The 72089-nt window shown below is 35.4% G+C and overlaps 1 protein-coding gene and 2 long non-coding RNA genes across 3 annotated transcripts; 1 reads left to right on the top strand and 2 right to left on the bottom strand.

Moving 5' to 3' along the window:
- Positions 1-10616: 10616 nt before the first annotated feature.
- On the bottom strand, positions 10617-19981 carry LOC128677651 (uncharacterized). The gene is made up of 4 exons (XM_064436504.1): positions 19780-19981; positions 18668-19685; positions 18189-18327; positions 10617-10761 (listed from the first exon to the last, which is right to left on the bottom strand). Exons 2-4 carry the CDS (start codon positions 19683-19685, stop codon positions 10617-10619), a joined length of 1302 nt encoding a protein of 433 aa, XP_064292574.1. The 5' UTR covers positions 19780-19981.
- Positions 19982-23094: 3113 nt separating this feature from the next.
- On the top strand, positions 23095-24016 carry LOC128677565 (uncharacterized). Its single transcript, XR_008405542.1, has 2 exons — positions 23095-23424; positions 23690-24016. It is a non-coding gene; the product is annotated as an uncharacterized LOC128677565 (long non-coding RNA).
- A 26763-nt stretch (positions 24017-50779) lies between these two features.
- On the bottom strand, positions 50780-53621 carry LOC128677527 (uncharacterized). Its single transcript, XR_008405539.1, has 2 exons — positions 53493-53621; positions 50780-51818 (listed from the first exon to the last, which is right to left on the bottom strand). It is a non-coding gene; the product is annotated as an uncharacterized LOC128677527 (long non-coding RNA).
- Positions 53622-72089: the final 18468 nt, after the last annotated feature.

Raw genomic sequence — 72089 nt, forward strand, 5'->3', positions numbered from 1 at the left:
ATAATAAATTAAACAGAACAGTTTTTTAATATCATACGGACCTAATTTTATTAACGGACGTAAGACGAGGGACCTTTGCGCATCAGTGGAAATCAACAAGGATACACTCACTTAATATGTATGTGTGTATACATATCCAGTCTATATACATAACTGTATACACTTCTAGTCTATAGACTAGAAGAAAAAAAGGCAATAAATTTATATAAACATATATCCAGTAAATATATTTGTAGTTTCAAGCGTCACGCGCGTATCTTGAAACGTGATCAAGACCCGTACTCGTATATAGTTGAAAATTGAATGCGACGATACCCTACGCTCATTCGCTCGAGTCACACTTTATTTTTGTTTGAAACGATTCACCTGAATTGTAGACAGTCAGTGAATTAAACTGTGTTTTTGACATTAAGAAAACTAGTTGTTTTTTTTTTTTTACATGAATATAATTTTTGTAGCTTTTATTGTTGTCAGAGAGATCTTATTGCATTCAATGCGCGTCAAAAATATAATGTCGGTGTAGTGATTCGTTGAGGAATTTCCCCGTCGGGAGCTGTTCCTGGATACATCATCGTAATAATGCATTGTCATTCAAACTAAACGGTTTATATTTGGCTGATTTTTGTTAATTCAGTCATGATTTTCTATCTTTTAGCAGTCCCTAGTTTTGTCCCTTTTATCTTAGTAACCTTAGTAACATTTTCGGTTGCTTTTTCAGCCTTTGACCTCTAAATTGCACCTAAAAAAAACCTCTAAATTAAATATTTCTTCCAGCGCGTAGTCTGATCGAGGTAGGGTTCCAAGAATGCTGGCAGCATTAACTCGCTGTATAGCGAGACCTGAGCAAGGAAGCTGCCATCTCTTGAAGACTTCTGTTGCCTCGATAAATGTCTTTTGCAAATTAGTTAGTTGTTGTACATTGTGGGTATATAGTACAGTAACGTGCAAAGAGTATTAGTTGTCAGGACATGCGCGTGACACGGCACGGTGTGAGTAGCGAGAGGAGCGTGATACGTCGGGGAAGACGAACAATATATATAATATAATTTCTTCATCTTCCTTGTTCTCATTTCTAGGAAACTGCCTTCCTTTAGTTCAGTTTTTCATTTTAATTCGTATCTAGTTGTAGACTTTAAAAATAATATTTAATGTCTTTGGGTTTTACATTTTAATATCCTTACACAAAGGATGCGGAATTATGTATGTCTGTCCGTGACATCGTAGCAGCCAAGCTTTTTTGTTTGAAAGATAATTTAATTGAAAGTATTCTTAGCTATGTTCTCAAAATGTGTGTTCAGCTGTAAAAGCTTATAAATTAAACTTTAATCAGAAATTAGATCTGCTCTTAAATTATAAGATCCTATAAATCTAATTTTTGAAAAACAATTTTCTTTCTTACAACCACTATTCTCCTAACAAAGCATGAAAATATGACGGGAAGATTCACAATATTTCAGATCTCAGCAACACTACGGGGAATTCCCGCGTTAACATTCCGGTCACGCTCGTGTCTGGTGAGCTGTGAGCAGCCACGTTGAGCCGTGGGGACACCGTGGTGCCTCAAATTACCGAATGAGCGACATAATAGAAAATAATATGAAGTATCTGGCAGCAAATTAAAAAAGAAAAATGCAATGTTATTCTTTTTAAAAGCAATGTCCAGCGATCGAACACCGTTTGAATAACCATTCCAACTCGACAAGAAGGTTATTGAAAGTCTTCTTTTTTCAAAAATTCGAGGTTATTTGATTCCATACAGAGATCTAGATAACAGAAATGGCGTCGAGTCTCTTTAACACCTCATGTTTGCCATGTTCCATGGAGCTGTTTGTTATGATGTTAACCAACAAAACTTAGTGATTATATCCACTTTGATGCCAAATGCCACTTTCAATCCAACATCCGAGTCCTCGACAACTTGGAGTTCAATGTGTCATATGACACAAGCTTTAAGACTTAAAGACTTGTAAAATTATAAGAACTAATTTTAGAGCAAAGTCTTGAAGTCTTTATTTATAATAGAGCGTTCAAATGACCTGAAAAAAAAAATTCTGCTATAAGGCAATACATACAGCGGCCCAAACAATCTATTGTGTGTAGGATCCTAGGACATTGTAGGGGAGCGGTAAGAATGGATTTCCTGAAATTCTCACGGGAAACGGATTTTTACTCACATCTGAACTGAACTTACACATACTTTTTTATTATTTTATATATTTCCAGGTCCGCCCTTGTTCAGGTGCTAAATCCAATTCAAAAGATGAAGAAAATAAGATTCTACAAATAATTTATTGCACGTCAATGCTCGATGCTCCTGCAAGAGGGTTATGACTTGTGTACATTTAAATGGAACATTTTCTTGAAATATGGCGCGGGGAAATGTGGTAAGAAAAATATCGTTCGGGTCAAATTGAATTATGGCACCCATAGCACATCTTACTAACACAAGTCTGTCTCTTTCTTTCAACTAAGGATAGTAAAATTCTATTTATTTATTTTTTTTACTGTAAAGCTTTGCCCAGAGTATGAGAAATATTTTTAACGCATATTTTTCATACATAATTTTTATTAATATATCAGTAAATATTTTTTATGAATGGCATTCGTCGTGACTTATAAATAATAAAAATATGTTAGCGCACCATTCCCAGACAGATAAAAATTGTCGAACCCGGATCTCTCAGGGGTGGCAGTCTGTCATGTTGGCTATTACATGACCTGGATTCATTTTAATGAATTAGTTAGCAAGAATCATGAAAATCAAATACGAAAAGTATGCGTTAAAAATTCTTCTCATGCGATTGAATATTCAGTACTCTAGCAATCTTATGTCCTCTCAAAGCTCGACAGCGTGGGCTTTGTCATAAAATTTGATAAAATTGGACTTTTAAAATGTAAGCGCTTCAAGTTTGCGGAAGGAAACTTGTTACGTGTTAAAAGTTTGAGAACGCTTGGACTTGAATATTAGCATTTTGAGATATACCGTGCAATATGCAATGTTATAAATGTTGTTATAAATCTTGAAAAAATTGATATAAATTTTTGTTGTAAATTTTGTTTGTTATAAATTTTGGTAGCGCAGCGGTATAGCGCTTGCCTCTGAAACGAGAGGTCCCGGGTTCGATCACCAGTCGGGTCATGATGAAAATGACCTTTTTCTGATTGGCCCGGGACTGTTTATCTATATATGTATTTGTTACAAAATATAGTATCGTTGAGTTAGTATCCCATAACACAAGTCTCGAATTTACTTTGGGGCTAGCTCAATCTGTGTGATTTGTCCTAATGTATAATACATTATTATTATATTATTAGGAGTACAAAATTAAAAAAAATATATAAGTACTTAGTAGTATCTAGCGCCCCGGCGTCGTTCAGGTAAAAATATTATAAATTACACACCTACACCTTCCTCAGCAATCGCTCTATCTATTGGTGAAAACCACATGAAATTTCGTGCAGTACTTTTTGAGTTTATCGCCAACTAACAGACAGACGCGGCAGAGGATCTTGCACTATAATACGTCAAGATAATAGCAAGATAATAGCAATAAACTGTTTTCTTTTTCAGTTACTGAAAAAGAAAACAGTTTATTTTTTGCCTTATAATTAACTATTTATAAAGCAAGAGAAAAACCACACTAAAAATTTAGAAAAAAAAATAAAATATATGTCACATTTAGTCTCCTAGTTTGAGTAGCCGTGTGAAATTGTGTTTTGGTAATTCACAGTAATTTTTCTGCTTCTCTGAACGTTGGCAACGGGGTCGAGGTTATAATAAAACTAACGAGTGTCGGTGAAATGTTAAATTTAATGAGTCGCTTTTGTCACGGCGACACTGCCGGGTTAGGTATAAATGGCCGTCATTCCTTCATGAGGTATATTTTGTGCATAGCTAAAAAGAGAGACACTTTACATGGTTCTTTCTTTGGATACCTAATTATATCATGGAAGGGGAACAAGGAATAAGGGATTCAAGAGTAAAAGTATTGTATGTATGGCACCTAAAATTTATAACAAAATTCCACAACAATTTAAAGATCAGAATTTAAATTTATTTAAAAAGCACCACAGATCCTGCTGATTGATAAATGTTATTATATTTTGAACGATTTTTATATAAAAAATTAGTTTAGTTACTTTTATTTGTTAGATTTTGTTTTGTAGGATGATAGCATGCTCTCCATTTAAATTTGCATACCCGTGGACGGTGAAACATGTAGGATTAAATTTTTCTTTTAACACCACATTGTAAAAAAATGTAAACTCATGTTTTTGTAAATAAATGATCTTTGTCTTTGTCTTTGTAAAAAAGAAAACTAAAATAAAGTTACGTTATGTCGTATAAAGATGTCATTTAAAGCAATTTGGTTATGATGTTTTTGAGCGTGTTTGATACACTAGCAGTCTCCATGTGACATAGGAGATTTGAGAAGTTGAAGAGTGAGTATATTAATGAAATATCAAAAGGTAACAGACGGGCATAGCTAAAGTGCTAGTTTTACACGCGCAAAACGCGTGTTTAGATGTTTTCGCGATATAAATTTCTCTCTTTCATCTGTGTGTTCAATCGCGTTTTTCTCTTTATAAGTACCTCCACTTTGTACTACACTTGTTCGGCATCCTCAGTTATCAGGTCACGCATATCCTTCACGACTTTTAGCCTGCACTTCCCGGGTTGTCTACTTTCTGCCAGTGCCAAGTGGGACCGGCAGACATTATATGTTCCCCTTCCCAATTTTAGTGACCACGAAGTATTCGGGTGAAATCACGCTGATCGTGGCGCTTGTCTATTTATAACACGTAGGTAATAAAGTTTGATAACGCATGACTTTGGTTCAAGAGTGTGGCTTCTGTTCGCAACTATATATCATATTCTATGACTAAGCGCTCCGCGGCTCTCGGAACTCTCTTTAAATAATTAAAACGCTAATTTGCAAGCAAAGTCCACTGTTGCGGAAACTGTATGATGTAAACATTTTTTTTAAATACAATGAGGTCTTTTGTACGTATAAGTTTTCAAAAAGTAATTGTAAGTAGGTACCTATTTCTTATAGCATAGTAGACCAACAGACGGCGTATTTAATCGTCTCAGAATAAGACTCCATATCCTCCCGTGGATATTGTCTGGCCAAGACAACTAAGTGACATAAGTATAGCCTAGGCAGCTGATAGGCGACTGTAACATTCTCAATAAGGGTTGACGTAGGGCGGCCAGTCGTAAAATCACAACTTAAGTCGTAAAATCACACCGGCATCATAACCCCATACGAAAGACAAACGAGCAAGCTTGATGAAAAACAAAAAAAGAAACACACAGACAATACAATTAAAGAAGTTATCATTTAAAGCTGGGTTTTATTTTATGGCAAAAGCCCAAAAACATATTGGCAGCATTGAATTATTACAACGTGTAGGCATTCAAACTGGTTTGATGTTGTTGTGTCCACAACTTTCGTTCCTCTTTAAATTATTCCGCTTGAATTCAAATTCAAATGATTCATGATGATATATATACACTTATATGATTGATTTTGGTCATGTTAACTCTTTTATTTCTACGCTCACGTAATATATAAGTATGAACTGCAATGTTCGTGTGAAGTTTGTGGCCAATTTTGATGGAAAAAGATGGTTTAAGAAGTGATTAATAAGCACGCGTGGTTATACATTATAAGCGATTATCATAAAGTTCGTTGTTTTGAAAAGTCAACTGTTTTATGATGTTTATACTTGTGTCGAGTGCGTCTTCGGATTGTATAAATATTTCACTCGCATACATGCGAGTTGCCTATTTCTGTCGCATGCAATATTCGTGATTGAGGTCGGTGGAAACAGGACATGAACAATGGTATGTTGTAATGAACGAGTATTTAGCTTTTCATACACAGTTTAATATTTTATTTAACTAACACCTTCTTCTTCGTGCCTTGTCCTACTCCACTTGGGGTAACACTGTATGGACTATAATAATAATAAATAAATAATAAATAAATAAATATATTAGGACAAATCACACAGATTGAGCCAGCCCCAAAGTAAGTTCGAGACTTGTGTTATGGGATACTAACTCAACGATACTATATATTTTATAACAAATACATATATAGATAAACATTCAAGACCCGGGCCAATCAAAAAAAGATAATTTTCCATTATGACCCGACCGGGGATCGAACCCGGGACCTCTCGGTGCAGTGGCAAGAACTTTACCACTGCGCCACCGAGGTCGTCATATTCTTTGCTATGCTTGAAATAAATCAATTTAATGTTGATTTTATTTCTTTAGATTAGAAGAAACCATAAAGAAACAAGAGGCACAAACTAATATTCTCGAGGCCAGGTTGGCATACAAATATTTCACCACCTGCGCATTATAGGGTACTCTAAAATATTGTGTACATTAAGCTAATTGACATGCCGCCTTCGGAGCTCGCCGGATTTTTCCATGAAAATTGAATTGTGTATTAGTCCGATAGGTGCTCTCAAAAAAAAAAAAAAAAACATAATACCTGCCTATCGAGAACGTTCAGTGTTTTTCATAGTTACATGTTACAATTTCATAGTCGACTGCGCCGCCCCGAGACCCGCGTGCAATCAAAACGAAGGATTCAGTGTAAACAAAGTGTAATAGCCATTTCTCTTACAAAGTTGTGTGACGATTCGCGGGGTTGAGGCAGACGATTGGGGTAAGCGGTTCCACCACGTCTTTTCATATAGAAGAACATGTAAAATGGGTAATGGTTTTTACCATTCAATCCACCAAGAGATGATGTAGATGTGGTAAAGTAAGTAAAAATATTTTATTGCATCAAAAACAATACAGAAAACACATAACAGGACCGTAATATATATTACAACTACTAGAAAAATGTACAATAGGCGGCCTTATCGATAGTGCTACTTACATAGTTATTATAGTTTGTCAAATATAACTTGAGTCATATGGCAGCAGGATGAACCGATACATTAGAAATGAGAGCGACAGAGAAAGATGTATTGTGTTTGTATTATTTGACAGCTGTCAATAAAATAAAGTATAGTGGATATTTGTCTTGAATATTGATAAATTTATCTTCCATGATGGAAAGCAACATATTTCGCTGTAAGGAAATTAATATGCAATACAAGCAAAGTGCATTCAAGTACACTGTAGAAGCTTGGTTCCAAGACACTAACAAGAAACTTAATGAGCTGAAGCACTTAGAGATTCAATAACTGAAAGTATTTGACTAATGCTCAAGGAAATTGCTTCTCTGTGTAAGCCCCTGGGGGCATAACTGGAAAATCATAGGCACTAGTGTTAAAAATATCTGGGCGCCCATTCCAAATAAGTTAAGTTTTATCATATGAAATTGTGAGTAGGAAAACATACGCTTTGGAATTATAGGATCTGGGACCTGGTTCTAATTAAGCAGTTCTTTTTTTCTTTTTAACATGTCGACATGTATATAACCTTCCTCGCGACGACATGTTGGATTCTCTTATTTGCTTAATTTTAGTCTAATTTTACAGAAAAAAAAATTAAATCTATTTATATAAAACTCTTACGTTACTGAGTGACTGACTGACTGACAGATAACGCACAGCCGAAACTACTGGGCGTAGAAAGCTGACATTTGGTGTGTAGGTTCCTAAGACAGTGTAGGGGAACGAATTTATAGTCGGGAACGAAGTTGTAGGCAAAATCTAGTTAAATATATGTTACATGGAATGAAAATACATAGCGCTTGTTTATAGTGACCGAGGACAAGCTTGTGGTCCTAACTCAACACCGTCACAGGATTCACGGCAGTACTTTTACTTCACCATTGTATGGAATTGTAACGCATATGTGCATACGCGCGTGTACACGTGCGTTAAAATACAACCGTCATTCAATTTGCTGTCTTCTTATTTGTCAACGCTTTCCAACGATATCTGCGTTAGATTCTCCCGGACAAGTGTTGTACCACGGGCTGGACACGCATTTGTTGTTGCCTTTAACCAAAATTTAACCCTCTATCAGCTACGCCCCTTTTTGCAGGAGTGCCTGAGGTTCTAATATGCAACGACTTGTACAAATGAGAGCGCGCGCGCTTCAGAAAAACAAAACGAATTGAAACATTCTTTCATACTTTTTCTTCAATCTTGAGTGAAATCATTAATTTAAAAGTGCCACCTTTTTTGTATTATTAAACCCACATTTTGTTCTTTAGGAATGGTCTTTGGGAACTGAGCGGAGATTATGGTGGTGACGATAGCATATACATTGTCTTAGTTTCCATAGTTTCCATCGAAAGTCTGAGATAATGTTAAAATTAATAACAAAATCTTAAATCTAAGTATTAATAAAGCATGGCTTAAAAATTTTAAAGAATCTAGTGACAACCTAATCTTATAATTTGTGAGCCTTTATTTTATATGCTTATTGCTGGCAATTTATTATCCTGTAACAATTGAATAAAGAATTGAATTGAATTGAACCTTAATCCTGCTATGAGAATACTATTGTTGCCTATGAGTTGCCAAGTCTAGTGTCCCTTAGTCGCCTCGTACGACACGCGGAAGGATATGAAGCGGTCTTAGTCTACGGCGGAATCACACGCCACAAATTCAATACAATTGTGGGTTTGGGATGGGATGTAAATCAAAACATATGTACCGAGTATTTTACACACTCGATTCATATATTTAATGAAAAATACATGAATATTAGAAATAAAAATCTACTAACCACATCTCGTGGAATAAAAAAACATATATACAATATTTAGTAAGAAATAAAAACAAAAAGAGTAATACTAGTAATAAATATAAATAAATATAAATATATAGGGACAAAAGACACAGATTGAGCTAGCCCCAAAGTAAGTTCGAGACTTGTGTTATGGCATACTAACTCAACGGTACTATATTCTATAACATATACATATATAGATAAACATCCAAAACCCAGGTCAATCTGATAAAGATCATTTTTCATGTTGACCTGACCGGGATTCAAACCCGGGACCTCCAGGGTAGCAGTCCGGCAAGATGACCATTAAGCCACGGAGGTCAAGAAACACATAAACAGCACATTACTTGCGTATTTCAGACAGACCATTACATGCAACCACAAATTACAGGATTTTTCTCTCTAACTATACTATTATTACAAAGAGGTAAGCGTTTGTGAGTTTGTATGTTTGAGGCAGGTAATCTCTGAAACTACTAGACCGATGTCAAAAATTCTTTCACAATTAGAAATGTACATTATTCAAGATTGCTATAGGCTAAATTTTATCTCAAAATTCCCGCGGGAGCGAAGCCTCGGGCTTCAACTAGTTGTATATAATAGGAATTATTCTGTAGCTTTTCGTTCAATATCATATTGCAATGCAATGCATTTCTATGTAAAGGTACTTTTACGATGGTCACCAGATATTCGCATACATTATATTATATACTAAATAACAGATCATACCTTTTCTATTTCCCAGACGTTATAATTTTGCAACGTGAAAGTTTAAATGTGTCTACATGAAATAAAAAAATACATCCACAACCTCACATATTATAAGACAAAGTCCCCTGCCGCGTCTGTCTGTCTGTTCGCAATAAATTCAAAAACTACTACACGGATTTCCATGCGGTTTTCGCCAATAAATAGTGTGATTCCTGAGGAAGGTTCTGGTGCATAATTTATTATGTTTCAATTCGAGTGAAGCCGGGGCGGGTCGCTAGTAAAACATAAACCCCAAACTATATTTTAAAACTTTGTAGGAGGCTTTTACCCGAAGGGGTCCGCGAAATTATAAAATATTTAGAGAGGAATATACTCGTATTATTAATATTTATTCCAATAATTTTAATAGATAGGATTAGAATCTGAGAACTTTTAGTCACTGGCTTCACTGATTTTCCAGTTTGATCTGGTTGTAACAAGACTGATTTCGATTGAACGCCATTCTCCTATTATATTATAATTATTTAAATTTAACAGTTTTCTAAAAACATTTCGTTATACCAAAAGCAAGGCTATCAAAGGCAAAGGCAAGAAAATCAAAATTTTACCAACCAAATGCCGAGAGCGAGTGGATCATTTGAAATTCGAGTAAAATCGATTCTCGCGCACAGCAGCCTTAATATTGCGGCATTATTTAAATTTCGAAGCACCATACGAGCTCTCGAATTAATTCGAAATATCAGAGTGTCGAGTAATATAATCGATTTGTCTCTCGTTCCGCCTCGCATACTAATATAATTAATTTAAGGCTTGCAAGGAATACGTTATTAAGAATGTGACGTTCGAATTTTAAGTCAATTTGCTGTTGATATTATGTAAATGGCATATATACCTATGTATTGATGAGCTGTATTTTGAATATTTTATTATGAAGATTTCTATAATTACAGTTTCAAGTTCTACTTACTAAGATATGAAGGCGTACGTGAGTCCCTTCAGGACCAGCGGTCACAACACACACTAAATCTTGGGTGCCACAGGGCACCCAAGTCTGCCTCTGTACGGACGCAAGAGGTGATAGGCAGGTGAGACCCACACATTGCACCCGATACAGAGGCAGCCACCCTTCGGCCGCAGAGGACAGGGGATCGTCGAGAAACATACCGACGCTCCCCTTCCCCTGTGTTCAGCGCCACGGCCGCGATGTGGTCGCGGAGGACAAATCCCCGCGACCCCACCTCTGCTTCTGCATCTGCATCATCGTCAGCCTACCATTATCCCACTTCATGTGGAGTCGGTACAGCATGTCAGTCTCCTTAACTTCTCCCTGTCTGATGTTAACCGATCTGTTACATCCTTTTTAGCCATATCCTGCCTGACGCACTCAATCCACCTCTTCTTCGGCCTGCCCCTACTTCTTTTCCTTTTCTTTTCTTAGTATTTAATATATATCATACACAAACACTCATACATGCGCGTCGGGTAGCGTTTCATCATTTCCCATTGGGTTATGTGCGTGAAGTTTAAAAACTATAACTTCGAAAAAGCCAAAACACATATATCATAAAAAAAGCCTTCGAAAATGTTTACTAATCGAATTATTCGAATCACTACTGATTGCTCAATAAATTAACCTGATACTAGGAATGGAGAAGGAAATCTATCTGTTAAGTAAAAAGTTCCCTAGAAGCGAATACAATAAATAACTGAATTAAGACTCTACTTAGTATGGACACCGACCGCGCTCTCCTGGGAAATAAATCATTACTTTCTAATACTTTCCGCATAGAGCATAATAATAGCAGTAACGACTAGAAGGTTCACGAACAATGTCGTACGAATTTGAATCTTATTCTCACCGAATCATATTTGTAAAGACCAATAAGACGATGATACAGCAGCTGTATCCTTATAACACATGTAACATTGACGCTCATCGTTAAATTGGAAACAGCGATGTATTTATTGAAAACACGAAGAATCAATACGATACTCTCGTTGGTGACCCTTTAACCCATGTGAAGTTTCTTCACAAAAAAAATGTACTTTCTCATTTCAATATCAATTTTTTACACTTTTTTCAGAGATTTATTATTGGACTTAGCAAGATTTTGTTCAACAAAAGTCTATTTTTATTATTTGGTGGTCAATTTAAATTCCTGCGCAGACGGAATATTAAGTTAAGTACCCCACAAGGGACTTTGTGGTAATCGTACCTAAATTCTCGTGTTAAGAGTCCTACATTCGGTTCAAAAGTTAAAGAACTTAGGTTATAGTGTAAAAGTTAAGGCAACCTTGTCCAGCTTTGTTAGTTGCGAAAACTTTAAGTGTAATATAAATTTGTTCGAGCTCACTCCGTTTGTTTTATATTGTTACGTTGTTTTATTTACGCCTCTGCCATTTAAGCAAAGGTTTATTTTATGAAGTTATATTTTATCATAATTTAAAAGCTACGAATACAAAGAATAGTTTTTTGAGTGGTAGAAAAAATATAGTCGTTGATTTTAGCTTTCTAGTGACGACGATTCTCTGATCAACGAAAACTTCGTTCGTTGGTCATCAACGTCACCTAATATTTTACTTAGATTTGGTAGTTCAATTTCGATTTCGAGTAAATTATAATAACCTGATAAGCTAACATCATTTTTGAGATAAGTGTGACATGGTAAAAATATCTCTTTGAACTCTTTAAGAGCTTTGTTTTCCTAGTAGGTACTATTTTTACACATTTTCAAATAACTTCCTGTCCGTGATAATCATTCATAAAGATATTTATATATTAAACCCTTGTAAAGTTATGTTTTCCTGAGGGCTTAGTGTGGGTTAGCATTTCACTTCTCACCATCGAATCAATTCGAAGTGAGACGCAGCGAACCATTGACATTGGCGCGTGGTTGTCGTTGCGTCACAATGGCGTAATGTGATTGGTTCGCTGTATTGGTAACCCGCACTTCACTTACTGGTAACTGTTACATAAGTTAGTCTTCTAGTTAATTAGTATATAATTAGAAAATCACTCTTGTATTATTAACATGCATAATACGAAGCTGGCTCGCAGCCATTTCATGAAAGCAAATTGCAATTTTGACGTACATTAACACTATCTTACCAAAAAATATGAGGGGAATTAAAGTGAGCTAGAAATACGAATATTTAAATTTATTCAGTGAATTCATAAATACGGAGTACGCGGGCGTAGACAAAGGAATATTTTTATATTAGGCATACCATCTGAATTTTGTTAATATTGCCAAGAGAGATCTCACAAATTATTTAACAAACGAAAATCAACCTATTTGCCAAATGGGAGATTTCAAATTAGTATGTTCAGAATGGGTTACTGCGTGTTTCCTACATTTTCTTTTATTGTGTGAAACACACGTGGATTACTTACTTGTTACAGGCGTGTGGTCCCGCCCTAGAATAGGACCATTCGAACTGCTGATAGACATTGTCGCCTATTTCTTCGTTTGGTAATCTATCGCATCTTTTGAGTAATATCAAATTTAAGTGTGTATTTTTAATCCCAATAGGTTTATTTGTTCATTCTGTTAATATGTATCAAATTCTGTATAATATAAGATTAAAGTATTACATCACAGATTACATGAAGTTTTAAATAAATCTAACTGAATTTGACAAAGTTTCACCAAATGTGCAGCTAAAGTGCATTCAAATTCTGGGATGCGGAAGTGAGTTGGGATCCGATTTAAACTGAAGTCAACGATGCGGATGCCGGATGACTCATTTAGATTTAAACAGTTTTTGAATAATTCAATGTTTTTTATTAGTTTTATGATTTTATGTTGTATTTAATTATTATGTGATAGCAATTGAGATCTTATTAAGTGTTAATACACTCACATTAATATACTGCAATAATCCTGTTAACATTACAAATGCGAAAGTTTGTAAGCATGTGTTATGTACTTATATTTGTTACTCTTTCACGCGAAATCTACTGGACCGATTGTTACAAAATTTGGTACACGGCTAGAATATAATCTGTAATAGTACATAGGGTACCCAAGGGTTTTTATCCCAAAGTTCCCACAGGAGCGAAACCCCGGGGCGCAGCTAGTGATACAATAATATTAGTTTGAAAATGTTGAGAAGCGAATACTGGGTATCGTCGCTTTATTGCATGCCTAAATCTTAAATTGGTTTTTTATTAACCCCCGACGCAAAAGAGGGGTGATACACTGCTAAGTGTGTGTCTGTGTATTATGTGGCACCGTAGCTCATCAATGGGTGAACCGATTTGGATGCGGTTTTTTATTTATTTGATAGAAAATTTTTATGCGGTGGTTCTTAGATATGTTTGATCAAAATCGATTCAGCCGTTCAAAAAAGTTGTAGCGAAATGAATATTGAAAGTCTGGGTTTTTTAATTTTTCTAACAAATAGAGAGATAAGAAAAGTTGTTTTACTCTTAATTTTATGTGCACATTAAACTATAATATATACATATAAGTAGATTATTGTAATGATAAATAAGCACTTACATAAGTCATATAAACTAAGGAAAAAGGGTAAACTTAGCAAGAACGATAAAATTATACGATCTGCGCATCGCGGCTCTGAGAAATATGCAATATGCATCAAGATTCATCAAATACAATGCACTTTCCCACACCAATAGCATTACCATATCTAGAAAGGGATTCAGCGCTAAATTGTATGCTTTTGGAAGTCGTGCATAGTAAATAAGAATTATATTAATTTAATGTTATCATTGCAGAAGTAATTATGTAATAATTCAAAACGTGAATTGTATATATAATACGTACTATGTACATAGTTTTGCATTCATTGTTAACGCACGGTGTTGACGACCTCGGTGGCGCAGTGGTAAAGTGCTTGCCTCTGAACCGAGAGGACCCGGGTTCGATCCCCGGTCGGGTCATGATGGAAAATGATCTTTTTCTGAGTGCCCCGGGTCTTGGACGTTTATCTATATATGTATTTGTTATAAAATATAGTATCGCTGAGTTAGTATCCCATAACACAAGGCTCGAATTTACTTTGGGGCTAGCTCAATCTGTGTGTGATTTGTCCTAATATATTTATTATTATTTATTTATGCGGAATTTTCTTTAAAAAAAAGCTATGGTTTTAGTTTGTGTTACTTTATTGCACGATCCTTACGATCAAAGGAAATAAGCTTTCGATCGTTGTATCTGTCCGACTTCAAAAATGGACGAGTAAAGCTTTCAACTTCCTTAATATTCGCGGTATACTTTGTCACCGAATGTATTTCCTAAAGCCACTGATCTTTGATATTTTCCGAACGAATTTTATGATGGAAATGTAAGATCGTAAAACGCAGGAGCACGTGGCGGAAAACTGGCAAGTTGTGCAACATTGTACGGGTGGAAATACATGATTTTCTAAATCAGTGTGCATTCATGCCAGTACGTGGGAGCGAAAATTCTCGAGTTTTAAAAAAGTGTTCAACATTTACGTATTTTAGATGAATTTAGAATATATAAATATAAATATAAATAAATTTACAAAAATTACATCATTTATCTACATACTCAGTCTATAACACTAAACAACTTTTCGTATGGGAGACCGCCCGAAATCAGCATTTTAATATGGGACAGTTGAATACTTTTCGCGATTTCCGGTTTGCTCCCATATAAAAAGGGTTCATTATAATAAACTGACCATGTCGTCTGAATGTTTAATACTGGCTCCACATTGCTATCGAACAGTTTGCCAAACTTTGATGGATTCAGTATACAATGCTGGTTTTTTATTGCGGTAAATAAAATCACTCATTTTAACTACACAATGTTCACGCATTCGCGTCGCCATGTGTCTCAGTTCGGCGTTCCATAAAAAGTCTCCGTAAGCCCGTTTGCCTGCTTGGTAATGACAAAAACATTTTTAATATTAATTTCTGTTTGTTATTAATAATTTTATTGTTAGACGAAAATAACCGTGGGAAGTAAGTACATAAACTAAAATTAATACAAAAAAATATACCTACATTAATATATTTTTTTTATCAAAAGGAAAAGTCTAAGCTACGCGCTGGTTGGTGCCAGGAGTTCATAACTTCTCAGCAGTGGCCTTATTTACAGATTCGAAATGTTTCGCAAGTTTTAAGTGGCGGGATTTAAAAGTTAGGCGAGGTGGCGCGGATTTTTGTCGCTCCCCGTTTCATAATTCATCCAGGATTCCGGAGATGGCTGTCGGCCTGTCTACTGTTATGCATATATATATATATATATATATATATATATATATATATATATATATATATATATATACGATAAATAATGGTGATGGTAGTGGCGATTTAAGTAAAAATTATTATTTTTTTCAAAATATTGTTGTTGACACTTTTAGCATTTGTTTTGATATTTGCACGAACACATTGTTTTGTTACGCATCGAAATGCGTAACAAAATAATGTGTTCGTACAGTCAGCCGTTGAAGAGTCCCCACGTTGGGAGCAAATCCTGGGTGCATAGTCTGGTCATGCTTATCATAATAATGCATAGTCATTATAAACTTAAGAGATATGGAAAATTTAAACTATAAATGACTAGATTTGATTACGGACAGAACGACAGACAGAACAGATGAAACCAAATTAAAGGTTGTAAAATTCTGTAAATACTCCTACTACCACTACTAAACTTAACTTATTAAAACTGTTACAAATAACGTAAAACCTAATAATAGGATTTTGGCATATAACCTAGAATTAGAACAAAATACCGTACTTTTTATCCCGATAATCCTACAAGAGCGAAGCCGCGTGCAAAAAATTGGTAATAATACAATCTACTTTTTGTAAGTCGACCAAATACGAAAGATAATTAGGTAATCACATCGCAATCCCAAAAAACGAAGTGTATCTTTTTAATCCAAGTTTGGGAAAGGCAATTAAAAATAAAGGAAAATTTGGGCGGGAAAAAAATCAGGGAAAGCGGACCATGTAATTACTTATATCTCAAGTTAGTCAAGTTTATTGCTACACGGATTTTTAGAGTGTTTTTTTTTGTACTTACTTACTTAACACTTTACAGGACAGAAAACTGATCTCAAATTACATGGGATGACACTTCGGTTTTCCATACAAAAAATCACTACGTCTATAGCAGTACTTGTTAAAATAAATACTAAAATACTAATGTACGTCAGTAGCTACGGGCATAACCGCTGTACGGATACAACCGGACTGTTATTATAAATAGCAAAGTTAAGCCGTCAAGACAGTCAGTACGGGCTTTACCGTACATCGGGCAACGCCGTACTGTCATAACGACTAATATAATTAAGTTGTTTAGGCAGTCAGTACGGGATTTACCGTACATCGGGCTACCCCGTACTGTCATGAAGAATAACAGAGTGAAACCGCCAAGATAGTCAGTGCGGCGCTCACCGTACATCGGGCAACGCCGTACTGTTATGAAGAATAGCAAACTCAAGACGTCGTGATAGTCAGTACGGGTTTTACCGTACCGTAAATATATTAAAAAAACTCCATTGAACAAAAATAAATCAATTTTATTGATAGAAAACTAATGCTTACGCACTCAAAAAATACAAATTCAAACAAAAACATCAAATATTCTAATTCAAAAACATAAAATAAGTATTATTCTTCAACATCGCGTTTCATAGCTAGGCACTTTGGTCGACAATACTATGAAAGTTTTATAATTTCTAATTCTTCTAAAACATATCTATATCCCTCTAATCAAAAAGTTTACGAAAATAATTAACTTATCAATCAGTCTTCAATTATTGTACACAACACATGAGTACTAGTCTTTATAGCATCAAAAATCAATCTAATATCACTATTCGTATGTATTGCTTTAGTATAAAAAATGTTAACCTAAATCACAGTCCGTCATTTTAACTTTAGGCTAATTCTAGTTTATAATAATTAGTTATTTCTCTTCTATCAGTCTACTAGTTGAGTATTTTTAAGATAATAACTTAAACTTAATCAGTTTTGCGCTTGTGCCATTCCTCGAAGCAGGATGGACAAAGTGGTGGTTTTTTTTCACAGCCTTTGCATCGATATCTTGTCTCTTTGCGCCTTTTGTTTTTAGTACAGTTCATGCAGTTCAGATATTTTATGCCTCGTTTTGCATTTTCGGGTACTGGAATTTCTTCTGGCCAATGTTCAAAGTTTTCTCTTTGTCTTTGTTCATTAGAATCTTCTGGTTCATTCACATTTATGACCAACGGTGCGGAGACGCGCCTGCTAGCATAAATGCTGCCTTTTCTGACCACATCCCGTCCTGTCATTTTTTTGTCAATATTACACATCTCTTTTATAAGATCATCCCGAAATGTTAAAAACTGATATCTTTGAGACCTCGGTACAACATTTTTCTTAAATAAATAGAAGGCATTCCAAATCGATACATCTAACATATGAAAAAATACTTTTTTGTACCAACGAATGGTCTTCTTGGGAGATGAATAATATGAGACCATTTGGTCTTTGCGATCAATACCGCCCATATGGTTATTGTAACTGATGACTTCTTCTGGTTTTTTCACGACTTTTCCAAATCTGTTCGTAATAAGCTTTAATCTTGGATGATTTCTTGTCGTAATCATGTTAACCTGCCGTTTATCCTTCCAAACTGAAATATAAACTTGCTTTTTACGTAGCCAGAAGAAGTCACCTTTTTTCAAATTCTTCTTCATCAACATTTTTGGATTACTCTTTCTGTTTTTACGTAAAGTCCCACTAGTGTGTGTACGAAGCTCTATTAACTTCTGGCTTAAGTCCACGTCATTGTAGAAGTTGTCCATAAAGACGTGATGGCCTTTCATGAGATATGGCTGTACCAATTCCATTACAATTTTTTCTGTCTTCTTGATTGCCGGGTCTGATTCTATTTCTTCATTTTTACCTTTGTACATTAATATATTTAAAACATATCCATCAGAAGTAGTCAATACAAAAAATTTAATTCCGTAACGAGCTTTTTTTGACTTAATATATTGTCGAAAATGTAATCGGCCACGAAACAAAATTAGCGATTCATCAATTGATAGATTCACACCGGGACTGTAGATTTGCCGAAAATTCTCACATATGGCCTTCATGAAATCAGAAACTTTCTTTTCTCCTTTAGCATTAGCTTCAGACAAACTAAGACATCGTAATATTTGTTCAAACCGACGTCCTGACATTATGTATGTAAAAAATGGGTGAAAATATAAGGGATCGGAGAATGATGAATCTCCTACTAGGTCCTTTTACTTGACCTTGCAACACACACAAAGCTAAGAACATCTCCATCTCATTTACTGTTACAACTCTAAAAGCTTGGTTTCGGCTATTTCTGGTATGGGGTTTATTAGAATTAGACAAAAAATCGCCATATGCATTTGTCCTGGCTACTAAATATTCGAGTAACTCTTGAGAAAATACCCGTCTAAATATATCTAATGGGGTAGCATTTTCATTAATATCTATTCTCAATCCTTGAGTGTTATTATCAAATCCAAACTCTGGAATTAGTTCAGTAGTACAAGTCCATTCTTCTTCGGGTGTCTCTGCTTCTACATTTTGAGATAACTGAAGATCAGGATTTCCTTCAGATTCCTGTTCTTCCAAATTTTGATCTACAGGATCTTCCGGACTTGCAAGGCCCGATATTTCGTGAAGAGGAATTACAGGGGACGCAGCTCTGGAACTTTGTGCTGAAGTTGATGGAAATGCTGATTCTAATAGGCTTAGACATCCCATAGAAAAACTATTTTCCGTTCTCACACTCATTGTATCTGACGGTTCGACGATATCTTGAGGTTTATGAAATGTAATGGGACTACCAAGAGGTATTACAGGACTTCCAGATGCACTTTCTATGGATATGTGTGTGCTCGCGGTAGGGCGTAAAGGTAGTATTGGACTGTTTTGGTCAGAAATCGAAGGAGAGGGTGGAACAAATAAGGTAGCTCTGTATCTAGAAGTAGATGGTACTGTATCTGTGCGATTATTATCACTGGCCCTTACATATCTGGGCTGAACCTTAGAATCTTTAGGATCTTTCTCTGATTTAGCCTCATCTACATCCAAGGCTTCTGAGTCATCCGAATCACTATTTGGTACATAGTCTGCATCCGTGCCATATTCCCCGTCGTTATCTTCAAAAGGGTCTGTTTCCGTTTTTTCTGATGTATCAGAAAAACTGCCATCGTCAGAACTTTCTGGAGTCGACACATCCTCCAATAACTTTTTGATGCGCTCCTCGTCTTTATTCATCTGTGGCAAAAAGTGAACGTGAGCAGAACGTTATAAAAAGTATATTTTTCTATAAAAGTAAAGACTATATTAATAACAGTAATTAATTACTTACGTTTTCTGCCACAAATTTTTGCGCGCGAACCGACGTGGACACAACCAACACCGGCGCCAGGCAGCGCGACACTGACTTGGTGTTTCTATGAATTCTCTAGGCGGACTATACGGTTATACCCGTAGTGTTACTATATCAACTACTTTTTGTGTTTCTATACGATGTAGGTAATGTATATATTATAGCTCTTAGATTTGACAGTACAAACCTATGAATATCTTGTAGATAGACAGTAAATCATGTTCGTTACAATGATAGTATAAATCCAGCACGGTGATCACCGTAGCGCTCTTTATAATAACTTTTGTAGCGACTGCGATGCCAGTACTGTCAAACTACAGAGTTTATAGACCACTGCTATAACCGTACTGTCCTGTAAAGTGTTAATGATCCATTTTCCTTTTTGTGATGAACTCTTTAGATGAACATTTAAAAAGGCCTACATAAAAAATGTAAAAACATTTTGTTTTTGATGCGTCGTGTTCTTTTATCTATGGTCGCATCATAGCGTGCCTTGTATCGCTTAACGACAATAGCTTGCCAAGTTGCTAAAGTGCCAAGTCGTAAAAGTCATGTCAGATACCTTTACGCAACTGGAATGAACTTTGACCCCGGTTTTAGCAATAATAACACACTCGAAAATCGGAAGAATTCGTTAAGTACTTGTTGGAATAACATGATGGGGCCAACAGCTGTTTTAAATTAGATTTTTTCGGCATTTCTTCTCAGCTGCAGTCGTCGTTCCGTAATACCAGTAGTTTTATGAGAAATATAGCATATTATATAATATACAATTTTCTAAATAGGTAATATTTAATCATGACTATGAAGGTCTAATTTCTGATTAAATGATTTGATTTTTGTTTTAATCTCGGCTAATTTTCTTCCTCTGTTACAACACATAGGTACACCGTTCTGTGATTTAATTTCATACGGCAGTTCTGAACCATAAAATGTCTTAACATCATTTTAATGCTTAGCTAAATATAACTTAGGCTTACATAGTAGCTTAAATTTTCTGATTTCCCTCCGGAGTTAAGCTCCATATAAAAGCTAGCGCACATTTCCTAATTGTAGCGCCATTATCAAAACCCTTAGCTTTGAGCAGCTAAGTTTATTCGCTTTAAGCTCTCTAAAAGTTCCATTAAGCGTCTTTTGTAATTAAATTGGAGGCTAATTACAAAGCTTTAAGCACTTTCTAATTGTTATGTCCAGGATAAAGCCGAAGATGACAGTAACAAAACCTTTTACCAATAATTTTTGATGCAAACCTTCAAACTATCACTGGTTGACTGAAAGAGATCCCTTCATGGGATAAGTCCGCCATTGTATATTTACCTTCTTGTTATGTATGTACATATAACGTGTGTTCTTTGTATATTAAAGATATTATAAATAAACAAACCATTTTATATAAATTTCATTAGGAAAAGGCTTTTGACAAAACCTAATCACATGCGCATACAATATCGGAGTTGAAATTGGCAAGATTTGTTAATCTTGAAGTATTCGTTAGATCACTATTCAGTTACTTATTGATAGAATAATTTACGAAACAGAAAATTGTGTAATGTATTATAAGAGTAGGTTGGATTAATGGTCAACTTTGACCTTAACTTAAACCTTCGCATCACCGTCATTTAGAATAATTTGCGTTTTTCTGCGCTATAATATTAATTATTATTATATAATTTTATACATAATTTTCTAAAACATCATATAGGTTTGATCTTTATCTTTGACTATAAATACAAAAACTGTTTGAACTACAAAATTATAGACAACTATGTAGTCGCGTCGCTTCGCGGGGCTCCGCTCCCGTGAGAATTTCAGGATAAAAAGTACCCTATGTGTTATTCCAGGTTTGATATTCTACCCGCGAAAGAGTACTTAACAAGCACACATATGTACATCCTCACAAACTTTCGCATTTATAATATTAATATATATAACACCGTCGACCTGAGTTACTGTAGATCCAAAATTCTTCCCAAAATACCAGCGTGTGGGTGGTGAAAATAAAATGAACACGCTATTTTTTGGAGAATAAAAAGTGAATTCGTTTTATTTAATGAACCCGTTTCCTAAGACAGATAAAATAGATAACTGTTTATCTAGTTGATGTTATAAATTTGTTCTTGACACCCGGCAGCTTTTTCATTTATTTGTTATGGAAAAAATAATTAAGAAATCCTGTATTACGATTGAAGATATTGGATTCTAACTCGCTGATTTTTACACTAAAACCACAAAAACACGTAACGAAATAAATTTTAAGACAATGAACTCCCCGAGTGTTAAAACTAAGTGAATTCAATTTTATTACTGTTCGCACCCGCTCCAAACTATTACCACGCGATAAATTATCGAGCAACTTTTGCGTGTCCACTCAAATGTTATAGGATAAGTACAGCAGACGGCTAAATGAAGCTATTTAGAATTCTTTATTATACTGTACAATGAAACACCTTGTTGTAAATATATTCCAAGATAGACTCGTTTAATATCGATATAATCAGGATTTTTGCTCATTGAAAATTATACTTGATTAGTCATTAGATATGCTAGGATGGTTAACGTACTAACACAAAGAGGTTTTGTAATTTAATGAGCGTGTGTATGCACCTATGCACACTACAGTGGCAATACGATGAAGAGTAAACGAAAATGTGATTTATGTCCAATTTAAACTATCTACTTCACGGGGGCTTGTTGCGTTAATTTCTAAATAAAACAATACATCGATTGTTTTGTTACATGTTTTATTTCATCATTGTACATGTTTTCATGATAATCTAACCCACTCTCTAGTCTGTGCATTTTAAGTAAGTATTACAAACAACAAGATACATTTGTTTTGGTGCAATTACACGTTATTGCACCAAAACAATTGTAATTGATGCAATGTTCAATCAATAATAAGTTCAATATTCAAATATGTTCGTTGCATCAACAACACAAGACAACTAGTAAATTGTACAATAGGCGGCCAAATCGCTAGAGCAATCTCTTCCAGGATACCTTAAGGAGATATGAATATAAATGGTGGTGCTAAGAGTAATGAGATGCTACTTCCATTTTACGGCTAAAGCATCATACCTTAGAATCTACTTTCCTATGTTTTCTGCTCCACTTCGAGATTCCTTAGTTATCAGAACATTAGCACGCATTCTTAACATTAAGCCATCACTTTCCATTGTTGCCCAATCTGCCAAGACCAAGCAACTAAGAAAGGCATTATATTAGGTGTTCTATGATTTTCATTTTCGTGAAGAAATAACTGGCGATATTTCTTCCAGGTTTGAAAGATGTCCTCAGAGGCGCTCCGTCTATTTGCGCTGTCTTCGATAAATAAAATAAAATTGAAAAGTGTACGGAACTCTTTAATCAAAGAAATCCACGAAGATAACCATTTTATGAATTTTCAGCGACTACAGAAGTAGATTGGAATCGTTTGAAGATAGAGAAATCAAAGTCCTGTTAATAATCGCGGAACTCTTTTTGGTTTTAATAAAAACATTTTTTTTGTCTGTGGTTTATGAAAAGTTCTGGCACACGTCTTTTCGCGAGTTGTCAGTGCGTATTAGCTAAGATGACGCTCAAAATTTCTGTTTCCCTAAAAAAATTGGTTCCTTTTGTTCACAAGTAAGTTCTTATTCTTCTTAGCGTGTCATGGAAATTGTAGGTTTCTTTTAAGTATTATCTTCTATAAGCCAAATAAAAACATGGAAGACGCGAGCTGCTTCACTTCCCGCGCAGATTGTAAAAGTTCTAAAAGGGAATGAGTTGTAAATTTTAGATTCTTCTCAAAGGCGGCGATGGCTTAGCAACCTCGGCTAGTGACTAGGAAAATCTTCAAAATTTCAAGGTTTGTTTTTGATCCGTGTCAACGATTTTTTTTTTATTTCAGATTAAAAAATCAACCATCCAACGATAGCTTCAAGATGCCACCAGAGACACCCATGTTCAACCAAAACACGATTAAATTGGCGACCGTTCGTATTACGCCATCTCTCCGGTTGCTTTCCTTCAGGGTCTCCAAAAACTACTTGTACTTGAGCTTTGCTAAACCTGGCACCGACTTACTAGAATATGACGAGTTATGCTCTGACAGTTGATGGTTACGGAAAAATGTGTATATCCGAAAATGTGAAAATGTTTTTTTTTTTGAAGTTGAAAAATTAAGTTTGTCGGTGATCCTGTATCAATAGTGGAAATACATATTTTAATCCTGCTATATTGACAATTTCTAAATTTATTTTATCCTTTTGTAAAGTCTAGCCGGATGAATTTTTGGCGAATGGATTTTTTTATAATGAAACAAAGATTTTCTTTTTTATGGTACTTTTATAGATTTATATTAGGTATCACTCTTGCGTTTATGTTAAAAAAAAAACAATGAAGACATGCCATAGTATTCATAATGGCTCGACGGATCTAAATGAATTTTCGTTTAAGTAAGAACTTACTTACATCCATGGCGTAGAAGTTACGTCCCTACAATATTCTATATTTACCTACAATATTGTAGGGAACAATATTCTAAATTTCCTTCAAGGCTCTGTTCGAGGGGGAAATTATGTGCTATTCCATTAAGAAGTTACTGAAGGCAATGATACAAAAACACAATGAATATAAAATAATGAATGCATGGATCTAAATGAATTTTCGTTTAAAGTGTTAAACGAAAATTAGGAAAAAGAAAAAATAGAATATTGTAGGGACGTATTTACCCACTGTTCGAAGTACAGGCAAATTTTAATTCATTCGAGGTATTAAAGCAGACCCAGGACTCCGACGCTCAACGGCTGAGGAAGGAATCTGTAAAACGTCCGGCTAAGAACGGGAGGGAGAGTAGGTACGCATTTTTCTCGTCATTGCTTGAAAAATCCGAATAAGAAACAGATTTTATCTCGATCGAAGAAAAAGTTTGTAATTCCGCTACATTGAAAACTTGCAAGTTTATCTGTTTGAGAAAGTTCATTGAATCCGAGTAAGTGAATGAATGCTCGAGAAAGTAAGATCACAACAGATTCTGGGTGATTTCAATTTATTTGTGTGTACAGTAGAATAGATTCACTCCAAATCCCCGTAGTTGTCGTATGAGGCGACTAAGGGATGTCCTTGACAGTTGATAGGCATCACCAGTGTAGTGTATGTGTCTATATTTACTTCTCTGTAGTATAAGTGTTACTACTGTAGTAGTCGTAGCGCTGCGAGCGAGCGCTCAAATGTTTATGGGACGGCGAGGCGTACGGACGTTGGAGCATCAGTAATGTGGTTGTGATGTACAGTTATGTGCGAGGATGTAACACGGAAACTCGCTAGTATAGTCTGCCACAGAGAAATCTGACCCCCTAAGAGATGGTGTTCAAATCGCGGGGGGGTCAGATTTCTCTGTGGCAGACTGTACACTACAAACAGTATTCTCGATGAGACTTGACACCGTACTGAACAGTTGCACTTTGGGTACCATAATTGAGGATTTAACCGGGAACAAGCGATTATGACTGTGTGATTTTAAATGTATATACAGATCTTGTCTAGGTATTTGGTAAGTGGTCACTATAACCTATCAATGATTGTAACACCAGGGGTGTCACACACGCGTTGCCTACTTTGTGGCCTAGGATCTTTTGCCATAGTATCCTTTACATTGCCTTTCTTACTCTTCAAACAGGAACACAACAACTCTGTTCGGCGACAGCTTGAAAAGTGCAAAAGTCTTAATTTAATCAGTGAAACAAGTTGAGAGGTCATTACACAAAGTTTAGGAGATTCGTACAACTCTGAGATCCGACGGCGATAAGCTCAGCTTTACTGAATACTGGAGGAATGTACAACGGTTGAATAACCACGTTTATGTGGTTTACCTTAACCTAGATAGTGGATTTTTTTGTATGTACGAGATTTTTTAGTACTTTAAGCGTTAAGATCGGTGCACATCTATTTCGTTAAAGTTATTTGAATGTATATACCTATGTAATATTCGCCCGCGCTGATAACGAACCTAGGACGTCCAGATATCCGACGTGCGTGATTACCACTACGCCACGGAGGTAATCAATGATATAGTTTATGTCAACAAGCCTATTAATAACTTAGCATTACATCCGACTAATATTATAAATACGAAAGTTTGTGAGGATTTATGTGTATCATGTTTGTTAATCATTCACGCAAAATCTACAGGACGGATTGTTATGAAATATGAAAATTTGGTACACCGGTTACACAATTTTTATCCCGAAATTCCCACGGAAGCGAAGCCCCAGGGTGCAGCTAGTCTTTACATATTATAAAAAGAAATCCACCTGTCGCGTCTGTCTGTATGAACACAATAAACTCTAAAACTACTGGAGGGATTATTGGATGGCTTTTTCCAATACCCAGTATAATTTCTGAGGAAAATTTATGTGTATATATATATTGGCTTTACCCGACCGAAGCCAGGACGGGCCGTTAGTATATATTAATATAACTCCAGTTACCCGTTGGCGATAGGCTGTAACAATCAATGAAATGCGGTCTAACGCTGTCTGGGATGTCGGGGTGGGACTCCGCTCCGGCGCTCCTGTCACTGAACACGACCGCAGCCCGAAGCCCGATGTCCGTCTGTATAACCGGTATATCACATTTGAATCAATAACAATCTCGTCCAATTAATTTAGAAGTGATCAGCGAAGTGTTATTAGAAAAAGTAGAGGTCGGTTGAATGAAACTGCTATAATAGTAGTATGTAGTGTGAATCTCGTGGCGCAGACTCCGGTCTAGTCTGAGTGTGCAACAGTTCAACAACTTGTTTTAAAATATAATATCATCATCATCATGAGGTGCCATCTTCGAATTAATGTTTGGAGGTCGGCATACGGGTAAAATAAAAAGCCGCGATTTTATTTTTTTTCATAATACAACAACATATTTTTTTTTCAATATGTATATATTGTATTATGTAGTTTAGATTGTGTAACTAAATTGTTGAGTTAAATAAAATAATAAAATAAATAAAAGTCGTTTATTTTTTCTCTTCACAAAATAATGTGTTCGTAACTAAGAAGTTACAATGATGTATTGTTGAAGCTAGAAGCTGTGACATTGTAAACTTTGCGAACAGACTAGTTCCTGAAATAGGTCTCAGAGACCTGTGCTACAGGTAACTAGGCCCTCGCCTTGGAGTACTAGTGGGCAATTGTAACAATGTTGGTAAAAAAAAATTTGCTAAAATAAGTTTCATCTTAAATTTAAGAGGAATATAAATTTAAATAAATAAATTTGTCATAAAACTTGTTTTCGTACCTGTTGATAAAGCATGTTGAACACTAACACCACGATTCACCCGTCGATGAGCTACGGTGCCACGTACACAGACTGACAAACACACTTACCCGTCAAACTTACAAAACCCCTCTTTTTGCATCGGGTATTAAAAAAGAACCTTGTGTCGGGATCCCGCGCAGATGGTTATGAGTCAAAAGATACTTTATACTGGAGATCCCTTTCATGTGCGATGCGATGAGCAAGCTATCTACTTCCTAAACGTTAGTTTTGGGTTTTATATATATATATATATATATATATATATATATATATATATTTATATATATATATATATATATATTTATATATATATATATATATATATATATATATATCGAGCAATAAATTATACATGTACAAAATATCACTTGAATTTCAAACATCTATTCGATACCCGAACCCTTCGATAAGGTACAAGATATTTTATGTAACACCCTTGTTTAGCATAATTTCTGGTAGCCGTGCGAATTGAACGTTTAACGGCATTTTTACAACCCTTTAGCATTTAACGGCATCTAATACGATCCCCCAATACACAAATCCTTAGGGAGATTCTGTTTGAAATTTCAAAACCGTGACAAATGACATTTTCGCATGTGTTAACAGATATCACAGGAGACCTGCTTTCATGTTTGCCAAACTATACTATGAAAACATATCAATAATTATATATTTGTTATTATAAATGCAAAAGTCTGTCTGTTCCGCTTTCAAGGCTAAACCGATTTTGATGAAATTTAGTATGCATGTAGGTCAAATCCCCGATCAAAAATCAATCCCTATATGACTATAACGGGAGGCGGATGAAAGTTTGTATGAAAATAATGTTTGTTAAATATTCACGCGGGCAAAGCTACGAGCAAAGGCTAGTTATTAATAATAATAATAAAATTAATACATTGATGGATGCTAAAATAAGCCATTTACAGAAGAAAGCAAATCTTGCAAGAATTTAACTATTGAATTTAAAAATTTGCGGTAACCTACTTACTATGCTCGAAACATTAGGTCTGCACATGCAGTTTTAGTATCTCAATGGTCCCAAAGCATTTAACAATGTGCCACGTGCGTGTCGGGCCATGCACAGTATAGGGTTCCGTGGTCTACCACAACAACTAAACATTTTAATTATAATAAGAAGTAGGTTAAAATATTTTCTATGGAGATGTTTAAAATTTATAGCAGAATACTGTTTGTCGACTGTTACTCGTGAACTTATAAAGCCAACATAGGTGTGAATTATTATTTTATCTATGGGTGTGATAGTTATCCTCATTATTTTGCTACTTATGAGTACTAATGCCATAATGTTTGAATTCCTAACAGCAACTGTTTCGTTGGACACTTGACTCTAATGGAAATTGGCACTATATAATTGGTTTAATAATTTACGAAAGGTTTACTTAATCCAAAAACGGTCTTCTCATACCTCAATAGTTTTAAAATACTCACATATACATAATACTTACATGTTTTAAACACTCCATAATATTCTCGGGCAGTGAAGTAAAGTCAACATTTTATTTGAGCACTTTGTCAGCGAAATTAATATTTTGAGCTAGACCGCGGACGGACTGACAGATGGACATGGCGCGAAACTTCGAAGGTTCCTTGTCAGTAGGACTACGGAACCCTAAAAACGGTCAATTTCGTTCGATAGCCGACATCAGGACTACGTTTTGTAACGGCAACCATAATATGTGGTTGTATATTTTTATTAGGACTATGGAATGTGTAAGGCTTAGTGCTGAAAATATTGAATGAATATTTAATATTCAGTTTCAATATCCATACGCAAAACCGACCGAGTATTTTAGTCAGTTTTGCGAGTGCTTGTTGCATTATTGAACAGATACCTACCTAGATTATTTTTTAAAATAATACCTACTTTATTCGCTACTATATTTCGCCCCATTAACAAAAAAAAAAAACTTTTCCCAATGACTATGATCGATATTGCAAAATTTCATTTTGGAAATGTTTTTAAAATAATAAGACCAAAGCTTTTGTGTACCTATATATTTAAATTCCCCATAAAGTCTTTGTATCTTTAGTGGTATAAAAACGAGCTCGTTTTGCGGCCTGGAGAGGAACATTTACGATCGCTCCTATAGTAATGGCCTTTGAAAATTGGTTTTCGTGTTCACTTGCATGATATATTATGAGATTATTTTATTTCTTACATTGGCTTGATCGTTATAGTTGATTTAGTAGATCATCACTTCAAGCGAAATAGGATGCTTTAGTTTATGGGAAAATTTATAGACTAAAATATTACTTTCTTCAAAAAATATTTCACTGTTTGTTGTATTTCATAGTCACAGTCTGATACTTACATATTTATTCTTGTTATATTTATTCCTTTAAAAAAATAAACAACGCCGCAAAGCAACATGTTATTGATGTGTATTAAAAATGTATCCATTGAGAGGGTTACTTTTTGACAGATGGTTTCCCGCGAAAATCAACAAAATTTCGAGCAAAGACAACGGGCACATATTTTTTATTTAGCGCGCTACGTGCCTGGCAAAGGAACCGACGCATTCAGCCAGGGCCGGTCTAAAATATTTATACGTTCAACCGCACTGAATCAATCTGGGACACGGAAGCCTACAGATTTCGGAACCCTGCAATATTTTTCCTAATTGGCCCCCTACAGACAGATTTCCACGCGAAATCTGACGGTTTTTGCCAGGTAAATTTTGACATTGATTTTCCGCGCGCACGAAGCGTGCAAACTCAATGGATTTTCTATATTTCTATACTTCTGGCTGATTTTGCAGAAATGGAAAACAAAAGGCGCTCTTTCTATTCTTTTGTTCCACTGTTTTGATAGACATGCAAAAATATTGTTAAAAGAGAAATCTTCCAGATTATTTTTTTTACGAAATATACAGAAATACTCAAGGGCCATTAAGTCGTAAAATTCAATGTTTTACAATACATTTACTAAAAGTTGATAAGACGAAGACAATATGTAATATTTTATACTGTGTAAAAATATACCTATATATAATTTTTTTATATAGGTAGGTATAGTAATACCTACCTATATAAAAAATTGAGAAGGGTCACACGCAACCATATGTCATAATAGTGGTAATTTTTCACCCCCAACTCTGCTTATTAACCTTCTCAAGCTGTGATGAAAAGACGCCTAACCGGGTTTCAAAAAAGCAACTCGACATTAATCGACGATGGAAGTAACTAGTAGGTTGTTACGTCATTAAAAATTAAATTATAATAGAAAATTGCATAAATCGCTAGTTTCTAGCAGCATTAAAGAATGAATGATGAAAAGATGCTTGAAAAGAACTCGGCAACTTTCTTTCAGGGAAAAACCTGGAATTTTAACCTGAAAAAAGTGGCTATGCAAAAAGCGTATTCAATTTATTTTCTCCTTACTTAGAAGAAGATATTTAACCCACAGATTTTATTCAAGTCGCCTGATGGCATCTGACACGACTTTTACTACTACTTACAGCCATCTAATGGCAGATAGTCACGTACACACTAGTGAAGTAAACAGTCCACCAGTGTGCAGGTATCGATGTTTTCCTTCGCCGGAAGCAAGTGGTGGTCTATGAAAACAATTATATATGAGTCAGATTGTTATACAAACTCATATGGCATGAGAAGGATACGAACCTGAGACCTATCGATGCACAGGCGGGCGTCTTAACCATTACACCACCACCGCTTCAAAATTGACCGCTGATGTACCAGTCCGACATGATGCGACCGACAATAAGCCACAAAAGTCACTCTGAAATTGCTTGAATCACTCATATTCGCTGGTTCTGAAGCCTTTCGCCCAGCTATTGGCCTAGATTCAGCTGGCCGATTAAATAAATTCGAAAAAGTTTGATAGGAGCCGTACCAATTTAACTTAGCTCCGCTGAAATAATGAACTTGAATCGTTTAGAAAGTGCCGGTGAAATCGGTTTATTAACGTTTGCGAGATAATTTTGAGGGTATTAGCCTTTTTGACCCCCATCGAAAGCCAAGTAAAAATATAACAAGTTAATTTGTTAGACAAATTAAAAAACCCCCGACTTTCAATATTCATTTCGATACAACTTTTAAAGGGCTGAACCGATTTTCATTAAACATGGCTAAGAACACTCGCAATAAAATTATCTATGACAGAAAAAAACCTTAACGATAATCGTTTCACCCGTTTGGGATCTACGATGCCACAGACACAAATACAAAAATACACAGACAGACACGTTAAACTTATACTCGTAACACCCCTCGGGGATTAAAAAGTAAGCCAAAATATGTAAGAAACAATAATGGTAAGCCCTTCTGACATGACAGACATCGGCATTTCTTCTCAGCAGTGGTCGTACCGAAATGCCAGTAGTTTGTACCTTGTGAGAAATCCTAACTAATATTATAAATGCGAAAGTAAGTTGTTTCTTTGTTTATTCTTCACGCTCTATTTACTCATCCAATCTTCTTGAAATTTTGCATAGATATAGTTTGAATTATGGATAAGGACATAGGGTACCTTTCATCCCCATCAAAAATAACTGCTTTCGTGGGAAATTCACGCAGGCGAAGCCGCGGGAAAAAGCTTGTTACTATATAATATAAATTTCACCGGATCGTGTTGATGACGTGAAAAACCGCCTGTGAAGGTCTAATTTCTGAATAAATGATTTGATTTGAGAACAAGCTACATACGATTTGTCCCTATATATTTATTTAGAAGTGCAACTCACCCTTGACATGTTCCTGAGATGATAACGACGGTGACTAAGCTCATTATGCCGTTTACACTCAAGCCAAACCTCGACCGCTTATATTAAAGAGATTGATTGATAGTGCTTCAGAATAGTGTAGTACTAGTACAGTCGACAGCACATCAGCCTATACATATTCATAACAAAATCACCCCTATAACCACCTATAAAGGTTTATAGAAGGTAACTTTATGTGCGGTTGACTGTACAAAGCTTTGTGGTGTAGGATACTTCATGAGGTACATACAGTTATATTTTCACTTTAAAATCTGTGAAAATATTATCAAGTGGATTATTAATCAAATGAACCAGCATTTTGCTGACGATATAAAAAAATAACGAAAATATATACTACTATACTTTGTCATATTTACTTTGTATATATTTGTTTGAAAATATCTTTTTTGACGACATCGGTGGCGCATCTTACATATTATAAAACGGAGTTCTTTGCCGCGTCTGTCTGTTCGCAATAAACACAAAAACTACTGCACGGATTTTCATGCGGTTTTCACCTATAGATAGTGTGATTCCTGAGGAAGGTTCAGGTGTATCATTTATTGTGCTTTTACCCGACCGAAGTCGTGACGGGCCACTAGTTTATGATAAAAAATGTTGTGTGGCAATTTTTAAGAAGATAGATAATATTTTGACACAGTTCGTGTAGATACGACAGCACGAAATCAAACGGAATATTTCTGCACGATTGTACATTCACCCGTGAGTGAAATATGCGGTGTAATTTATAAGCTTTTATTTAATTTGCCATGTATGTGTCTCTTTCTCTCATCGGGGTTGTGAAGCCGCGAATCCCGAAAAATAATACCTTAAAAATTTTAAGATTCCGGTGTTATTTTACAACCGGCTGTCTGCTTGACGTCTACCCCCTTTGGAGATGCTATTGTTGACTATCAGCAAGTCTGTTAGAGCAAGTGCCCCTTAGTCGCCTCGGGCGATATAGACGGGAGGATTTGGAGTGGTCCTATTTTGGAGGATGAAAGAGAGTATTAATATTATCGTGTTACAATTGATTAAGACGCCCGCCTGTTGATCCTAAGGTCTCAGGATCGTATCCTACTCGTGCCATATGAGTTTGTATTGTATATCTGACTCATATAGTAGTTTTCATAGACCACCATTTGTTTCTTGCGAAGGAAAATATCGTGAGGAAACTTGCACACTGGTGGACAGTTTAATCACTGGTGTGTATATCTGCCACTAGATGACGGTAAGTAGTCGTAAAAAGTCATGTCAGATGTCTTAAGGCGACTTGAATAAAATCTGACATCGGTGTTAGCAATAACACTCTCGATATGTTGATGATCGTGTTACTTTATCGTTTACTCCAATCGTGTATACTAGTTTAAGTCAGACTATTTCAATGAAATTCGAATATTTTCAACAATTTGAATCCATTACTTACAGTATTACCAATGAAAATCTGAAAATGCACATCGGAATCCAGAAATTTCACATTTCCAGTATTACCCCCACACTATGACCTGAATATAACGATGTTCGAACGTGGTAATCTCTAACTGAAAGTCAGAATAAGAGTTTTTTTTATATAGGTACTAATTTTTTCCCGCGGCTTCGCCCTCGTGAATTTCTCGACGACAGCGGAACAGACCTGATTTTCATACAAACTTTCATCCCCTGTTATAGTAATTTGTTGCGCGTTGATGTTTTACACGAAACCTGGGCTTCGAAAACTTACTACTTCAAATGTAATACGAGAGAAAGAGGGAGAGAGATGGGGAGAAAATTTACTTAATAAAATTCTTAGCAATCCTGATTACTCTGTGTATATTATCTTAACTCATGTTGTCTAAAATATTCACTGGGCGTATCGCGATCAATCAATATCTCAAGACCACTACAGAATTCTCAACCAATTTATTCTTCGACCAGCTTAATAGAATTTTCTTTGAATTGTACTTTTGAAAGCAGTAATATAAAGCCTTAAAATCGATAGATTTATATGTATTTAACTGAATAGAAGTAAATGAAAAACTCATAATAGTTTCATCATGTTTGTCCGTCCATCCGTCATTGGCTTAACTCAGTGACGTTTGGCTATAAAACTATACAATTTTAAACAAATAATAATATTCATACGAATTTGAAACGGCTCAAGATTAGCGTTATAGAAAAGAATAATTTACAAGAAAGTTTGTGGGAGTATCTCACAATGTACAATAGTACACCACATTCCACAACCGGAAAGACTCCATCGGAACTATTTTTCAGACGTCAAAATAAAGATAAAATTCCTTCTTTACATGGTTTAGATAGCCTTGATACGGATGTTAGAGAGCGGGACAAAATTCAAAAGGAATATGGAGATAAGAAGAGGAGAGCTACGGAATCAAATCTGAATGATGGTGACAAGGTTTATATTAAGAATATGGAAAAGACAAACAAACTCAGCTCGGATTACGACCCTACACCCTATACAGTTGAGTGCACGGAGATGTCACTGTCAGGAATGACGAGACTGGAAAGGAATTGAGAAGAAATGTGGTCCACCTTAAAAGAGTAGAAGGTAAATGGACCACAGTTCCAGACAAAAACCTTGACAGTTCAGAAAGTGATGATTTGTCCATTGATTAGATAGGTTCAGTAGGTATAATGCTCAAGAGCGATTCTGATGATAATAGTGTTAGTCATAAATTAGTACCATTTCTAGAACGAGTTCAAAAAGCAATATAAATTCTTTAAATACATCTGTAGTTTAATTAATTTAACAAGGGAGGGATGTAGTGTATGTGAACCTACATACACTGTCTCGTGTGTCTAGTAGATAATGTCACTACATCAGTGTCACGAGAGCCGTAGGCGAGTGTGGATGTAGGAGACAGTTATCACTAGGACATTGCCGAGCCAGTGACGATACAGACGTGAAATTCCCAGTAGTTACTTGCTCGATTAATCAAGCAAATATAAATGAAGAAAAAGGTCATAAAAAACAATTTTTGAGATACCTCCTTTAGACCTAGAGTGGGAATAATTTATTTTCTCCCGATTAACGCATCATCGTCTTTAAAAATATTATCTAAAGCAGTCTATAAAATAAATGCATGCCGTGTTATCCAGCGAGCTAGTATCGGCGACTCCCACCGATCTAACGGGTTTAACAAGAAGTAAACTATAGGCGCAAGGGGCAAACTCAAGTAGTGCTGGCTTGATGTCGTCAAATATTATACGCGCGCCAATAGTCTAACAACTAGGGATGCCGACGACCGTGCGATATCAACGGCTGAGGGTGCAACCAAGAAAACAGTCAGAAGAGAGAGAGAGAAAGAAAGAAGTAGCAGAAGAAGTACCTTAAAGTTTTCACAGCCAAATGATGCCGTAAATACCTTACACATTATAAAAAAGTAGCCTCTGTCTGAAAACACAAAGAAATGCAGTAAAAAAAAGTGAGACGCGTACAAAGTAGGACTTATACCATTAGAGACACTGAATTCTTACAATTATGTTTTGTAAAAAATCTTATTAACAATCAAATATCAAACAACATTCACATTGCCGAAACGAAATGGACAGATTAATTAAATATTATCTTGGCGGCATCTCGGCTTTGGCGGGAATTATTAAAATCCTCTCCCCCAGCTTGCGTTTAATTGCTATTCTTGGATTACTTTAAAAGAGGTTTCTTAAATTATACAAAGATATTTGCGAATTTAATTATATCATTACTTATTTTAAATCTGAGTACTTCAAACTCTTTTCTCTTGTGGGAGCGTCAAGATTAAATACGAGCAGACTATGTCTATAGATTGGTATCAATTATTTAGAACAATAGGACTTCAACTTGATCTATTATAATTGAATTTTATCAAAACCTAATAAAATTCTAAAAATCGTAAAATTAAAAGATATCTGTTACGAGACAGGTTAATTATTATATGTATGGTTATTTCTGGTAACGTCGTGACTGTAGAAAAATTTTTATTCTTGCAAGAATAAAAACCATAAAAAGCCATAAAAACATCCGTTGCGAATATTCCACAAGACTCGCATCGAATAAATGTATACGAAATTCATAAACCGTGCTTTTTCTTCATTTTGAAGTCCAGTTTCCAAATTCCAGTGTGAAATTAAAAGGTCTCTTTTTCCGTCTACAAATTTATTCGAGAGAGTTTGTCAAATCATTGTGATAGAATTATAGAGGTTATCTTACAACAGTTGGTGTGATTTAAAGTGTAATATTTTATTTATGCAGTTTTTACAGTTATGTATAGCGGAAGGCTTAACTTAAAATCTGATATAGGTTTCATCGCAATGCGTTGCTTAGATCCCGAGATATAAATAATAATAAGTTATGAGAAGACGCGAGCAAAAGCTTGTAAAAAATATAAATTGGCTTAAATATCACTTTATGGCAGACTAATAAAATTGATGTCATAAAACATTTTTGCATCAATTAATAACAATAATTAAAACTCCACTGTTTTTCCACATTAAATAACCGTTATTTTACTGCTCAAATTATTGATAATCATAATTATAGTCAAGGTTTCGTTTCGCATTTATAACGTTAATTAGTATTAAGGTATTAATATTTCTAATTGGGTATTTTGGATTTCAAATATTTTTTTGCAACTTGAGTTAGGTGTGTGTTATTATTTTAGAAATAAGTCTTTCATTTTCTAATGGTGTTCTTGCAAAACTATATTGCTTTAGGTACAATATTAAAATAAGGGACTTTCTTTAGGTACATTACTTCCTCCAGGCACAGCCAACTGCATCACGTTACCCTAAATGACTTCTATGCGATGGTAATAGAGGCGATATAACAATGAATTTGACGTGACCGCATTTGACAATTATATATTGCATACGGGGAAATGTCAAATTCGGTATACGAAAATTAGCTTACGGAAAGTAAAGCAAGAGCGAAGACCGTTAGTCCACTACACCCATGCCGGATCCGTCATCCGAGAAAAATATCCGGAATGAAAAAGCAGGTTGTAGGTACTCTCTCTCTCTCTCTCTAATCTTCGCGAGATGCCAAGTTTCATTCTGAGTTGTGACGCGTAATGCGTCAGCGTAAAAATAAACTTTAAAATGTTGAAGATTTTTTATGTTTATTTAATTTTTAACCGGCCGCTTGTAATCAACTGCAGACAGATATTAGACAACAACAAAGTAGACAACAGAAGGCAGATATATTATAAACAAGAAAGTGAAAAAAAAACTGATTTTTGACGAACAAAATTTTTTTACCATTGCCAAATAGAATGGTCAAGATTGGTTGATAAAAATATTGCCAACATCAGGAGACAGCGCCATTTAATTTCTTTACTTTCTTGACAGACTGTCGCTGTCAGTGGCGTCCTATGGCCCTCTCAAAAGCCGAGTTGAAATTCTGAGAAGAAGAAGAACAGGGTAAACGGGGAATAAAAAATACATGTCATCACACTAAGGGATCACAGCGGTGACAAAAAAACCTCTTCTCTATTTTTGGAACCGGTTTTTCATCGGATAACGGATGTCAGACGATCGCCCCGTGGCCTAACATATCAAGTTCTTCATTCACAATATATTTTTGTAGTTCTTGATAAGTTTTGGGTTGAAATGTATCTAATAACCTACTATTTCGAGTACTCAGAAAATCATACATTTTGTACTTAGGTTTATTTCTTTCCGACTTATCTCATCACAACTAATATTAATATTGCGAAAGTGAGTTTGTAAGTATAATTTATTTCGTATCTTACTAACACTGATATCAGATTTTATCTATATGGCCACATAAGTATTTAATGCACATTAATTTAATGACTACTGCTTTGTAAAGCCTGTAGATGAGAAGACTATGCATACACACACAGTCATCCAAAATACAGGTGTCCTCACAATATTTTCCTTCATCGGAGTAAGTATCCTGCAAGTGGTGGTTCAAAACTAGGAGTCGACCTTGTTTTACGATCACGAGGACAATGCTATCATATATATAATACTTATTTATTACAGCTAGGTATGTATTGCATAATCTGTGTTATTACAAAGTTTTCAATATCCCGGTTGCACCTGTACCTTTATTAAATGCGCCACAAAGTCGCAATATGCCTTTGAGGTCCCTGTTTAATATCTGCACCCCCTCTCTCCCCGCAACAGAGTGAATGTTCTTCAATTGCTTTTTTTATTTGATTATGTGTGTCGCGTCTATATATGAGAATAAGAATTTTCTTCTGTACAGATTGTTAATGGCTTTTGGTGTGGTGTTTCTTAGGCGACGGACTAAAAAATTTTGCGTTCTAATCTCATCAAAAAATAAACTATCACAACAAAAAACGCGAGTATTAAAAATATAACTCATCTGGCTCCTAACAGATAATGATGTGATTCTGTTGTGATATTATATCTTTAAGTTCTTAGGTTCGGTTGCGCCAATCGATTTTGAAGTTTACTTTAGCTGCGCAGAAAAACGAAAAGTACGCCATTTTGTCTAAGCGTCAACGGTGCGCAGGTGAAAGTCAACTTTGAAGTTGACTTTGTTCTGTTCATAAAAATTTAATGTAAAACTGTTTCATGAAAATGTTTAAACCTTGATCCATTGTTTTTATCCATTTCATTGAAATTCTTTCACATTGACAGAACGAAACAAAACAATACTTGAACAAAAAACAGGTTTTATTTTTTTTTAATTATTATTGAAGGACAATAATTTGTAACATTCGCGGCAAAATGGTTTATTTGTAACCTTACGAATTATCTTTTCCATTTTGCATATTATACACCGAACAATTATAAATACTCGCCGACGTTTACGTTTCATCTGTTGAATAATGTTTTGTATTCCAACGTAGACGTCAACTCCCACTGTAGTAATGTAGTCATCTCAACGACGACATCCCACAAGGCCGCCATTCGCATCGCATCGTTTTTCAACCCTAGTCAAATAAACCATTGTTCCAGTAATAAGTATGATATACATTGATTTATTTATTTATTTATTTAGTTGATACACAAACAGATTACAATCAAAACAGGTCTTAAGTATAGGCATAAAGAGAAGTAGGCACTAGAATGTATTCCAGTTACACGTGTATTCAGAATCAACATATTTATGGGCAAAATCACAACTAACAAAATATTTTAAAAGAAAAAAAAACAAAAATATTACAGCTACGGTTTCTATCCTGCATAAATAAGCCGCGTTTTTAGTGCTACATTAGATTTAACGCTTTATTAATATATGACAGTCATGTCATAAGGCGTAAATGAGCGTAATTATCGTTTATTGAAAATGGAAGGTTACTCAACAATTTTACGTAGAGTATCTAGTGTCAAGTTACCCTGCAGGGACTTTATGCAATCGCAATAGAGGTGAATTTGCAATTATCTTGGGTACACCTTATATAGTGTTAGACGTACTGAGTTTTTAAATTTTTATTTTGCCATCTATTTATAAAAATATTCATAAGAAAATAATTTTAAGCCTGTAAAAAATCCTTGCTGCATGTAATCTATTACGAAACAATATATTGTGAAGTCATAGACTATATGTTGTAACACTGATAGCTATGTTCGTTCGATAGCAACCTTGAAGCATAAAGCTGTTGCATGTTTTCAAAATTATAATATTACCATATCACATATAAAGCTAAACTGAATAAATGTATAGTATGTCGAAAGCGCAGTGGTGGACGCCGGGCATTACATCTGGCACAAGGCCAGGCGCAACAAGTTAACGTAATGGCGCTATGGGACACACCACTTAATTGTCCTTAAACTGGCCCACTATTATGCTGATAGCCAGTTTGATGGCCATTCCCATTTTTATATGCCCGTATATATTTTTTTCCGGACACGATAAAAATCTATGTGCTAGTAAAATCTTTGTTATTTTAGCTTCGGACATATTTGTATTTGTGTTTTTTGTTATATAGATTAAAATATATTTCCAAGATTGTATTGTAGGTACCTAATCGGTATTCGGCCAGGGAAAATATTATTTTCTTTTCCGTCACAGACTTGAAAACAACTCACGTTTTAGGGACAAAAGTATTTTTACACAAAGTACCTAACTTTTTTTTTTCAATGTTAGTATTTCTGGAATCTTAACCCATTTCTTTCCACATTAGAATTTTATTGTCTATACTAAAATACATAGGTATGTAATTTTAATTATGCTAACCTTCTGGGTACACTTCCGCTGAACAACGACCAGCGGCAAATTTTTAGTTTAAGATTAACATATATTAATGATAACAATAGTCCGATAACTAGCGATGTCGACAACCGCGCGAAGTGGAGACGAAAAAGCGGACGCTGGGCTCCGACGCTCAACGGCTGTGAAGAAACCAGGCGCTCAGATGAGAGAGAAAACCTGATTACGATCGATACTTGAAGTAAAACGTAGCTTATTACGAACTAGCTAGGTTGAGTTGAATCAATCAACTTTTACCCGCGCACCGCTGACGTTTAAACAAAATGGCGTACTTTGCGTTTTTCTAAGTTACATTTACCGTCACAGTTGACCGGTGAAACCATGGAATTAGTAGGTACTTCGTACAATCGGAGAACCTGCCAATTAAATGGGTAAAACTCACTCTTAATTTCTTAAAATTACTGCTACAGGGCGAGGCTCTTATACAATCTACTTAGATTGGTTACAAAGACCGATCGACATACAATTTGAAACAGAAAATGTTTTGAACACAAGCAGCTTTCTCATTAAGAAGACGGCATAACAAGCGTCTCTGTGCCGTCCAAATATTAATTAGTCTTCGTATTGGAAATTCAGATCACTAAGACGGGAACTGAATGTACAAATTACCCTGTAAAATCGATTGTGAAACGGATCCTTAAAAACCGCTCATGTACCTAACATTTCATAATATCTACATACATATAGTAAATTATTATTATATGCAAATGCCTGTTATGCCGCTAACCCGGCCGTTATGTAACAAATTGTTATATATTAAAATATTTTTTTCTTATATATTATGACAGACTTGCAAACAGACATCATAAAATGAATGGTTACAGGGAGGGTAGTTAGGCAAAAGACCCTGAAAAAAGTATAGTGTGTGAAAGAGATTTTTACCCGGTTTAGTAACCGGATAAAAATCTAAATCATTGGGTACAATCCTCGGCACAGCGCGGGCTTAATTAGAGACGAAAGTATTAGAAAGGATTTTTAGTGGTTATATTTATGATAAAATAAAAGTGTATTTTGATTTTCGCGGGTAACCATGAAAAGTCCCATAAATAACACGTTTATCTCTAATTAAACCCCCAATTAAACGGTCCCCATTTTGGTTCAACTTAAGTGCCCAAGATTGTACCGACTTTCGAAATTTCGAAATTCCCACGATTCGATTCGATAGTAATAAATAAATATATAACGACAAACCACTAAGATTGAGTTAACCTCAAAGTAAGTTCGAAACTTGTGTTACGGGATACTAACTCAACGATACTATAATTTGTAGATTTATCTATACATATATGTATATAAATAACCAAGATCCAAGTCAATCGGAAAAATATCATTTTTCATCTAGACCTGACCGGGGATCGAACCCGAGCGAGACCTCCAGTGAAGCATTCCGGAATGATGACCATTAGGCCACAAAGGTCACCAAAAGCTAGTGCTGCCCTCTGAGGTATTGACATCACTGTGATAACCTCAATTCGGCCGCAAAGAGTCAGTACAAGCGAAAGAGAAAGAAATATAAATCATGTGAATGGTCGCTATATTTTCGGTCCAGATCTTGTGTCCGCGGTAAACACGGTATTTCATGCAATTAGAAAGACTTCAAGTTGTAAGAGAGTGCCCCTCCACTGAGAAACATCTATTTAGATCTCACGTTTGTGACTAAAATATTTCTCACATTTTAAGAAAACTTTGACAATGTCATTTCATGTAATGTCTCTGCATATTTCTATAGTCGTCGTTTTTTTTTTCAATAAAACCCTTCAAATTCAAATTCGAATCATTTATTCAGAAATTAGACCTTCACAGGCACTTTTTCTCGTCAATCTTTATATTTATAGTTATTTCTCACAAGCTACAAACTACTGGCATTTCGGAACCGGACCACTGCTGAGAAGAAATGCCGAAAGAAACTCATTTGATCAGTGTTGGTCCCTATCATGCCAGATCGGCTTACCATTACTTCTGTCTGATAAAGGTGACTGATATTCATGACTGTGATTTTACAATCGGCCGCCTGCCTGATACGTCAACCAATATCACGTCGACTATTGAATCGCAATGGTGTTTATATATATATATATATATATATATATATATATATATATATATATATATATATATATATATATATATATATATATATATATATATATATATATATATGTATATATATATATATATATATATATATACATATGTATATATATATATATATATATATATATATATATATACATATATATATATATATATATATATATATATATATATATATATATATTATATATATATATATTAATTATATATATATATATATATATATATATATATATATATATATATATATATATATATATATAATTCCCAGTATGTATAATTCAGTGTCTATTTACATGTAGGTATATCGACGATCTCCTGTTTTGGGAGCACAAGATTTGGAATGTCAGTAGACTTATTAGTGTTGTTTGTGGGGTATTGGGGTGATATACGGGCTTGTTCTCATTGTATCGATATTTTAGAAGAATTGGGTTGTTATTTTCACTGATACAAACCCTAAATGGATCTATTTGAACTAGACTTCTTTTTAGACTAATTATTTGTAAAAACATCTAGATAAGTGATTTTATTTGCATGTCAAATATTGATGTTGCTCTATTGGTCCGGTACATGATTTTTCATGACCGCAGCGACACGGATTTTTTTGTAATGACATAATATACTAGTTTAATGTTCAAAAGACGAATTGACACAGAAATTAAGTTTATTCGCCACAACGTGCATCGCTTCGACGTTACTAGAAACCAAGTAACAGACAAAATTGTATCATACATATTTTAGTTCTCAACTTGATAAAAACGCTATACAAAAACCACCACAAATTCCTATACACCTATTCAGTGCAAAATATCCTATTCGCGTATTAGATACTTGAGGCAATCTTTGGAGGGTCCTCGAAGGGGATGCCCCAAGGTTTCTGAGGGGTAATATGGCGGAAAAGGAATTGGACATCAAATATAGGACAAATTAGGTGCTTAAGTGCCTACCGTTTGCGGGGCGTGTCGAGTTTTCTTTGTGTTCTGTTGGCGGGTTGATGGATTATCCAGTGGTTTACATATTTATTGCTAAAGAAATTGCTATTCGAACCAGATGTGGTAACTGTATAATGTTTTATTTATTTTATTAATGGTGCGAGGATCTCAATGGTGGTTAGGGAACTCGGCATGTAATAGTGGCGACATAGTCACTCTCACCATGGTCGGCGATTGGATGGGTCACCGAAAATCGACCAGACCAGAAATAAATGATAAATAAGATATCAGATAGATGTTAACTATCCCTAGTAGTATCTGTTGGTAAACTTATAATAATGATTTTTTAACAGCATCAGTTTAATTCTTAGCAAGTTGGCCAGTTCCAGCATCCACTTTCAGAGTAGGTAAATAATTAAATATAGTGATTTTACTGATTTTTTGATAATGCTGTTGTTACCTATCAATCGTCCATTCTATTATCTATACACCAAAAGACGGAGTGGACCTAATTCTAAGACGTGAACCACAGGCCGAATTTTTTTTATACACTTGTGGGAATTTCAGAATAAAAAGTCATCTGTATTCTATACCAGTTCTGTAGAAATTAAAATTAGTTGAAAAGTTCTCACGTGATTAAACACAAGTTTATTTCCATATTGTAGTATTTACGATTTAAAAAAAATGTAAAAAATTCTCTCATTGCAGCGCCCGTCAGGGCCCTTAATTGGTTCTAATTCTATGAAAACACCTGTATTACATTAAGGACGCAATAAATGATTTGATTTGATTTGATTTGAATTCACAGTGAGATGATAACGGAAGATAAATTATAACTGTAATAAAACATTGCAATGAATTTAAATACTAGGAAACTCTAACAAAGGTGCCACTAAGAAAACCTGAAGCTTTGGCCTCGTGACCGTTCAGAGTCCGCCATTTTTCATCCGTCACACAAAATGTTGACTTTACAGAAGTAAACACAGGATAAATCTTCATTTGTTATCGAGTATATTATCAATTTTAGAAATCTACTTCAATTGAATTGTAGAACAAAATTTGGAAAAATACATTTTTCCAAATTGTAAATTATTTTTCTCATATTACATTTTTATTTATTTCATTAAATAATGTAATATATTTTTACTGATATTTAAATCTTATTCCTTATACTTAGGGCGGGTTGCAACTATAAACTTTGACGTTGACGTTTACCTGCGCACAGAAAAACGTAAAGTAGATACGCCTTTTTATCTAGACGACTACGCGGCGGCGCACAGGTTAAAATTGACTGAACTGTGACGTTATGTTGAGCGGGAGCCAATCTTTTCAATTCAAAATGTTATTGCCTATCATATTATTCATATTAATTTGTTTTGTTTCTAGTATATATACTATATTGTAAAATACCTATCAAACTAATAGTTTTCCTTTCTTTTACAACTCACTCTTACAGACATTGAAGTGTGAAGAAAACAAACATATTATGCATACCTCGGTGGCGCAATGGTAAAAGTGCTTGCCTATGAACCGAGAGGTCCCGGGTTCGATCCCCGGTCGGGTCATGACGGAAAATGATCTTTTTCTGATTGGCCCGGGTCTTGAATGTATATGTATGTATATGTTATAAAATATAGTATCGTTGAGTATCCCATAACACAAGTCTAGAACTTACTTTGGGGCTAATTCAATCTGTGTGATTTGTCCTAATTTATTTATTTATATATTATTTATTTATTTACGTATGTCGTTTTCATAAAACAGACTCGAACAATTCAACATATCAGCCATTACAAAAATTATTCGTAAAACTTTAATTACCTAAATAATAAGGTTATTATTATTATGTTAATTCCATGATAACTTTATTTTAAGATTGCGCTACCTTCTTTTTGCTGCATTAAAAACCCTTCTTCGGTTACGTTAGATAAATGATGGTTTTATTTCGGAGTCGAATGTTACGGAAAATGTTCAGAATCCATTACTTTATCGTTTCTTTATGGTAAAGTAAAAAATTCCAAAAAATATTTTTTTACAGAAGGAAATCAAGCAAGCATTCCATGGAAAAAGCTTGTGAAACAAAACTCAGTAATCGAATTATATTATTATGCTTGAAATCATACAAAACGCTGGGGACAAAGGATTATATACTTTTGATCTTAGTTAATGCTGCGGCGGCGTAGCAAGTCGTAGCAATTCGTAGCTATGGCGTAGCAAGTCGTAGCTATGATGAAGCAAGTCGTAGCCATGGCGTAGCATGTCGTAGCTATAATGAAGCAAGTCGTAGCTATGGCGTAGCATGTCGTAGCTATGATGAAGCAAGTCGTAGCCATGGCGTAGCAAGTCGTAGCTATTATGAAGCAAGTCGTAGCCATGGCGTAGCAAGTCGTAGCCACAATGAGCAAGTCGTAGCCATGGCGTATCAAGTCGTAGCTAAAATGAAGCAAGTCATAGCTATGGCGTAGCAAGTCGTAGCTATTATTAAGCAAGTCGTAGCTAGTAGCGTCGTTGATAATAAATGGAGGCTAAAAAATTCTAGTGAATATTACATTAATAATGCGAATTACGCGTGGAATTAAGTTGCTACAATCAATTTCACAATATACGAATATCACCAGGGATAGTACAAGATGAGTGATGTAATAATATTGTTCAAACTGACGTGGGTCTTGGATGTTTATCATTTAGATGTAATCCTAGACACCAATAGTAAATGCATATACGCTTTTCTTATTAAACATTCTGATCTTGTGTTATTTAAATAAAGATATTATAATAACTATATTTATGAAATCTAGAGTGGTCTTAACCTAGGGCGGGAACCATACGCCTCAGACGCCACACTTACATTTATAATAATTAGTAGATTTAGAAATAATACCACAATAATAACAATACATTTTTATTCAGACTATTGTCCATTTTTGTTTGTAGTACATTAGCCTTAAACTATTGTTAGTAACATATTTTAAAACAAATAAGTATAATGCTAAATAATATTTAATCACTGCTGTACCATCCCATGTGAGATGGCACAACAGGGGTTAACATATATGCAGTCTAGTCTGCTGGCCACAATTCTCAGGATGCGGTTGGGGCTGCCCCGCACCCTCCGCACCAGGGACGTGCACTTTTTACGCATAGATGTAAAAAAGCAATCAATCTGCTAACATCCCTGATGCACTACAGAACCTAGGCAACCCCATCTTGTCGCAATTACCAACGTTTATATACGCTGTTTCGTTCCCTTTGTATTATGGTGAATCAGTTCATAATAATCTTCTCCACATTCGCTTTTTATTAAGTCTTTTATCTTCCTTTTATCTGATCGCGTCTAATAAATTGTTACTTCATAAATTTTAATTATCTCATTCACTCGTTCACTTCATTAAAGTATTTTTCATTAGCGTTAATTGAGTGAATACTCTTTTTATTTTCCTCTAAATGAGATAAAATGAAAAACGACAACTAATTTACAAGAATAATTATTTTTTAAAGAAATTTTTGACATCTTTTTAACCCCCGACGATAAAAGGAGGGTAAGTTTTGCGTGTCTATCTGTATGTCTGTCCGCCCAGTCGATTTTGCGTGATCGAGTTTCAAATAAGATGAAGATTTAGGTATATATTTTACAATGTTTTCACCTGAGCGAATGGTTCCGTGGGAATTTCGAGACAAAAGTACCCTATGTCCTTCTCCGTACACCAAACTAAATGTATGCAAAATTTTAAGAGTATTAGTTGAGCAGGTAAAGCGTCAATAGGTGACAAACAAACTTACTTTCGCATTTATAATATTAGTTAGGATTAAGTTATTAGTAAAATTCCAAAGTTTCCTCCAAATAGGTAACACTGTTTGATGTGTCTAAAACAATATGTCCATACAATTCTCCGAGTAGAACTGTAGAAAGTTAACCGTGTTTGTTCTGTGTCCGTCTGTTTAACCGTGGTTCGTTAACTACCTGCGGCGAATGGTTAAACTTGTCTGATTTACTGCCAGTTGCGACCGAGTGCAATGCGGACTCACTTTTTCACTTGAACTTTGGATATGTTGGTTTAACATAAATGTTAGTTGTTTTAAATCTTATTTCTTCTTAATATAAATTGTGACATTCCACGAATATAGGATTTTTTGTTTGTGTTTTGACGACCTCGGTGGCGCAGTGGTAAAGTTCTTGCCACTGAACCGAGAGGTCCTGGGTTCGATCCCCGGTCGGGTCATGATGGAAAATGATCTTTTTCTGATTGATCCGGGTTTTGGATGTTTATCTATATATGTATTTGTTATAAAATATAGTATCGTTGAGTTAGTATCCCATAACACAAGTCTCGAACTTTGGGGCTAGCTTAATCTGTGTGATTTGTCCTAATATATTTATTTATTTATTAGTTTTTGAGTGACAGATTACAAGAAATATGCTTTACAAAAAAGGACCTTTATGCTTGTGTGGCGTCACCAGTAAGCAACAACAGCATTTCCAGAGAGGGTTGTCGTCTGGCAGGCAGCCGGTCGAGATACAGCCGGGTCTTCAAAACATGCTTCTTTTTACGCTGACCCTGGGTATCACAGTCACGAACGAATTCATATCACATCTACTAATCCTAACTAAAAGCTAAAGTAAGTTTATTTATTTGTTTGTTACCTCTTCACGCTCTATCTACTACACAAATCTCGAAATTTTACATACACGTAGTTTGAAGCATTGAGAAGGGCATAGGGAACCATTCATCCCGGAAAAATAACTGTTCTGTAATTAACGCGGTCGAAGCCGCCAGCAAATGTTTGTTGTGTTATAAACATCATCACAGTGTCTACCCCGCAAGACACAAAGACGTAATATATAGGTACTGTATGTATATCAAAATTATACTTACTAATTGATTTATAAGTTATGGCGTAATCAGAGCAGCGCAATAAACCGACTTTCTCATTAGTAATATTAGCAAGTTAGGACTCCGAGGAGACTTCGAGCGTGACCCAGAATCGTAAATTCACAAGCAGCTGTCGTAAAACACGAATCGCATCCTTTGATTAAGATAATGAAACTTTAAACTTTTTAATTACCGACTTCCTGCACCCCGTTATAACTTCCACAGTTTTCGCCTTGAGCTGAACTACCACTAAATCCACTTAATTATACATATATAATATATATATGTTTTTTTTTTCCTTTCATCAGCACTTGATCACAATCATAATATGTTTCAATATACCTTTTGACCATGTATTTTATTGTGTACTTACATTGTTATATTACTGATAAAAAAATATACATAATTTTATATTTGAAAATGGTAAGCCCTTCTGGCATAATAAAGACCAACACCAACTGTTTGAATGAGTTTCTTTCGGCATTTCTTCTCAGCAGTGGTCGTTCCGAAATCTTAGTAGTTTATAGCTTTGGTAAATATCATTTAATTTAGAATATGACTTGATAGACGCCTGTGAAGGCCTAATTTCTGAATAAATGATTTGATTTATTGTCATTTGTCATTTATTTATTCAATAACAATTTACAAATTGTGATTAAAGCTGTACTTAGTTCAAATTAATGATTAACGTTTACTATTTTTCCATAGTTTTAAGAACTTTTATGTACCAATTGCTTCCGTTTAAGGCAGTCTTTTTTTATAGTACTGAACAAGCAAATGCGGTCCACCTGATGGTAAGTGGTCACTGGAACTTATTAACGCCTGCAACACCAACCAGCTCTGAATGAATGAATCCTTTCACACCCTTTATGAAGAACACCACGTTGTAGTCTCTAAAGAAAACTATGATATGAGCTCATTCCACAAACTCAGTCTATCCAGGAGACAGTTACTTTTAAAACATGAAGAAACATCTTTTCGTTTATTCTGCGTAGGTTAAAGTTAACGTCAAAGTTGACTGCAATATATTTACGTCATGGCATAACTAGTTGATTCGTATCGATATATATTATTTTCAAGACTTTTATTTTCAAGAAGTTTTTACCACCACAGGCTACATTATTTTCAAGAAGTTTTTACCACCACAGGCAGAAAAGTACCAATATATTATTTCGTTCAGATGAACGAATGAAAAATGAGTCACGAAATCTGTGAAAAACACTTCCGAACTTTTCGAATTCGCAACTAAAATACTTGGAAATGATTCAGGCAATCTTTTAAACCTTGAGACTGGCCCAACAATGTATGATTAATGGTTGAAAGTTACGTGCTTCCATTCGAATAATTGGGGGTTCCGGTTAGCGGAGCGCGAATCAAGTAGTTTCTGATGTTTCTATTGCATTAAATTGATAGTGGTGGTGGTCCAATAATCAAGACATCCACCCGTAATCAAAAGGTCCCAGGATCGAATCCTACTCGTGCCATACGAGTTTGTACTCTCTTACTCACGTTACTTTCACTCAACCGATCCAAGTCACACCGATTTACGACATTTAGTAACACTAAGATTATTTTTATTTATATCTATCACATCGTTGTGATGTCCGTACATTCAAAGGGCGACATTTGCCTCCGACGAAGAGAAAAATATATATGATAACCTGCGCACTGGTTGACCTTTAGTGCACCAATATATTATTAGCTGCCACTAACTGACGTCAATCCCTCCTTTTGTGATGCTGTTAATGCCTAACAATTTATAAGGCTATGCGTTCGTTTGTCTTGCAACATATTCATATTAGGTTACAGCGTGGTCGTATTCTGGGGCGGAATAACACGCCACAGATAATTTAGGTAATTCAAGCAACAGTAATGATTAATGGTTGGCAGTTGGTGTGTTCAGTCAGTTAATTGGCCAACCCGTCTCGCTTATTACCACCTAATTGTGCTCTTTCTGTGACGTTTTCGTTTAATGTTGCTGACAAATTGTCTTATTTTGTTTCGTCGATATCTTCATCTTCTTCTCGGTCGCCTAAATGTGGGTTAGAATCGTGATTCTATTAAATTTTACTTTATTCTAGCTTACATTTGCTAGTCAGTCACCAGTTTTCTGTTTCATAATTTTTCTTTTTAGCAAGTATTTGGTTTCCTGTCTCAGTGTCAGTCTAAATATGATAATATTAAAGTATTTCACTACTATTCCAAAAACATTATGATAACAAGATTTTCACAAAATATATATTTCAATAATCAAAACGGAAAGCTATATATCGTTGACACTTGATTGCAAAAGAACCGATACGTACATAATTCTTTAATGAAAACATATAAACGATTTGTATAGGAGCTGCATAGTTGACAAACACGATTATCTTAACCCTGCGCCTCCCAGGTGGTCACAATAGACCCCACAATCAATGTGACGAGGGTCGAGCAGTGACCCGCTCGATCGTACGTGCCGACGCTACCGTATTACAAATTAAAGTTACCCACAGATGTGGCACTTAAAATTTTGTGGCATGTAATTCTGCCCTAGAATTCACTTTCACTTCATATTAGCGTGGATGTCGTACATGGTACTAAGAGAGTCATAGCCAAGGCAACTGATAGGCAACAATAGCATTCCCATCAAGGGTTGACGTCAGCCAGGCGGCGGTAAAACCACGGCCCAATCTTAAATATTTTAAGGTTATATTTACGCTCACACCAAGCTACGCGGCGTCACAGCAATCAGGAACTTGCGTAGATGTGAGAGAGCGGCTTCTTTCTTGTACCAAAACTCAAGGATCAAATTATGATGACAAGTCTCTAATATAAGAGAGAATAATATAGTGCAATAGTGCCATGAAATGCTCACTGTATTTGGTCATTTGAGCAATAAATAAAATGCTCCACACTGTCACCAAACAGTTTGCCTTACTTTGGCGGATTCGTTACACATTGCTAGTTTTTCATTGTGGCATAAAAATCACTCATACTAATTACGCAATGTTCACGAATTCGCGTCGGCATGTGTCTGAGTTCGGCGATACCGTGGAGCTGGCATAATATATTTAGAATTGTTTTATAATATCGCCTCAATACAATTTACACTTTCCTTCCATTTTCAGTTAAGATGCTCAAATTCAACAAGAAACAGCCGTTATTCTTCTGTTTACTCATTATTTTGTAATTTTATAGTACGGCAATTGTGCGAATTTCAGCCAATTATTTGTTACGCAGACCTAAACAGGTCCCGAAATGCTCAAAGTTGGCTTTTGTGTTCTACTGTTTTATTGTCGATTTTTATCTTTTAGGACGCAGTTATTTAAAAATTTATTCTTTTCGAGTGAATGTTGAAACATTTTATCCTTTTTGAGCGATAGTTTTCATATGTAAAATTAATAAGACATATCGCTTTATTATTCAGTGTACTAAATAAATATGTTATTATTTTTTACCGACGTAATCTTTATGTTAATATAGATAACTATTTATCAGTGAAAACTTGTAATTCGCCAAATTTCTTTTGTTATTTTGTACTACATATGTAATTAGCTGTTCTTTTTCCAAAAAGAAAATAAATAAATAAATGTCTCTGGACATACAAGCAGACCTTAACAGTCAACCTATGTGCAAGTTTCCATACAATATTTTCTTTCATCGGAAGCAGGTATAAGTTGATTTATAATCATTAAATGATAAGTTAATTCCGGTCGATCTACAGTCGCTTTTGCTCAATGGTTTTCCATAATATTGACTTACAAAATCCGCGTCGTACAGCGTTCATCCTACGACGACGTCAACGCAACGGAGGACAACGAGGCAATGGGACTGGTCACGTCCGGCAGTCGGACATATTATTTTCTTTGTACTGGCACAGACATGGCTCACGAAGAAACTGGGCAATGTGCTTCGACAGACAAAACAATCGAACGTGACCCTTTTCGATCGTAAATCATGACGACCGAGCCACCATATATATATAAATAAGTACTATGTATATACATCACACAGATCGAGTTGGCTTCAAAGTAAGTTCGAGACTTATGTTATGGGATACTAAGGCAAATGATACTATATTTTATAACATACTAGCTGCCCGCCCCGGCTTTTCTCGGGTAAAAACATAATAAATTTTACACCAAAACCTTCCCGTGTAGTCACACTATCTATTGGTAGAAACCGCATGAAAATCCGTGCAGTCGTTTTTGAGTTTATCGTGAACAGACCGACAGAGAGACATGGTGAAGGACTTTGTTTTATAATATGTAAGGATACATAATGAACATCCAAGACTCAGGCCAATCTGAAAAGTTCATTTTCCATGTTGACCCGACCAGGGATCGAATACGGGACCCTCCCAGTAGTCCGGCATGATGACTATTAAGCCATGGAGGTCGTCAATGCAATCAACTATGGCTGAACCGACTGCAATCAAAATTGCATTACAATAGCATTGCTAGAAATTAATTGAATGCGGGTAAAACAGTTTGGAAGCGTTAAGATAGCAATCGCTAAGGCTTAAATTGCTGGTACTGCATGCACTCACTTTAATGGTTAGGCTTTAACTATAGCAGCGCAATAACGATTAGGAAATGTAGAACGTAAACTTCCATTTAACTACACTATAGGTTTTATTAATCTTGGATTTTTCATAAATGTTAAAAAAATGTATTTGAGCGATTTTTCCGTTTGCTTAGAATCTGAGATTAAAACAAACCTTATGACCGAGACAGTTCTTCTATTTAATTGAAGTCCTTGCCTTGCTTGCCTCTGAACCGAGAGGTTCCGGGTTCGATCCCCGGTCGGGTCATGATGGAAAATGATCTTTTTTTGATTGTCCCGAGTCTTGTATGTTTATCTATATATGTATATGTTATAAAATATATTATCGTTGAGTTAGTATCCCATAACACAAGTCTCGAGCTTACTTTGGGGTTATCTCAATCTGTGTAATTTGTTAAAATATATTTCTTCAAAACATAATCAAAGGTTAAGTTGTGACTTAAACATATTTCTCGTAATAATATAGGATCCACAAGTCATTTAATGTAGGTACTTAAATAGTTTTGTTCTTTAGAATAGGTTATACACCATTGAACTTTGCCGTTCACTTTAACCCGTGTAGAAAAAAAAGTACGCCATTTATGTCTAAACATCACGTGGTGACACGCAGGTTAAAGTCAACGTCAAAGTGACTGGTGCAATCAATCCTTAATTAATTTATCTAGTTTCGTCAACACGGTTTCCGATAATTTAACTTTAGCTTTAAAGTAATTTACTTTCCAAATATAAAATACATATTCACTTAATGAGATACTATGTCTATTTTATTCGACGAGCAAAATAGATATTAGATGTTGCCCAGGGCTTCGATCCCGTGGGAATTTGGTGATAAAATATAGCCTATAGCAATCTTGGAATATGTATCTTTCTAATAGTGAAAGAATTTTTGAAATCGGTTCGGTAGTTTCGGAGATTACCCGCTTTAAATATACACTCTCTTAATAATAATAAGCTCTTTATAATAATAGTTATTTCAAAGTCAAAAAGGCATTTTACATAAACGTTTTCTATTTCTCACCCGTGAATCTTTAAACAAAAAACACCCGCCGTCCAGTAGTTTCAACAGGCAATCCAATTTGATTCCAATACCAATATCAATCAACTAGAGCCTAGTTCATTTGAGTACGGTTCTGCACCTGTGTGAGTGATTGATCACACTATAACCCTCACCTGGGTATACATTATACAATAAAAACTAATACAAACGTAAGTACTTTTATACTGATACTAATACTGATTCATTTCCGCACACATTAATTACAGATTAAATATTATTTCATGCAGTGTAACCATACTAATATATAAATGCGAAAGTCTGTCTGTCTGTTGTCGCTTTCACGGCTGAAACGCTGGACCGATTTTGATGAAATTCGGTAAGCATATAGTGAATGACCTCCGTTCAGTTATAGGCTACTTTTTTTTGAAAAATCTATGGGGAGTGAAATTTGTATGAAAATCATGTCTTTCACAGAGAAATCTGCGCGGACAAAGCCGCGGCCAGAAGCTAGTAATGCAATATATCTGGGACAATATATGAAAATTTATATACTACTTAAATAAGAATTACTAATTGCTCTGGCATTAGGTATATTATATTGATCGCACTGGCCTCAAAATTTTGAAACATTAAAATCTCAACCGTTTTATGAAAAAGGGGTTCAATTAGAATGATTACTTATTGAACCCCTTTTTCAGAAAATGGCACCATATACGTCAAAATATATATGTTCTATAATTTCCAACAAATAGCGATCAACAGAATAGCCAAATTTTGGAGATACTTCTCCTTCAATATATATATAGAAATAGACAAGTCGTAAATCTCTTCAATTGAACATAACGATTTACGTACTATGCCCATTAAAGTAATGGTTGAGGGGTCAAAGGCCGCAATTTCCTCCCATAGGCCATTACTATTCCTTATAACTTCAGTATTAAATGCTTATTGTACATTGCTGTAGGATGCAATTATTACCAGACCAAACCGCATTTTTACGGCGCAACGAAATTGTAATTGGAAGAGGTTTAATTAAAATATTTTATGACGGGAATATTTTGCGTTTATTAAAACGTTTACAAATTTCATTATAGACTAGAATGGGGTATGAGATTGTATAATATTGGTTAATCTGAGAAATATTCCATTATGTAGGTACTAATACTAATTTTTTTTTCTTTTCCGCCTGGATAAGTAATAACTGTACCTATTGAAAATTATAATAAAAAGTAACCTGTTCTTAGTGTAATCATGGATTTTTGTACAATAATTGTTTATGTATTCTTCTATACATTTTTTTCTAACTAAATGTCATCAAAACTTCCTAAGGTGTGTATTAAAAGCTGGTGTTCATTGATTAATAACAAATATATCTTATACTAGCTGCGCCCCGGGGCTTCGCTCCCGTGGGAATTTTGGGATAAAAAGTACTCTTGTGTGTTTATATTTACCCGTGTGCCAAATTTCATAATAATCCGCTCAGTAAATTTTGCGTGAAAGAGTAGTAAATATACATCCTCACAAATTTATAATATTAGAAAAATTATCGTTGGTAACCACGTAATTACTATAATACCATACATTCTACAACGTAATAAGTGACGTCCTAGTTACAGAAATTAACATGCAATTTCACAGTAGAATAGGAATTGTAACAAACAAGAGACACAAAGGCACACAAATGATTTTAATTGCGCCTGGAATAACGCTCTGTTAGATGTCACACGCGGGTCTCACACTGTGGGAATACAATAAATTATTATTTAGAACTAACTTAGCTTTTGCCTGCGGTGTCGCCTACGTGATTTATTCTTTGAAAGCGGAACAGACACGATTTTCATACAAAATTTCATCCCCTCATAGTCATTCAGAGTTTGATTTTTGAAAAAAAAAAGTATGTTCGAACGGGGAACTTTAACTATATGCATACATACCAAATTTCATTAAAGAACAGAACAGGCAGACTGACTAACAGATAGACAAACAGAAACAATACACAAACTGCTAAAATATTTTCGAATTTTTCCGACGTCATTATTACGATCCATAATAACTTATTACCTGGACGGCCGCGACCAAAAGAGAGGCACACGTGCATACTTCTCAATATTGGAATGCAATGCTGGACTGGAATTAAATTCCTTATATGATTGTACAGTTAACAGCACATCAAGTTACCCTTCATTAACCTCTAAGGCGCGGTAATAGAAGCGAGTTTGCAATGAATTTGGGTAGGTTGACTGTGTACTACCTGATAGTAATAACAAGGAATTTAACCGTGCTAGAAAGATGCATATTTATTTATTGTTTATTAATAGAAAAAGCCGTTATAGAAACGGTGCTCCGGGTTCCCAAGATAGGCTTTCCCTAGTCTGAAAGCCGGTGTTAAACTAGCTATGTATTTTTTGTTACATATATATTTTTAAAGTTGAGAGGAAAAATTTAGTCAATTAGGGTTCCGAGACTTTGTAGCTGGGAAAGAAACTGAGAATGCACTCAAATGAGAGAGAGAATGAGAAAGAGAGAGGGAGTATCTCTAGCTGTGTCCCGAAGAACAACTACCATGATAATTCATTATCCTTACACATACATAAACAATATATTATATTACATAACCTGACGACCTCGGTGGCGCAGTGGTAAGATTCTTGTCACTGAACCGAGAGGTCCCGGGTTCGATCCCCGGTCGGGTCATGATGGAAAATGATCTTTTTCTGATTGGCCCGGGTCTTGGATGTTTATCTATATATGTATTATATTATATAAAATATAATATCGTTGAGTTAGTATCTCATAACACAAGTCTCGAACTTACTTTGGGGCTAGCTCAATTTGTGTGATTTGTCCTAATATATTTATTTATTTATTTACATAAACAAAGTGCTTCAAGTAACGTAAGAATCAAGGTAACTTATTACACTTAATCTGAAATTATGCCCTTTATTAATTCACAGTTTTTTTTTAAAAGATTTCGTTGCAAACCAGGGCAGCATGCTCGCAACGACGTCCGGAGGGAAATCAGTCAACGACCAATAAATAGAAAATTTTGCTTATAACACAACCTATTCAATGTGGTATGGGAAACTTCTTTAAATAATCTGTTAGGAAATGGGCCCTGGGCTCGCACGCTTTATAATCGTGAAAGACACCAGGGGGCCGATTCTCAAGCAATCGAAGTTGGAGTAAACTGATGATGCGAACTTCCAATGCGTGAGAATCAAGGTCTGAATATGAATGCACTCGATGAATAAGAGAGAAACAATGAAGTATCGTGGACACGATACATCTATATCTTTGCACTAGCTGCAACACGCGGCGATACTCGCGTAATTATTTTAAAAAATTACCTACGTTTTGTGCACAGTAGCGCCATCTACTTTATAATGCGACGCTATGACAATTATTGACAAAATCGTATAATCACTGCTGCATAAAGTCGTTGACAACAGTCAACAGCACATCATGTTACCCTTCATGAACCTCTATGGCGCGGTAATATTCGATTTTGCAATGAATTTGGGTAGGTTGATGTTCTATTGACTGTACTTTCGATATAAAAAGTATGTATGTGTTAATCCAACGTGTCAGTCAGCTACGTCCATATCAAATTTCGTAAAAAATAATCAGCGTTTGAGCGCGAAGGAAAACAAACATACAATCTTTCGCCTTTATAATAACAACTATGTTAGGTGGTAGGGTAATCTCAGGGTAGGTCGGAGTAGAAATAGGCAAAGGCAGACAGTTGCTTTAAAGTTGTATAATAGTATAATTGATAAGTAAAATACAGACCCTTCAAGGGTCTATAAATAATTTAAGATATTATATATATTTTATTATTATTACACCGTACTGTGGTACGTGCCGATATCGTTATGGTAATGAATGAGTCAAAATGTGATTTCAAAATATCAATAATTTAAGAACAATAATTTAAAATTTTGAATTTAGAATGAAAGAAATAAAAAACATGCCAGCGCGCACGCGATATGACTAAAGAGATCATAATGCGTGGCGTTACAACTAGCTACGAATTTTGGGATAAAATGCAACCTATATAAGATCCAGATTGTATTCTACCCGTGTACCAGATTATATAACAATCCGTCCAATATACTTTGAGTTAAAGAGTAACAGACATGCATCCTGACAAAGTTTCGCATCCATAATAATTAGTAGCACCATGTGTATTAATAAAACAAATCAATATAAAGGCGAAAGTTTGTGTGTTTGTTTTTCTTCGCGCTCAAACGGCTGGCAATTTTTTTACGAAATTTGATTTTGACGTCGTTCCTATTGACATGGTGCTACTAATTATATATAGATGTTGATGATTTTGTCTGGTGCCTGGAGCCTGTGGTTTCGTATTAACAACTGTGGATATGAAAAAACACACTCCAGGCACCAGGCAAAAGCTAATACCAAAATAGAAGTGCCAAGAAGTTATTTATAAAAGTGAATTATATGAATGAAAGTGACGACATTTGAATATTCAGAGTGTAACGAACGTAAAAGAACAAATAAATAAGAGTTGTTTGAAAAGAATCGGACACTTCATGAATTTTGTTGAAAAACAAAGTTGGTACCTAATTGAGGAGAAAATATATTCATTTGTTTTCTTAATTGTGTGACTATATTATTTTAAAACACCGACCTATATCTGGATAAAACAAATATGGATATTAATATTATAAATGCGAAAGTCTGCATCTGTCTGAGTGTTCCGCTTTCAGGGCTAAACCGCTGGACTGAAGTTTGGTATTGCATCTAGTTAAAGATTCAAACATAGGCTATTTTTTTAAAAAACCAAGATTACTTTTTTAAATCAACCCCCAAATAACAAATGTACTTAAAATTGTAACAATTTTAAATAAGTAAAATTGTAACAATTTTAAGTAGGTACATTTTAAAGTAGAACAACGCTTGAAATTTAAAACTTTAATAGCGTGAGTTAGGACTGATATAATTTGCTAGAAAACATCGCGTGGTGCGTCATTAACCCAGAAATATACTGGATCAGATAGTGCAAATGCAAAATTCTTAATTCAACATAGGATGATGTACTTGTCATTTATTGACGTCAAAAATTTGCTTAAAACTAAGTCTACCGGCGACTTTCGCAGGTGAACAATTGGCGCAACAAACTTCATCGCAGCCTTTTACCTTTAAGGACGTCAACTAAGAAAAGTTATAATTAATTATAAATTATAATTATACATAATAACAAAATTAGATTAGATTATTAAAGAAAAATAATTATTGAGTATATGTGACTTAGAAGCCAAACACATTGTTTTGTCTATCTATCAGTATGTAATGGTTAAGACCCCGCCTAAGGATTGAAAGGTCCCAGGTTTGTATATCAATCTGACTCAAGTATTGTAGTTTTCATCGACCACCACTTGCCTCCGGCGAAGGAAAAACATCGTGAGGAAACCTGCACACTTGTTGATTATTAACTTGTGTGTGAAATGGAGAAGGCAATGGCAAACCACTCCATTAATAATGCCAAGAAAGTTGTTACGTGTGTTTCATTTCATGTAATGACCACGACCCTCAGTCATGAGGAATACGACTATGAAGGAGCAGATTAGCATATATGTTTGTCCGCGCATCAAGTGAAAACCTAAATAGAATTTGATATAGTTTCCATAGTTGTATAGAGGATGGTCTAACTTAAAATTTGGTATAGGTTTCATCGCGATACTTTGCTTAGAACCCGAGATATAGATAAGTTATTACCGGACGTACGAAATGAACGCGTTAAAACTAAGTATAAAATACATCTATTAAATGCATATATATGTAGGTAGTAACCATTCTTTTCTGATGATCTATGGATATATAAAAGTTAAATTATTTAAACATTTCCGTTTCGTTAATTCAACAGTAAGAAGAACAAAAACGATCATTTAATTAATTAGCCTTCATCCCTTACAATACAAAACTACTTAGAAAGGAAATAATTGATACTAGTTGATCCAACCATTTTATCTGAATCGATCAGAAAGTACAGTAAACTCCTTAAGTTATACAACATGGATCTCTATGGGGTGGTAATAGCGGCGTTTCTGCAATATTTGAGTAGGTTGAAATGCTGTTGATTGTACATTAGATCTAGTTAATTTAAAGCGAGTGTAGCGCTCAATGCCGTTTTGTGTAACATGAGTTAATAGAGCTCAGAGTCTAGAATATTCTTTACTAGCTAATAATATTATTATAAAGAGGTAAGCGTTTGTGAGTTTGTATGTTTGAGGTGGGTAATCTCCGAAACTTCCGAACTGATTTCAAACATTTTTACACCATTACAAAGGTACATTATCCAAGATTGCTAAAGGCTATATTTTATCACAAAATTTCCACGGGAGTGAACCCCCGGGCAACATCTAGTACTCAATAATTTATTTGCATAAATGTGGTCACATCAGTTGTTACATACATTATATTGTCCATCACACAATTTACATTACATTGCCCGTAGCTCCTCCCGCTGCAGCCTATGTTTGCCTTTGGGTCATAAACTATGTGTAATCAAAATTTCATCAATATCGGCCTGGCGGTTTGGCCATGAAAGCGTAGACAGACTTCTGCATTTCTTATTAGCATGGAGTTTGGGCGTGTAAATTCTTATATTTTTATCATTCTTTTATCACCTTACAGTCTCTGTGCAGGTGATTGTAAAATGCATATTAACATTAGATTTTTAAGATAATTTAAGCAATAGCATTCATTGATGATGGATTCATGGATAGGCCTTTTTGGTAGCATTAATATTTATCATTTGATGTTAGCGTCAAGCGGCAGAGGATTTAGTTTTATAATATGTGAAAAGATGTAGTAAGGATCAAAAGAGCTAATATTTACTCTCACGCGCATACGGGCAGCGTTTATGCTTTTAACAATGCCAGTCGGCGTGATTTAGCGAACCCCCATTCAACTGTGCAGTCAATGTTATAAATCTACATCGATTTATTTTCGGTAACAATCTTGGAGAGAAAGCTGTATTGTTCTAAATAATTGCATTATAGCAACTGCAATAGTTAAAAACAAATACATTTTAGAAATATTTAATCTTTAATAATAAATAATAAAATAAATAATAATATATTAGGACAAATCACACAGATTGAGCTAGCCCCAAAGTAAGTTCGAGACTTGTGTTACGGGATACTAACTCAACGATACTATATTTTATAACAAATACATATATAGATAAACATCCAAGACCCGGGCCAATCAGAAAAAGATCATTTTCCATCATGACCCGACCGGGGATCGAACCCGGGACCTCTCGGTTCAGAGGCAAGCACTTTACCACTTCGCCACCGAGGTCGTCAAAAATCTTTTAGTATCAAAGCTTTGTTTGAGTATCATCTATTTCTCATCTCTGCATGGTTGCATTCGTGGTTGTGAAGCCGCGAGGCCGGGGTCAGAGTAATATTGTGGCTTCTCCCCAAAATCGATGGCTCATCTTCTCGTCTGTCCCGAGTATCCAAACATCTGCACTCCTTCCGATGAAGCCATCGAAGTGGCTCGGTTCTGGCCAGAATATATTTAGCACCCAATAGAGCGTTGTAGATTTGCCATCGACACGCAAAGAAGAAGCGTAAAAAATACCTTAAAATTTTGAATATTCGGCTGTGATTTCACAACCGCCTGCCTGACGACACCCCTCCTTGGGAATGCTATTGTTGTCTATCAGCTGCTTAAGCTGTGTGTCCCTTAGTCGTCGAATACGTAATATGACGTACGGGAGGATATGGAAAGCTTTGAGTATGTTTGATTGTATCTTCACGTCATAATAAAACCTTACCAAACCAAATAAACCTAATACTCATTAGGTTGAGGTGATTTTTGATTAATCTGGAAATGGTTACATGAACCGCTATTTTTCTATAAATATTTTGTTTCTTTTTATAGTAACCGAATAGAGTCACCATTACATTTCAACAAAATGTTTATAATAATTTCAAAGTATACTTTCATTTTATACCCTCTTAAGTGGGCCCCGTTTGATTTCGCTAGAGACTTTTGTACTTTTTATTTTGCAAAACATTAAATACTACAAAGTTAAGAAACATTCCACTGCTGGGCTAACTCCATGGGCAACTCCATAATTTTTAATTTTTAACATAAGCAATTTTATTGCCATCGGAACTAAAGCAACGTGAAAAATGTCCTTGCTATTAACTATCAAAGAATACGTCGGGAGTCAATTCTGGGCGCACCATCTGGTTAATGGTTATCTATTAACCAGGTCGCAAACACACTATAGTGAATGTAAACTGTCAACCAGTGTGCCGGTTTCTGATGTTTTCCTTTATCGGAAGCATTGGTTGGTCATGAAAATTATAAATTCATAAATCAGATTGGTATATATACTCATATAGTCACGAGTAGAATTCGAACTTGAGACCTATCGATCGCAGGTCTTAACCACTAGACCACCACGGTGTGAATGAGCACTATTTTCTCGCAATTTCCCATAGAATAGAAGCTTCTAGAAACATCCTAAACAGCCAGTATGGTTCCCGTCAGAAAGACATAAAAACCGTCCATTATGTTAATCCAGGTTACACCCTTACCTTGTACCACATTTCAGCTAATTTTGTTCTGCATTTAAAGCGCGATTCAGTTCCTACTGAATGTGTAAATTTTCTCATATAAATACGGTGAAATATTTCTAAAATTATGTATCAAATATTGTAAAAAAAATTGTCGAAATAAATTATGAAAAAATAATTATTCATTTATAACTCTTTCTCTCTCTCTCTCTTTCTCTCTCATCTGAGCATTTTTCCGATTTCTTTTCCAGCCATTGAATTTGAAGCCCAGAGTAGGCTGATAAACAAATAATTTTACAAAATTTAATTTTTATCGTTTCATTTGTTTTTTGTTTGCGCAGAAAACCATTCAGGAGATCGGTCGATGGGAGTCGATCCCGTTTGAACCATCTGGTGCTATTGATTTATGGGTCATTCTTAGCGTAATAATGCATAGTCATAGTCACGCATGAAAACTGAAGCGACATGGAAAAACTTTGAGACAAACGTAGTTAAAATAATAAGAATGACGCAAGATATGATTTACAGACAGATATACAGACTTAGTGACAGTTTAGACATTTCTCTCGCTCATACCTTTGGTTTTGTCTCTAACTCTTTCTTTTTTTGGCGTAGGTACTATCGCAAAAAATCTAATGAACTGTAAGTACGTGAGGAAATCTTGCCGTCGCGTCAGAACAGTTGAGCCCTGCGTCAACAAATAATGAGTGAGGAGGGTCGCCTGTCAACTGGCGACGTCGCCGGATGAGTTAATATAGACTGCCTATTTTAACAGTACGAAATACACTGTAACTACTTTAGTTGTCTTGTTCAAAATTGTATGTTATTGTGTGCAATAAAGTGCTTTTAGTTACAAGGATGATACGCGTGCCAGTGGTCTGACAACTAGGGATGCCGACGACCGTGCGTAATGAAGATGAAAAAGTATGAAAGCGGACCCTGGGCTCAGATGCTCAAAGCCTGCAGAAGAAACTCGGAAAACGTTCAGATGAGATGGAGAATATATTACAAGATGCAATACAAAATACTTTATCAACTACAAGACGTACTTTATCGACTACAAGACATAGGTATCCTAATTGCGGCGTGGAGATTTGTCTTTCTCATTGCTCTGTTGCGCTACGTTGAACCTGAGCGTTGCCGCTCAGTCATTTCTGAATTTCCGTCTTCCGTTCACGTCAATCCGTTGCACTTTTTTTCTTTCCTTTTGAGTGTGTTCATTGCTAACATTGGTGTCAGATTTTATTCAAGACGACTAAAACGGTTTTTACGGTTTTTACGAACTTTCACGGTTACCTAACACGTTTAGAGACAAGCAATCGCATTAACACTAGTGACGTTAAACTGTCAACTAGGTTTCCTCACGACATTTTCCTTCACCAAAAGCAAATGCTGGTCTTTGAAAACTACTAAACATGAGTCAGATTGGTACAGAAAGTAGGATTCGAACCTGAGACCTTTCAATCACATACACGGATTGTCTTCACCACTGGACCATCGCTTCATTTACGTTTACTTTTCTCATTCACTTATCTTCGTACAATAAAGTGATTACAGACAAAAATGTAATAAATATACGATCAAAATGTTGACACGGCTAATTGGCCGACCCACAAAGCTAGCCAGCAATGTATACTTAAGTCTTCCTTCAATATTATCTCTGGAACTAGTTCCTCGGTGCATAGGGGTTGGCAATTAATTCATCAGCCCCACCCTGTAATTAGGGGCGCATTTGTCTTCATTAGGGGTTGGTACTTGCAATTTCATTAGTTGAGACACGTCGAACATAGTTTGGCTTGGATTGGGGACACGATATAATTTTGGGCCAAGGTTTCTTGTTAATAAAATAAATAAATTATTAATTGGGGTAAAAAAACACATACTTAAAGGTATTTAAATAACGAAACACAATAATTAAATGTCGCTTTTATTGATCAGCTTTATTAATTACGTAATTTACGATTATTTCGTTCTCATTAAAGTATATTAAGAATGCGCTTTTTTTACTCGAAAAATCGTGACGTGATAGCACATTATTGTCATACAACATTGGACTGTTTGGTCCCTTATGATTTCACAAGTAACATACATTGATTCATAACATAGTATTGTTGGAAACGAGTATATTTAAGCTATGTTTATTATATGAAAGACTAGCTTTTGCCCGCAGCTTCGCCTGCGTATTTTTGCCACGCGAACAATTATCTTTCCAGGATGAAAGGTAGCCTATGTTCTTCTCCATATTTAATACTACATGTATACAAAATTTCAAGAAGATTTCTCCAGTAGATAGAGCGTGAAGAGGTAACAAACAAACTTACTTTCGGTTCTACAATTGTAATATTAGTTATGATGTAACATACAACAGAAACATATAACATAATCATTTGTTGCGATGATGAGAAATAATAACGTAAATATACTTTTTTTTTTACATGTGATCACATGAAATTTTGATTACATGAAATCTCAGAATCAAATCAATTAGAAAAAAAATATCTAGTGCTGCAGACGTAGCATAACTCGCGCAATAGATGAGAGTCGCGGCGCTTAAACTTTTTAAACTCACGATCATTTCGATCTAACATGCGAACATGGGTTTTATCCGGGTCTCAAAAATCGCAGATAAAGTTAAGCCACTAAACTATCAAAAGACGATAATTTCTCTTCAAAACTCGACAGCCACCTGGTAACCATGCTCGCACTTGACAAAATCGCGCTCTTAAGATAAGGAAAGACAGGTCGATTGCAAAATTTAAACCAATGTATAAAACCCATGCTGCCAACGTTAGATAATTTCGGCGCTGCGATTATTTTTCGGTTTTCCAAAACAATCAAGCGATCACTCGTGTTATAAGTATTTTCATAAATCCATGAACACAAATCAAGAGATACTCGTGTATATTTAGCCTACATGCGTACCTGTAATGGTTTAAGAAAAACACGATTTTGCAAAACGTTACTCCAGCAAAAAAAAATAGTATCTCGATAACCTGAACACGCACAAATTATATTTTCGCGACACATACTTCTACACACATAAGCTACTAACCATGAACAATATTTCTCTCTCCGATTATTAGTTTAAAATTTTCTTGCTAAAAGAACTATATACTCCAGCAGAAATCGTTTTTCCCATTTAAAAAAGAAACGACAACAGGCACAAATTTTTATTCCCGGGCACATACATAGCTGATTAGGCACTAATTATACGTTATTATACGTTCCACTCACATTTCTGTAGTATCCCCTTCTGGCTGCAATAACGCACACGGAACTGCGATAAAATCATAGGATAAAATAGTTGCTGGCTTGATGTCGCCAAGACCATCAGAAGTGAAGGAGAGTAGCGAACCACAAGCTTCGACGCTCAATATCTGAGAATCAACCGGAAAAACGCTCAGACAATAGAATATTCTAGAATGTTTCATCTAAAAGTCTGCTTTAATGCGCAAGCAACCTACAAGCAGCCTATATTTTCATTTTTTTAAGAGCAAAGGAACAAAGACTGTGAAACGAGGCGTACCTTATTTGAATAACTCGTGGTATGAGCGGGCGGATAAAGCTGGCCACTCATTGACAGATTACACTGATCTGCCGTTGATTGAACTACGCTGACGTCAGACACATGACAAGCCGTCTGCCTGACGTCAACCCTCTTTGGATATTGGGTAATGTTATTATTGCTTGTGAAGCTGTGACGGCTTATTGTCTCTTAGTCATACGACATCCACGGAAGAATATGGTTTGATCGGATTATACGTCTTCTAAAAAAGTAAGTTCCCGAAGGAAATTCGCTCGGGTGAAGCTTAGTTGTGAAGTAATGTACCTTATAAAAAAATTGCGTATGATCTCGCCCTGTATTAGGACCACCCTTAAATTTTTACGCGAAGCCTTGGCGTTGAGGGAGTCACAGCCCCGAATCTAACTCGGAACACGCGAAGATTGTGTGTAATTCCGGCTCCACACAGGTCAACGACTAGGCGAATTCAGCAAACATTGCTAGTTTTTCATTACGCTAAACAAAAGCACTCATACAATCTACGCAATGTTCACACATTCGCGTCGGCATCTGTCCGAGTTCGGCGATATGTAGCCGACAAATAAGAATAATAATTAAGGAATATCCCGCTTTAAAAACGCCGCGCCGCTTATCATGAATTTCGTTTCGCACTGACCGGTTTGCGGCGCCTTAAATTGAAGTTGAAATTACACTAACATAGAATTCCGGTGTAATATAGGTTGATGGAATTGCAAGTCGCGGATCTTGGTTGTTTTTTTTTATTCGCACTTAAATTTTCGGGGGAGAGACAGACCGAGAATGAGGCGGCGCGACGACATCTATCGCTTCTTGCCAGAATGGCAGGAAACCGCACTGAATTTGGGACATGGAAGCAGAAAGGGGAGGCCTTTGTCCAGCTGTGGTACACAAAAGAGGCTTGTTAAAAAAAATAACTTCATTTTATAATCAGTTTCCGTTTTTCACTAGATTGCGCTGACGAAACGTGTATTGTATATGTAGTGTTGTTGCAAAAATATCTTGCATTTTAGGTACAGTCAGTCAAGATAGTGAAGAAAATAATTGAGAGCACTGTCTCCTGTGGGCGAAGTGCGGGTTTGCATTTCACTATCGAATCGACTCGAAGTGAGACGCAGCGAACCAATCACACTACCCGCCGCACTAACTCCTTATTGTCCGGCTATGCTGGATGTTTATTCAACCAATCTTAACTATTCTATTTGGTATTGCAATGGCAAAACAATGCAGTCTGTTAAAATCCGTTTTATTCTCTATATTAACTTTTAACAGTCTGCATATCGACCCAGTTCAAATTCATCAACTGTACAGCAGAGAGTTTACCATAATCTCTTAACGCGATCCACTTTACGACCTAAACTGAACTGCATCGCGCAATTCGTACCATCGACTTATTTTTTTGTATGAATGCGATTCATTTTAGGCTCCCAAATTGAACTGAGTTGCATTAGAATCGTAAAAATTAAGTCGATGGTACGAATTGCGCGATGCAGTTCAGTTTAGGTAGTAAAGTGGATCGCGTTAAGAAATGATAGTAAGCCCCCAGACAGTATAAAAAAACTGATTTTGACAACTGACCCAGAGCTGACGTGCAATATTTTTAAAATTTCTTCTCAAGACATTTTGGGAATAAACTGAAAAAAATACGGCGCGTAAAACCTATTTCTGGAACAGATGTACGAAATCGTTAACTAATAACAACATAGCGATGATGGAACTTACACCTAAGTTGCGACATCTGGTGAGGTTATTCAGAAAACCCTCAATAAAATTTGCATACGCGGAAGCTTGCTAAATTGTGTTAGTACTTCGCTTAAATTTTGTAATCTACATTGACAAATTAAAATAATATTTTTAAATTTAATTGTACACATAACAAAATCTACTTCAATTGAAATTACGTCAATTATAATTACATTACCTGTGTGATTTGTTCATAATTATACATTTATTTCTATTACCCAACTAGACGTGGCTCCCATAGCCTAATGACTTAATTTAAGTAACGATCCGTCTCAATTTATTTCCGGGTAAATAACTTGTAAACAGTCGAATCACCCAACTTTAACTTAACTTTGTAAGAGAGAAAAAGAACATACGGTACGAGTGAAACGAAATAAATGCTCGTAAAAAGTTATACTAAGTTAATATAAATCGCTTGATTGATTTAAAAAATAATAATAGCTTTAAAATCATCATCTTTATCGAGTGTCTTATTGCTAACCCTGGTGCCAGATTTTATTGAAGTCGCCTAAAGGTATCTGACATGACTTTACTTACCTCCATCTAGTGGCAGGCAATCGCATACACACTAGGGAACTATACTAGGGAAAATTACTATACTTATATATGAGTCAGATTGGTATGTAACTCAAATGGCACGAGTAGGATACGAACCTGAGCCCTTTCGATCCACAGGCGGTCGGCGGTGGTGGTGTAATGACAGTCTTAACCATTACACCACCACCGCTTCGCTATAAATAGGTACAGCTCAATGAGGCCACTAATAACAAATTTTCGCCCACAGTAAGTGTGGCTATTTGCGTGTAAACTTTAGTTATCTTGAGCCTAATTTATTGTAGTTTAAAAAGACCTCTATTGTAATAGACAACAAATAAGCTGAAATTCCATGAGATACTAGGGAACTGAAACGTTTATTTGTTTGTCGTACGTCAACGTCAAAATTGAGAATTAGATTGAGGTAATTTTTGGTGAGCTGGAGAGTGACATTATCTACTGTTTGCCACGGCCGGACCAACTGTTATGTTGTTATATACCTATATATAATGTATATGAATTGTACGACGAATTATAAATATCATTTTAAATGTAATAAATTTGGTCTTGGATGTTTATCTATATATGTATTTATTATAAAATATAATATCGTTGAGTTAGTATCCCATAACACAAGTCTCGAACTTTGGGGCTAGTTCAATCTGTGTGATTTGTCCGTATATATTTATAATTCGTCGTACAATTCATATACATTATATATAGTTATATAACATCATACCCGTTGGTCCGGCCGTGGCAAACAGTAGATAATGTCACTATATATATATATATATATATATATAATATAAATGTCGCATACTTTGATATTCTTATTATGTGTTGCATCTATTTACTAAATGGTCAATGGTATGTTTCATTTCGAGTCCAACATTAACATAATAATTTGCACTCGCTGGATAAATTGTGGTTTGAGACCCGCTCGTTCGTTCCAGTTTTTGCTGCTATTTAGTGGAAAATGCGCCACCGTCTACGTTTCTGGGAGAAATATTGCATTGTTTTTCTTGTTAATCCTTGGGATTCGTTGATTAACCGCAATAAAATGAGCAAATAAAGATAAAATACATTATTATACAAGCGCTCGCTTTTTTGCACCATGCGAAGCGGAGCGCGAACATAAAGCAGAATAATACAAGAATAGTTCACCACAGTTCAGTACCATGCCTATTCGATTTTATGTGACAAGTCGACAGAAATTTGATGAGAAAAGCATCACAAAAACAAAATCTGAATCCGTTTTTCCTATGACTTGGACAAGTTTTAAAGTGATAATTTATAAACAACGTGCAAGACGCGCCAGCACCCATAGTGCATGAAGGAGATGACATAGACAGAGTGCATTAACATCACAGCAGGTTAGGCAGACTGAGCAATAATAAAATCTAGCAAAAACATGGCTAACGTGTAGATCTAAATCTTGTTAGCATGCGCCTTGACACTCCATTACCTCTGCGAATTTATGAACTTGACGCAAGTCACTAGCTTTTTGAAGACTTTCTCTCCAATATTACATTCCCATTCTGTTGCAAAGTGAAAGAACAAGCTACGCTATATACTAACTAAAAGGCGCTAATATAATGATAGATTAATTATAAGAGCGCCGTTCGTGTTTCTAATTTCTATAAAAAATATTTCCCAAGTAAACTGTCTTTTATTACTAGCTTTTGGCCGCGGCTTCGCCCTTTGCAATTCAATTAACTGCCCATAATTAATACAAGTCACACAAAGTTATATTGCTTCATAGAATAACATATATTTTTAATTAATTTAACTTCTGAATAAATGACCGTATTATAGGAGCGTGCTACTATTTGGCTAATTGAGAGATTTTCTTTTTATCTATCTCTATAATATAGCCTATAGCAATCTGGGATAGTACATTACTTTCTAATGGTGAAAGAATTTTTGAAATCGGTTCCGTAGTTTCGGAGATTACCCGCCTTAAACATACAAACTCTGAAAGTCATAAACTCACAAACGCTTAGCTCTTTATAATAATATTAAGATATAGAACATAAATTCTCTCAAGAAGCGTATAACTTGGACCAAACCGAAGCTTTCCAGCATAATAGAATCGCGCACGTACCGTAATTCATGGACGCATGGCTGTCGTGCTGTAATAAAACAATAATACGATTCAAATTGTAAAACTATCTTCAGGATATTGTGGGCGACCCTTAGAGTAACTACCAGATTGGTTGCCAGACATGTTCACTCTTAGAAAGAGAATCTCGGAGACAGAACAATGTCTAACAACTGGTTAACTGAAAGAGTTTTCTTCATGGGATATTTCCGTCATTGTATATTTATTGTTATGTATGTACTTTTAAACTGTGTTCTATGTACAATAAATATATAACAAACAATCAATATGTGTATTAGTTTAATAAATAAATAGTGATGAAAATAATAATTATTAGTGATTTATCAACTACTTGCTGCTTCTACGGGCTTCGCTCCCATGGGAATTTCGGGTCAAAAAGTATACAATGTATTATTCCATGTTATATTCTACTCATGTACCAAGTTCCATAACAATCCGTCCAGTAGATTTTGTGTGAAAGACTAACAAACATACACACACATTCTCACAAACTTTCGCATTTAAAATATTAGTAGGATATAATCCCGTTTAACTAACAAACAGACACCTATTGAATATATATCCATGTCTGACAAAAATAAAGATTTTTAATTTTGACAGACAGATACTTTTGCATGTATAATATTACTAATAAAAATAAAATAAAAATAAAATAAAAATCATTTATTTTCAGACCATAGATCCATAGTTTGTTAGTAACAATAAGACTTATAGACTATGTTAGTAGGTATAATAAACACAAGAGGTTTATCCTGGACAGACAGGCTCACTGATACCTTGTCACGTGCAGCTTAATGAACCTGCCAACCAGGGCTGAATCGAGACGATCACCCACCATCCTCAGGACTCGGTTCGAGCTCCATCGCACCCTGTTTACCAGCGAAGCAACCTTTTTTCGCATTAATGCGTAAAAGTCATCCACGCTGGCATCGGCAAACATACCCGATGCACTACAGTAGCGTGGGAGCCGGAACAGAGCCCTGAAAATGTTGTTGTACTGGACACGTAGGGCATTGTAGGATTTCTGTGTAAAGTTGGCCCACAGGCTACTCGTGTAGAAAGTCTGACAATATGCTTTAAAAAGCGTGATTTTGACTTCGGCTGTACATCGAGCAAACCTTTGTGCCAACATATTACCACGTACCGACAACGCCCTACGCTCCCTCTCAATATCCAAATCATCACACATATTTTCAGTGAGTACATGAGTAAATATTTAAACTGAGTGACACGGTTCAAAGTGACTGCGTTCAGTGTAAGTGGTGGTATTGTGGATGGCCCTTTATTGTTAGATTTAAATAACATGAACTCACTTTTTTTTGCATTATACTTTAAACCGTGCGCCAGAGCATAAGACTCACAGACCCTTAAAAGCTTTCTAAGCCCACCGATTGAAGGGCTCAGCAACACCATGTCATCTGCATAACTGAGATTATTTACACACACATCATCTACAAAGCATCCAACATGTGTGTTGCTGAGCTCCCCAATCAGGTCATTAACATAAATATTAAAAAGACGAGGGGATGTCAAACCACCCTGTCTTACTCCACATTTCATGTAATACTCATCAGAGTATGAATTTCCCCACCTCACAACATTCGCCTGATTGCTGTACCAATATGAAAATATTTTGATAACCTCGGGACACACACCAGCGTCTTCTAGCTTTGTCCATAGCCTGTTATAAGAAACCATATCAAACGCCCTGGAAAAATCTAGAAAACATGCATACACAGGGGTTTTTCTTTTAACATAATAGTTGACTGTATGTTTTAAAGCTAATATGGCACTCTCTGTAGAGAGCCCGGCACGAAAGCCGAATTGTGAGTCCTGCAATTTTGAAGCCACTATATCAAGCTGCTTATCCATTAATCCATCCAAAACCTTTGCCATGACTGTGGCTAAAGAGATTGGTCTATAATTTAATTTGTCCGACAAGTCCCCAGTGGGGTTCTTCACAATTGGTACAACAATCGTTTTCATAAGATCCTTAGGCAAATAAGAATGTCGTAAACACAGAGTAAACAGCATAGCCAATACTCTCCATAAATGAGGTCCAGCATGCTGCAAGTGCTCGATGCTAAGCCCATCATGGCCAGGTGACTTACCGCGTTTCA

Source organism: Plodia interpunctella, chromosome 2, assembly GCF_027563975.2.
Source record: "Plodia interpunctella isolate USDA-ARS_2022_Savannah chromosome 2, ilPloInte3.2, whole genome shotgun sequence".
Lineage (NCBI taxonomy): Eukaryota > Metazoa > Arthropoda > Insecta > Lepidoptera > Pyralidae > Plodia > Plodia interpunctella.

Coding starts and splice junctions, on each gene's coding strand:
- LOC128677651 (XM_064436504.1), bottom strand. CDS start 19,685: ATGAATAAAGACGAGGAGCGCATCAAAAAGTTATTGGAGGATGTGTCG. Junction 18,328..18,667: donor AGGTCAAGTAAAAGGACCTA/GTAGGAGATTCA, acceptor TAATGTACAAAG/GTAAAAATGAAGAAATAGAA. Junction 10,762..18,188: donor GACGTGGACTTAAGCCAGAA/GTTAATAGAGCT, acceptor GGTTAACATCAG/ACAGGGAGAAGTTAAGGAGA.